The sequence below is a fragment of the Excalfactoria chinensis genome, chromosome 3, assembly GCF_039878825.1.
Source record: "Excalfactoria chinensis isolate bCotChi1 chromosome 3, bCotChi1.hap2, whole genome shotgun sequence".
NCBI classification, from domain to species: Eukaryota; Metazoa; Chordata; class Aves; order Galliformes; family Phasianidae; genus Excalfactoria; species Excalfactoria chinensis.
Window position 1 is genome coordinate 12628457 of NC_092827.1, and position 72089 is coordinate 12700545.

Here is a 72089-nt window from a genome sequence, read left to right on the forward strand (position 1 = left end):
CTTTAGCTGATGTGCATCCGGAGAGAAAGCTAACCAGAACCACAGGATATTTCAGACCTCGGGGGGAGGGAAGTGAGCAACTCTGCTGTGGAAAGTAGCTGGAAGTTATCCAGCTTCCCCAGGCCAGTCAGTCATGAATATCCTGCTTTGGCCACAGAGGAGCTGTGGAGGAAGCAGGCTCACAACAATTGGGAAAGGTTTGTAACCACAGGAGTCAAATGAATGAAGCTAAGAGGCCGCTAAGTGATGCAATTCATGGAAAAAGAAAGAAGGAAAGTAAGAAAGAAAAAAAAAGAAAAAAAGAAAAAAAGAAAGGAAAAAAAAAGAAAGAAGAAGACAGAAAAAATGAAAGAAAACCTCTTCAGCTCCTACACAGGAGCATTCATCATTCTGTGTGACCTTCCAGGAATGTGCTGACAGACACAAAGCGTTTTGTGTGACATCGTGCCAGTGAACTGGAATGACTGCTGCTCACAGCATTGTTTCCTAACAGCAGGGCACCATCTTCTGGAGGCTGCAAAGACTGTCCCAGCCACTCCTTGAGCAGGGTGGGATGGGCTGAAGAGGGGTGAGAGTGATGCACCAGCCCTTTGAAAGCAATTTAGGGTCTAAAAAAAAAAGCACTCTTTAGGCCTCCTATTAAATCCAGGCGCTGTGTCAATTAGATGCAGTTGCCTGAATGGCAGAGAGGGGTGCCTGAGGGAAAAGGTGGTGGTGCTGTGCTGGAGCAGGATGGAGCTGGGGGAGATGTCTCAAGAATGTCCTCATAGAATGTGCTCATAGGCACAGCCACAGCTGGACAGACAGAAATGGCACTCTGCACTTCTCCTTGTTGAACCTGATGAGATTCCTGCCAGCCCTCCTCTCCAGCCTGTCCAGGTCCTTCTGGATGACTGTGCAGTCCTCTCATGAGCCACTGCCCTCAGTTTTGTGTCATCTGCAAATTTATTCAGGGTGCACTGTACCTCATCATCCAGATCTTTAAGGAATATGTTAAACAGGACTGGACCCAGTATTGACCCATGGGATGCTCTGCTTCTTACTGGCCTCCAATCAGGCTTTGTACTATTGACCACTGCCTTCTGGGCCCAGACATTCAGCCAGTTTTCAATCTACCTCACTGCATCATCAGTAGTTTCTCTAGGAAGACCTTACAGGGTCAGTGTCAAAAAACCTTCCTGAAGTCCAAGAAAACAGTGTTCACTGCTCCCCCCTCATCTCTCAGGTTAGTCATTTCACTACAGAAGTTTATCAGATCGATCAGGTATGACTTTCGCTTGCAGAATCCACAATGACTATTCCTGATGTTTTTTCTCCTAACCCTAACCCTAACCCTAACCCTAACCCTAATCTCCAGGATGATCTGTTCCATCAGCTTCTGAGAAATAGCCACTAGGTCCTCCCTTTTCCTATTCTCAAAGGTAGGAGTGACATTTGCTTTCCTCTGCTCTTCAGGCACTTTTCCCAGTGGCCACTATCTAAGATTATAGGGAATGGCCCCTCACAACCACACCTGCCAGCTTCCCCAGCACCCATGGGTGCATCCCACTAGGGCTCATGGAATTAAAAACGTCCTGTTTGCTCTGACCTGATTTCTTCTACCAAAGGTACATCTTTTTGCTCCAACCAAAAAAAAAGCATGCATTACAAATACATTTCTGGCTTTTGTTAGATTATGCTGTATTTTGTATTTCTTGGTCCAAAAGAGCATTGATATGATCCAACAGCTCTGAGTTTGCTGGTGGTTGTGATACTGACAGCAGTAAGCTGGTATCTCAATAAGACACCTGATCCTGATATCAGTTACATCTTCCTAAGTAATTTCAGAGTAAAAAATATTTTAATTGTAGATGCAATTCATGAGAAAGAAATGTGGTTTGTATTCTGGGTGCAGGCATATCTGTTGTCCTACCCTTCAATTTATCAGAAAAGTCAGAGGCGCAAGGACACCATTTCCCACTGGCACAGTCATTAGCCTCTTTAGGCTGCTTTGGGTACAACATGTTTTACTTATGCTTTCAGAGCTGTACTGTGTTGTGTTCTGGCAGCAAAGGCCCCTCTGGGAGCATCCATCACCCTCCGAGATTGTACACTCTTCTTGCACTTTGTTCATTGAAGGCACAAAGACACAGATTAGGCAGCTGAAATTTCCATTGCAGAAATCTATAGATGACACCAGTATGGACCTGTATACCACGAAGACACAATCAGCACTGTACAATGTGTTGAGGGATGTAGGCAATCCTCTAAAACTGGTTATATCTCCAGGTTTGACTCTCAGACTCTTTTCAAAGAGTTCACTGCCAGCACTTTATTTACTCCAGGCACAATCTCAGCACAGATGCCTGAGTGTAAGTAGCATGGATTTTACTTTCCTGTGTTATGCTTTTGTTCAAACTCATAGACTCACCTAAAACAAGTACCTGCTCCATTTTACATCTACAAACTCACAATTCCCAAGTCCTTTGACAGCTGAGATGTATGTTTTGCTATCTTTCTCTTTGAAAAGCTGAAGTCACACAGATCAGCTGAAGGGCAATGCCATAGGTAGCATGAAGTCTTTAGGCAGTTGGGTACATTAAAATTGTTCAAGCCAGACAGATTGTTGCTTATCAGCAGCAGAAGCTAAAGGCAGACAGGTTTCACTACCCTCCTACTCATTTGTCTTTCATGAAACCCTTCCAGCACAACACATTTTGTGAAGGAAGAAGAAGAGGGGGTAGCGCCAGGATGCATGGCATTAGTCTGCCCTGAGTGCAATAGCGTGTCCTGCTGACAAGCAGGCAATTCAGGAAGCAGAAAAGAAGCTGTCTCACTGCACAAGTGGTCTGGCTGCTCTTGGACAGACTTTGTTGTCTGAGTGGACCCAGGGTTCCTCAGCCCACACAGGAGGACAGGAGTTGAACCTGACCAAGAGGATGGATGGATGGATGTGGGTACTAAGGTCTTGGAGATGCTGGCCGTGACTGAGGTTACACTAGGAGAAATAGCTTTCTGTATGTCTGGATTTTAGAGTTGCAGCCTGGAATAGTTCTGACAAGAAGAAGCAAAATAAACTGGTAAAATAAAAGGTACAAAGGGCTGCTTGACTCCACTTTGTCCTCCACATAGCTGGTGTGTCAACTGGCCAAAGCCAAGGAGAGAACACTTTTTCATATGAAGAGAGACTGAGAAGATAAAGGGAAGGTACAGGAATATAGCAACTGCATCAGGAGAGTGGTGGACAGCAGGGCAAGGGAGGTGATTTGAGGCCCCATGTGGAATACTGTATCCATTTCTGGGGCCTCCAACACAGAAAAGATGTCAGGCTTTTGGATTCTGTCCAGAGGATGCTCAGAGGGCTGGAACACCTCTCCTGTGAATACAGGCTCCAGGAACTGGGCTTGTTCAGTCAGGAGAAGGCTGCAAGGAAACATCATTGTGACCTTCCATTATTTAAAGGGAGATTATAAACAGTAGGGAATTCAACTTTTTACATGAGTAGATAGTGACAGGACAAGGGGGAGTGGTTTTAAACAAAAGGAGTTGGGATTTAGATTTAGCTTTAGGGGAAGTTTATCACTGAGAGGGCAGTGAGGCCCTAGCCCAGCTGCCCAGTGACGTGGTGGATGCCCCATCCATGGAGGTGTTTAAGGCCATGTTGGATGGTGCCCTGGGCAAACTGATCTAGTGTTTGTTGTAGTGGTTGGCAACCCTTCCTGAAGCAAGATGATCCCTGAGGTCCCTTCTAATCCAAGTCATTCTGTGATTCTGTGATGAATGTAACACTGCTGTTTGGGTTTAGAGAGGTAGGACACGGGACAACAGTCAGAGAAAATAATAGACACTACATCCCTTTAACAAAAAGAGAGTAGAAGAAGCCAAAGATATGCTTCCTCTTCTGTTCTTGCACAGAGCTAAACTTTTCAGGGCCATCCAGATGACAAAGTGGTCAATCAGGAGGAGAAAAAAGATTCATAACACCTCTGAGTGACACTGTCATTGTAAAACTGGGTGCTCACTGACATCCATTAGCTTTAAGCCAGCACTTGAGTTTCTCACTTCACCTCTCACAGGACATATGTACTCCTTCATTTCTCACAGCTCAGCTGCAGCACTGTCACCCACCACTGCAGCCCTCAGTGTTGGCAAGGCCGTTCCCATGCCCCTCACTAGTTGCTTCTTGGCAGCCTCTTCTGGGAATGGCCAGCCATGTGCCCTGTGCGCCTGGGAGCAACCCTGGGTCAATGCCTCCTATCAGACCAGCTGGGAACCATTCCCAGGCACTGCCTCAATAATTGCCCAGTGGTATTTCCAAGTGTTTATTGGAAAAATGGGGACACAATCAAAGCAAACCTGTAGGGAAGCATGAAAAGATCCAATCTAATCTAAACAGTGGGTAACAGCCCAGATAGAGTGAGACCCTCCAGTCACAATCCATGTAAGAGACTAACTTCCTCTTATTCTGCCCCTGATACAATGGAGATTTTATGAGATAATAAGGTAGAGCTCTGCAGTTATGTAAGGGAAGATTTCACCTCCTGGTGAGCGATGAAATATGAAGCCCACCTGATGTCAAATGGAGCAATTTAACTGGTGGCAGCGCATACCAGTAGATATCAAAGAAGGACGTGAGTCAGTACCTGCAAAGGCAATGGAAGTGAAATGCAATACTCATCCACTACATAACTGTGGGTTATGGCAGCAAGGCACCAGGAAGTCTATTAAATAAGGACTGTTATAGACACTTTCATCCCTGGGTGTCCCAAGCCTTTTGTGCTTGCTACATCCTGAGAGTCGTTCCTCCCTATATAAAGACAACTGACTTGCATCAACCTTTCCAAAACAAAGGCCGAATTCCCAGCAGCAAACACTCCGCTGATTTATGTTGAAGATGTAAAAAAAACTGATGCAAGGCTCTTTAAAAAGGTGGTTATGGATATTACAATTTATCAGAAAAAGCAAGGAAACTCCACCATAGTAAGGAAATGAGCACCATGTTTTCTTTATCATAAAATCAAAGCACATTGCATTCAGTAATTGCCAGTTTCTTTTTTTTTTTCTAATTCCACACATGCTGGGACATGGAAAATTGGTATGGGGAGGCTTTTAAGGAGGAAATTGCATCTTAAAGATTTTAATGTATTTCCATAACTTCCAAGGTTTTCAAGAGTTACTGATGAATTAGAGGACCGCAGTCCTGAGAGTTGAATTTAAAAGACCATAAAAGGACTTAAATTTCAGATGATGGGTGCTCAGCCATTCTGAAATTCAGGCCTTATTACAATGTTTCCAGTTAGGCACCCAAAGTCATTAGTCACTTCTGAAAACCTTGGCATAAAGTAAAAGAGAATATCTCCAACTGAGCTAACATCCTTTATGTACAGTCTCGTAAAATAAAGACTAGAAAAAAAATGTCCTAAAACCCACAAGTGAGTCGATCTCATTCATTGTGGCTGTGGTAAGCTGTAAATTATTTTTATTTAATAATAGCTAATACCTGGCTTTTGTACAGTTTTTGCATTTTTGGTTTTGTTTTCTTTTTATCAGTGGGCTATAAATGTATTATAATCTTTAAATGCAGCATCATGGAGCCATTAGTACAATAATTTAGTTAGTGCAGACAGATCATCATAGCAAAAGAATCCAGCTAAACAAAATATACACCAAAGTATTTGCTCCTTAGAAGACAATGGGAAATTTCAAACAGGCAAAAATTCTCATGCCTTTCTCACATATTCAGCGTGTATTTCACAGTCAGATCAAAGATGGTTTTGTTGTTCTTTCCTTTTCTGTTTCTTTTGATTTCTCCTGTCAAGCCAAAGGCAAGGCAGTTGTGTTGCAAATCTTAGCATCAGGTTTTCTGTCCTGTCCTTCAGAGCAAACAGACAGGAGAAAGCATAAGGTTGTATTGTGTCTACTAAGGTGGTTTGCAGAGCAGCTGCCTGGCTGTCTGCCCATGACTGTATGTGAAATCATTACTTTTGGCCCAAAAGAAAGAGGAACCAACTGGACCAGTCAGGGGGCCTAAGTCATCCTCAGCAGCATTCTCAGTCTGGGATACTTAAACATCCTGGGTGGCCAATAGCTGGCTGCAGGAGCAGAATCATTCAGGGTGTGGATGGCAGAACTCCCAAATAGGCTGTGCAGCCTCCTTCTTAGAGCTTTCCAAACACTGCCTGGATGTTGTGCTGGGCCCCCTACTCTGGGTGTCCCTGCTGGAGCAGGGCTGGACTCAATGGACACAGAGGTCCTGGGCCACCAGTGATTCTGCATGTGATATGAGAGCATTACGTTCCACCTGGACAGTTCTGTTGTACTGTGCAGCTACCCTCTGCCTGCTAAGTCATTGCATGTGTACACAGACCTGATCAAGTAGAATACTCATTTGATAGGTAGGTCTGGCATTATCAGGTTCACAAGTTTCAGCCTTGAATGGTGAGCTCCAGGAAGCTGGACTCCAAAGAGAAAACTAAAGCTGTGGTGGTGGCTAAAGAAGGTCCATGTTTCATCCAGCACAGCAGGTCAGTGCCAGACCCTGCAGCCTCAAACTGCGCCTATGCTGAACTTAGTTTCTCGTGTCTCACCAGGAAATTTTTTTGCTGTTTTTTGCTACGAGTGGCTAAAAATATGTGCTAAGCCAGGCTAGAGCTGCCCATGGAGCCACTCATCTGGTGCCTTGCAAAACTCACGGCATTTGAGTAAGTGATGCTTTACGGTTTTTCTGCACAAGCCCATTGCATCGTTGCTTCTAGCTAAAACTGAGGGCTGGACTAGGCAGGGCAAAGGTTGATTTAGGTGTGGCAAAGTGTACAGTTTTAATGGATAAATAAAGCTCGTGTGAAATCCTTGTACAAAACCACGACAAAAGCCTTGGTGCCATGAGCAGCTCTTATTTTGTTCCTGCCACAACCCTGCAGCCTATCCTGCTGACAGCAGAGAGGCAGGTGAAGACATGGGGAGGATGAGGCCCAGGGAAAACACCATCTCAGAGTCAGTCTGAAATAGGAGAAGATCCTGAGAGTGACACACCAAACAGCTCATAATGAAGTTAAGAGCCTTCCATTTCAAAGTAGGCTTCTCGGTCTTTGGAAAACTCTCTCTCTCTCTTTTATTCTACTTGATTTATTAGCTTCAATTTCAATTAGATTGTATTGTGTTATCTTGCATTCTGATATCATAGTTAGTAAAATAAGTTTTCCTCCTTAGATCGTTGCCACTGCTCTGTTTGTGTCCTTGAGCACAGCTCCCATCTCCCTATCCCTTTCCCTTTTCCCTTCCCATTTTCTGGGGTGGCTAGGGAGCCCACAGGCCTACTGCCCCCTGTCACAGACATAGATTGATCTAGATAATGACATCAGTACAGTTTTCTGGACATTTTCTTCCTAGCCCAATCTCAGAAATATGTGTTTATGCATTAGTTTTATGCATTCGTTTCATAGTCAGACCAACTCTCTACCTCACTTTTACATTATTTTAGAACCTGGAGATCCATTTGCTTTGCAAATGAGCCTTTCTTTTGATGTAAAATAACTCCAGATGAAAAAATCCAAGTCCACATTTGACAAATTGTCACATAAACCCTTTAAAAATAATTTAGAAGTGTTAAGGAATATAATATATTTATAAAGCCCATCATTATAATAAATATTAGTTTTTCATCCCTAAACAGTAAATATGAAATTTTCATAACGCAAAACATTTCACTTAAAAGGAACATAAAAATGATTAGCCTACTTCTTAAAATAGGTAGTGGTTTTGTTTAGCTGATGTGCTGACACCTCCTGAATGTAATAAGTATTTGTTTACCACGGTGGAAGGCCATGCATTTGGTTATTACTATCAATCAGTTTCGCAGGTAAATTGGTAGGTAGCTAATTTGACCAAACATCTAGATTTTGCCTTTTTATTCTTATTAAGAATTACAATCAGGAATAAAAATAATTTTTCATGATTATTATTTGCAGTAGAAGCCACCAAACATTTTTATCTTCAGAGGGAACAGATAGAAATTCACTTTAGTCAGAACTCTGTCTCCTTGTTTGTCATGTTCAAGAAACATTTAGATGCTCTACTACAAGGACATGGTTTAGTGGGAAATATTGGTGGTAGGTGAACAGTTGGACTGCATGGTCTTGAAGGTCCTTTCCAACCCTGGTGAGTCTCTGTTTCCCTGATTTTTAGAATGTCATCCCTCGCATCGCTGTATTTTAATAAGCAGTGTGAGCTCCCCTTCCAATTTGTATATTGGTCAATGATTTCAAAACTAGTTGACGCTAACACCCCGTTATCTCCTTGCACAAAACCACCTAAAGCTCTGAGCACCCCACAGGTTTCCATCATGCACTGAGTGCCACAAGTGCTCAGAACTTCTCAAAATTAGCTTGCCTTGAATAGATGGCTGGAGATACACTGCCACAGCCTTGCTCGCTTGCTGTGGCCCTGGGGTCTGCCCACCCTGCTCACACATCACTGCCCCTAAGCTATTCATTTTCTCTTTGGCGCTCAGGGTTTGGAATGACTCTGATGCATAAGTGTGTTGTTGTAACTTATCAACCTTTGCTCTATTTCTTAAATGAAGTGTTTTATAGAGGAATTCATCTAAGTTGGGAATTTATAACCAAATCAAAGGCTTTTCCCTGTGCCACCAGATAATTAAAGTATAATAATTAAACTTTAAAATTAGCCCATGAGGGCTGTTTCTTACTGACAGAAATAGAAACTAGGAAAAACTGATCTACAGTCCTGCTGCCAGTTACTGATGTTGCATTTACCTAATTTTTAACTGCTTGTCTGCTTGGTGGGAAAGGGCATTGCTGAGCTGGGGCTTACTGGAAATGTCTTGGTTATCACCTCCTAATATAGCCTCCAAAATGGCCCACCAGGATGGAGCCCACTAGGTTGGAGCTCATTAGGGCATGGCCCACCAGGATGGGACCCACCAGGATGGGGCTTACTAGGGCATTGCATACCAGTGCATGCTCCACCCGGACAGAGCCCACCAGGATGAGGCCTGTCAGCACAGCACATGAGTCCTGTTCAGTCCATCAGCAAGAGAGGGTCCTTGATGCTCCTCTGAGAGCTTTCCCTGCAGTAGTACCAAGCAGGCAACACAGGTGTGTCAGGCCCTTCAAGCAGATTTTTTCCCACAAGACAGTACTAAAAAAGGAAATGAGAAGCGGCTTCCTTCAATGACTGAGATTCGTTCTGTAGGGCTGTTTCTTGCCTACCACTCTCCTCCTATGTTGCAACACAGGAAATTTGCTTCTGCAAACACCTGGTGTTGTTTCAAACAGACAGATGGTCTTAACCTCAGTCTCCTGTAATTGATGGCCTACTTGTCTAACTCAGTAACTATCTCTCACTTTAGACACAGATGCTGCATCTCTAAATGCCGTTCCACATTAAAACATCCTACCTTCCTGTTTCGCATATCAATCAGCGCAGCAATTCTTACAGAAACCAGCAATGGCCTGTGTAACCCAGAAGACGGTGGGTGTAAGCAAGCAGAGATAAATTTATGCAGGCTTAAATTACAAATTGGATGTGTGGTTGAAGGATTTAGACTCACACTGCAAAATTAGCTGGGATATAACCAGCAAGCAAACACACACGCGGTAACCCCAAAGCAAATCTGTTGGACTTAGCCCACAGAAACCAGGCTGCTCTGGTGCATACCAGAGAACCATAGAATGACACAATGGCTAAGGTTGGAAGGAATCTTAAAGATCATCGAGCTACAACCCCCAAGGCGTGTACTGGTTGCCTCCACCATCCCAGGCTGCCCAGGGCACACCCAACCTGGCCTTGAGCACCTCCAAAGATGGGATACCCACATCTCCGGGCAGCTGTGCCAGGGCATCACTGGTCTCTAAGTAAACAATTTCTTCCTAACATGTAACCTAAATTTCCTCTCTTTTAGTTTAAGGCCATTCCCCTTCGTCCTATCACGTTCTGTTACAACAATGAATTCTGATGTGTTGTTTCTATGCATCACCTCAGACTTTCTACCCCTTGCTAGTGCATCCAGATAGCTTTCTGCTCACAGTTTCAGTGCTCTGAGTTCTTCAGGCTGGGTCCAGAGATCATGACGATACATCCTAGAGGCTATCACAGTACCAGAGGCAACTAGCAAAGCAGTGCCACTTAATCACTTGCAAGGTAAGAAGCTTTTTACTAGACAAATCAGGGTCTGCTCAGTTACCTGCTTCCTCTCAGTCCTTGTGCTAAGCACACCAAAGGCTGACACTGTGCCTGGAACCCTGACATCGAACTCATAAACCGTGGCTGAAGTTGCTGAGGCTACCGAGACCTTTTGTTTCCTGTTACTGGGTGGAGACAGTATTTCTTTCCCCTCTCAGAGAACAGTGAGGACAATACTTCATGTGATAGTTGGGTGTTCAGAAGCTGAGCCGCTGATGGTGGCTCACATACCTTCCTTGCATGCCTCCCACCCCTCAGTTTCATATCTCGGCATCACATTGGAAGTAAGGCCTTGTCCTCAGAGCATTCCTGGTACAGATGAAGCTGCCACCAGCCTCATATTGAACATGGGGAGCCAAGGCAAAAAGCATACCGAAGGATTCAGCCCAACCAACACAGGACATGGGTCAGGGCATGGGCTGGATCCTGACTTAGAAGCAACTTTTTGCTTTCCCATCAGCCCTTCTGTCTTGGGCAGGTGGTTTCAATCCTGAAACTTCACTTTTTGTGGTACATCAGCATTCACAGTCCCATCTGGATGTGGATACATCCACATTCTCAAGTTTAGGAGTAGACAACAGGCAAGTTACTTAATGAGGTCTGTGTGCAGTTGTAGGAGGATTAATATAAACAATGATGAAGTGGGGAGTAGTATGGAGATAGACATGGGAAAATTAGGTTGCAGTTTCATTAGACATATTTAGACAAAAATACAAAGCCTAGCTCTCCTCTTCCTCCTATCCATGCACTCCCCTACATATGCTTTCTGACTCTGGCATGATCTGGATCCCTCCCTGAGCCTAGTTAACTCTACTAATGCAGAATAAGTCTGTCCCAGAAATACAGTGTGGCAGTGAAGAATCGGGAGGAACAAGGGAAGAGACATGGAAAGTGACTTTTTCCTTTAGGCAGTGACAAACCAGTAGATCGGATCATTAGCCCATGAAACCACAGCCTTTGTTTAAAAGAATTCACTAGGCAAAAGAAAACTGAAGAGATTCCATACCAACAACATGTGGAGAGGAGCAGCCCAGGACAAGAGAAGAAATGAATGTTGCAGAAAATGTGGGGGTGCACAACGGAACATCTTCCTAAGTCACTCCATCCCAGTGCAATCCAGCACTGACACAAAGCCAACAAAAATCCCATCCCAAATTACCTTGAGAAATGAGGACATTTCTCACATTATTTCCCTTCACACTGCAGATGGATCAGAAATTAAGTCCACAATACAGAGCATTGCATGTTTATTTGATATCTGGATTCTTAAATGAAAGTGACTATGACAACTTTTAGCTCTCCCCATTTCTTTCCTCTCAGTACTTTCCCAATAAAGCTTTTTTTCCATTTCTGAGAACTGCAATTTTTTCTTCCAGTCTTTGTCTCTGTTACCTTGAACTTGACAGCTGAGTTGGGTAACTGAAAGGTCACATTTTTAACATGACCTGTTGAATTCCTGCTTTCCCAATGTGTTTATTTGCTCTCAAGTACGATTTTCTGTACCTCCCCCTACACGCTGTGCCTCTAAGAAGTCTGCATTAGCAGAGGTTTCAGACTTTACAGGCATTTTGGAGAACTCTAGAGATGGCTTCAGCTTCTGTATCACACTTTAATATTAAATGGGCTAGCATTAGAAAGAGGCAGAAGCAGTTCAGGACCAGTTAGTGCCTCTTCTTGAGATCAAACCAGGCTACAGAAGAACTGAAGCTCCTTTCCAAGCCCACACAAATTGCTCAGCTCCAGCCTAAACCCTCTGGAAGAGGAGGCCCCAATATCTGCGCTACTCTTCTTTCAGCTGGTATTCACATGAAAAAAATAACAGCTTTGATGTTTCTATCCAGCAGGGGCACCCAGAGCAGGGCACCCAGAACCATGGCTCCATGGCTTTGGGAGCTCCCCAAGGAGAAGACCCCACAACTTCTGGACAGTCTGTGCCAGGGCTCCATCACCCACACAGTGCTCATTCAAGGAACACCTAGACACAGGCAGAGGGTCAGCAAATGGCCATGACTTGGTAGGACATTATTTGATCATTCACCAAAGCACACCAGTTGGCCAGGGTAGCAAGGAACAGTCCCTGCCCAACAAGGGCAGCTGTTTACTTGTACAGGCATATTCACTTAGCATGAAATATAAATAGTTATATCTAGTAATGGGGAATGGAAACTGTCCTGGTCATTGGTTTTGATATATTTATGGCTGCTTTTAACGTAAATCTACATTTTCAGAGCTAACGGTCCAAGCTTGCAGATAATTCTCTCCTTCCTCCACCCTATTCTCTACAAAGATCAGAAGCAAATAGATCCACTTCTACCTCCTCTTGGCTTCTAGTGTCCAAAACAAATTGGTGGGTGCAAATCTTTAACGCTCACTGTTGACGCCAAATTGCAGCCATCGCTGTGCGTGTCTGAACACTCATCCAGAGGCTCCTGGAGCTGGTCCTATGTCAGCAAGATCAGAGAAGTGCTTCCACTGTTTAGTTCTTGGATATTTACTGGTTGTAAATCACAGAACCAACACCTATTGAGAAATCTGTGAAAGCATCTTTTTGGTCTGTGTTAACAGCACTGTTCTGAGATAAAGCTGTTATTTGAAAACATGACCTATTTTCATTTTGCATCAGTCTTTTTAACTGTTCTGAAAAGGAGAATGTTTATACAATTTTGCAAAGAAATGTGAACTCTCCTGCTACATTTACATTTCTTTGTTCCAAAATGTATTCCTCTTGTTGAGATTCCAGCAGACAAGGAAAGCAGACACAGCGGTTACTCTCCAATGTGAAACTTAAAACCACAATCTCCCGCTCAGAAAACACAGAATGAGTCACAGGAAGGGGCCACTTGCTTGCAAAACTCATTAAAAGCAAGGCAAGGCAAAATGGATTTCCTGTATCAATAAATAGATTGCTGGCAGTCAGCAGAACACCTGACAGTGCTAGAGGGTAAAAACCAGTCCAAGAGTAGCCATTAGGAAATAGATCAATTCTTTAGCTTGAAAACTGTATCTCTCCAGTACCAGTTGGATTTGGCATTAGTTGACTCAAGCCAGCGAAGTGCCTCAGAATATGCATAAATTTGAGTGCGAGCTGCTGAGCGTATGCTTAAATAGACTGAAGTTATTTTCCAAAGGAAATCTCACTAGAAGGGCACGCGCATGGCACTGCAGAGCTATAGATGCTGCAGGTGAAAGCTTTGTTTGCTGATTTTATGAAGAAAAAACAAATACATAAAGAAGCTCTAATCCCATCTAAAATTTAGAATACAGCTCTTGTTCATTTTGCTGTTAGCAGTAGCACTTGGACACTTCAACAGGGATTTCTTTTTTGTGAATCTGATTCCCTCCTGTTGGGCAAATGAAGAAAAAACGGCCTACTCCCCTACTCTGCTCAATGCAGAGATGTGGGATTTGGGTCAAAACTGCTTAGGATGCATCTCAACATCTGGCTCAGTACAACCAAGGTTCAATACTAGAATGGGAATAAGGTGCTTTTTGGCCACTTACTCAGCTTTTGTTCACTTTCTCTAGTTCCCCATCAAAGAAAAGTTATTTCTCCTTTTGCCTTCGTTTTTCTCCATCACATCTCAGTGGCTGGGAAGGTCTTGATGAGGATCTCTTCCCAAAAGCATCAATCCATATCACTGCTGGGTTTTCTTTAGAGCCAACTTTGTGTCTCCCATTTGCAACTAACCCCCTCCTTGCATCACTCAGTCACATCAAGCACAAGAATTAGGACTACAATAGGTTACAGCACTGTGAGCATAGGCCCTTCAGCAGCATTCATATAATAAATAAACAAACCAGGTTTCACCTTTCTGCATATTCAGAAATTAGTTGAAAGCTGCATTTTTAGGTTCCTGACATCTGTAGTCTTCTGCTGCTTGCAGTAATCTATTCTGATGTACTTGGTGGTATCTGCAACACAAATTAAGACACTTATTTAAAAAGAAACCAATTAACACAGCATTCTGTCTGGGAATATTCCCTACCTTCCATGGCATCAGAAAATAATAGTCTTTGCTCCTCAGGAGATTTGCTCCCCCGACTTTTCTACCTCTAGTGTTAATTAGATATTGCAGGAGCAATGAATATGTCCTTATAAAGTTTGGTTTGCTGAGACAAAAGCATAATTCCTCTGACTTTTAATTAAAAAAGCACCTTCATTTCAAAGCCTGCCTCCAGAGCTCTAGTGTAAATGTTTATTCAAGCTGGAGACATACAGAAAATAGAGAAGACTGAAGAAGCAATGAGTGCAGGCTGCCCAAATACGGCTGCTTTTCTATTTTTAACATGGAACTTTAGCTGCTGCAGAGCCTTATCAACCCCAAACATCTTTGTTTTCATATCAACACCAGCCTGACACTAAGGCTGTACTTAGCTTGCTCAGTAAACCCAGCAGAGGGAGCAAAAAGCAGCTTTGTGTTCTCACGGATTTGATGAAATGGTTCCTCCACAACTATGTGGCCAGTGATAAAAAGAAAGGGAGAGAAGGGAAGAGGGAGGCTATCAGGTCAATACTGTTAATCACAATGATCCCATTCAATCAGACTGTTGGTCTTTCAGACCATGCTTGGAATTAGACAAAAAGACAGATGAAGAAAAATCTGAGGTAAGATTCCTGACTGGTCCAGTTTGCTCCAGTTCCTGTCTGGTTTACTCTTGGCTACCAGGTGCTGTTCTCAGATCCCAGAACAGTGAGAGCCCAGAACCAAGCCTTGTCTTTCTCAGGTTCTTTCCAGTTGAAAAAGCTCTGGATCAAACTCTGTAACAGCAAATATTTTCTAGGTGTTGGAAGTTTTACTGGACAACCCCAGTACGATACAGGCAGCTGAGGGCAGATTACAAACCCTGTGCTTCACAGTTTCAGCAGGTCTGCAAAAGCACTCCTGCAACATCACAGCATACAGAGGAAAAAAAAAACAAAAACAGAAGTCAGACTTTTTGTATTTGCCTTTATTACAATATATAGTTCTATCACTGTTGCATTCAGCAGATCAAAATGAGGCATTAAAATGATTTTCATCATTGCAGTAGCACATACAGAGTAAATACTGTATATAAATAGGTTGTGAAATAATAACCCGTATCTACAAATAAAAATACCCAGTACCCTCTTCCTCTCACCCTATATTACAGCAGGAACATTTTACCTTTAACACAATTAATGCACCAAGCGTGGTATTCTGTCCCTCAAATGACACAGCTGGAGAATAATGGTCACCAGCTCCATGAAAAATAAACATCAGTCACTCCTCACCGCTGCACGTTCCAGTTTGTGTGTATTTTATAAATGGAACATACAGTGATTTCACGTGCCTGTATATTTACCCTAGCCAGATATTCTTTCTAAAACAGAAACCAGCATTACACTGAAAGTTGATTTCTTTTTTCTTTCACAGAAAGAGTAGGAATTTGTTAAACCATCTTTTTTTCTTCAGTAGGAATTAACAAAGCAGTTCAAATATTATGCATGTAATTGCTCAGCCACCAAACCAAAATATCTTATTCTCTCTTCAAAGGATTGTCAATGTTTCTATAACAGGCCAAAGCTTGGATTTTCTTAACTATTTTTTCCATCAGCAATTTTGATAAGCACAAGTTATATTTGTAACAAACACATTTGTTTCGCTCTCAAGCTCAGATACAAAGGGGGATACACCATATGTCATACGTAAGGCGTTAACTTCACAGAACCATAGAAATGTTGGTCAGAAGGGACCCCTGGAGGTCATCTAGTCCAACTTCATGCTTTCAGCAGATGTTTGGCAATGTGAGATCAAGTCAAACCCAGCCCTCTTCACCAAGTCCTGAAAAAACCCCAGGTGGGGATTTCACAGCATCTCGGGCCTACCTGCACCAGTGTGGCTCTATGCCTAAGAACATGACAGAATTAAAATGACCACTTATCCGCACTACCATTGGGGTTGAAATACACTCCAGTGCAATACAAAATAGGTTATCTAGGATTCTTTAAGTCATAAATAAAAACCACATAGGCTTCAGTTGCAGGTAACTCTCTGGGAATTTTTCTTATGGAGGAAGCTGCTGTAGGTGAATAAAGAATAAAACAAATTGATAGCTTCTTACTGAAGAGCAGGGTTGGTTTGGTTTAATTTTGCATCACAAATGGCTTGAAACACACCTTTGCCAAAACTGAATTACATAGGAATCAGTGTATTCATCCATTAATTCCATCATTAGTGACAGCTATAAACTGATACTTGAAAGAAAGCGTGGCTATATTTAGAGATGCAACCGTCTCAGTTTGGTAACTTGAGATCCTCACTGATTGTCATACAGGTTTGAGAAATGTGCTACAGGTTTTCTGACAGTCAGTTTGCATTTGCATTACATTTGCAAGGAGAGAATAATCAGTCTGGGTTACCAAACACACATTTCTTTCTCTTTGTGTTTGTCTATTAATTCCAGTGTCTCCAGAGTGGACATGCAGTGAACCAGCAACGTTCACGTAAAAAGGAAGACTGAGGGCTCACCACTGCACACTGCAGCTGTGCACACTGCAGCTGTGCAATGGGCTGCATTTAGTAATTGCTATTGAAGGCACAGGAAAATCATAAATTGGCCCCCTGACATCTCAGATAAAGCCTGCAGCACTCAAAGTTAGAAAGCCCCACTTATAGAATTACCATCCCAACTACGTTGTTATCACTCTTTTGACATGCAAAAGCAGAATCTGTTGAAAGAGAACAAATGTGATACAGAACAGCTGTTCCCAAACCTTTGGGTGCTAACCAACCACAAACACATCTTAAAATTTCTCCTGGACTGTTCTTCCTAAATCCTTAATTGAAAACACTGCAAAACAGCTGCAAAACATGCACCGCAGCCTCACAGATCACAAGCTGGCAGAGACCACAGCTTATGAACCACTGTTTCGGCCACACTGAAATCCTGTATACACGGAATCCCGTAATGTCATTTTTAGTGTTTCAGAGAACAGATAGGTTTTTAAATGTACTTTAAAGGAGGAAAAAAGCATCACTTCCTTAACTACAAGCTCAATTTAAGAAGTATTTGGCATATGGTCATTTGATGCATATATTTTAAAGCAAAGTACCACACTGTATAAAGGCAGATCATTTGGAAAACATTATCAACTGATCTGCAGTATTGCTTCTATCACACAGAGTTGAATCTTAAGGCAGTTAAGAGCAAGTAGCAAAAACAGTACATATAGATCGTGTCTGAACAAATGAGCGGAAGAAAAGATGGAAGAGGAAATTTCAATCTCTTGCAGCAAAGTAAATGGCACTAAAAGTATCCATTCCATTCTTTATGATACAAAAACAAACAAAAAAATCCATACAGTAAAAACCTGAGATGCATCACTCACCAGCATCAAAGTTCACATTTTAACCCAAAAACGTTTCAAATACAACTATTCCATTTTGACAAAATCCTCACAGTTTTCTTGGCTCGGCAACGTCTTGAAACTCAGCACATAATGCTGAGCAAGATGTCTTCACTGAGGGAAAAAAATCACTGAAGCCAAACTACTGACTTCAGTAAGATGGGCACTACACACAGCAGCCTGCATCTTACACTGCCACGCTTATCTTAATCCAAAAAGCTTTTCCTGAAACGTAGTACTTCTCAATATGAAGACTAGCAGGATCAGGTCATCTTATTTATTTCACACCCCATTTATATTGCACATCATTTATTTCCAAACAGAAAATCATTATCAGATCAAAACAGTAGGCTGGAATAAATGAACACAGCTCCACTGGCATTGATGGCTACACCAGTTTACAGCATCCGAGGACCTAGGTCAGTGATTATTTCAGGTTCCTCCAGAAGCCATCTGGTCCAATCCCCCTGCTCAATTATTTGCTCTTTCAGAGGATGGAATCTGGCATACAGACTGTAACATGTATCACAAAATGACGTCAGGACTGGCAAGTACCTTCAGCTCCCTAACTCGCAGTGGTGTCTGATGAGATGAAAGACAACTTCAGTAATACACAAAGGATACAGAACCACTTAACGATCTTATGACAGATCTAACTGCAACTCCATCATCACTGCAATTTTATTTAACTAATGAAACTGTATGGCACGATTTGAGTTGCTGAGTGAAGAGTGAGGGATCTAACTCCCATTCCAGGTAAGGCTCACTCTTGTCATCTGGAAATGTGACGAAGTATGAAGAAGCATTTCTAAGTTTGCTTACTGCAAATGAATACAACATCACAGATTCCAGCTGAACAGTAAAAGCCAAATGATGTTCTTGCAGCGTGAGCTAACACTTTCTTTGATCTGAGGCTGACAGTCTGGAGATGCAGTTAAGATGAGTCTGGATGTACATCCTGAGTTTCAAAAGGTGGCAGAGGTTCTCTCCAGTAGGTAAACTGACTGTAGGTATCAGAACAAGGGAAATCTGAAGAATGGCTTCTTTTCAGCAAAGGAAAAATATGGTCTACCACTTCACACAGTCTGACATAGCTGAAAAACAAATAAATAAATGTAACACCAAACCATTTCAGATCACAGTCACAGTCCCCAGTCAAGACATGGCTATACCTATATGAACAGGCTATACTCCTTAAATGAATAAAATTGAGATTAATTTTGGTGTCTAGCTTCTAACAGGTTCTATTCACAGGTCAGATACAGAATCCACCTTTGCTTAGAATAAATACTTTTCTAGAAAGAAAGAGGTGCCATTTTCAACCCAAATCACCTCCTGAAACATTCAGGCACCATATTTGTTTCTTCGTTGGTGTCCAGCTTGACTCAAACAGCTCCCTGCTCAACTGATTCACATCACATTCATATCCATGTGCTCACTGTGATTCCCCTTCCGTTAAGTGCAGTCTTAACTTCACACAAGACCTTTTCTTTTCACTGAGATGCCTAAGCATCTTGATGGAAGCCCTCAGCCCTTCCTTCACTTTTTCCCCGGCTCTTCTACATAGAAGTTCCAGGAAAAAGAAATTTTGACAAAGCCACAAAAAGGCAGATAGCTTCAAAATACTGGTTAATATCTATGCAGATTAACTTGTACACTTGTTATTCATTATTAAAGTAGATAGAATATGTTACACTAAATACAAAACAATTTCTGTATCAGTTTAACCAAAAAAGAGTGGAAAGTCTGTATTTTATTTTACTTAATATTTTATTTGGCACATCCTAGAGATTTTTTCATTACTAAAATTAAATCCATCTTTGGGCAACTTGAGTCATAGGTTATAAAAGGAAATTAATTTCATCTATAAAGTGTTAGGGATAAGATCACTTACGATGAGATGTTTGTCTTTGCATGTTCTTGTATAAGCTCTCCTTTGGGGTTGACTGTAAATATTCGGTTTAAAGAAACACCCACTTGTTTGTATGAATACACGTCCTAAACAGAAAGCAATAAATAAATAAATAAATAATGATTCTGTCTCTGTATACTAACGTTCATTCTGGAATATATTACATAGAATACATCTGCATAGCATTGTTACTGTATCTACCTATTATGGATCTGAAATTCTCTAATATTCTCTAAAACTTTGCAGGCTTGAACTCAGAGTAATGAAAGCCTCATGAAACAATTTACAGTTAAGTATGGAGTCTGCCACTTCAATTTAAACTATTGATCAAAATCATGTTGTTCTGTTTCTCAGTTAATTTCCCTGACACAAAAATAACATTCAATAAAAGCCTAATGTTGTTCAGAGGTTTAAAAAAAAAAAGCATTTGCACTTCCATTTTTCTTTCAGAGAATATTTAATTCCCCAAGTGTGTTGTACTGACTATCTCGCAACAACGTATAGATGCTAAAACATAATTGGCATAAAACAGTGATTAGTTTGTAAGGAGAAGGTCACAAAAGAAAGTTTATATTTAAACCCCAGGAAACATCTCCCAGTTCTTGAGTTTGGTGCAATATCCATAAATTGATTTTGTATCAGAGAATGGGAAAGCGAGGAATAAAGACTGTAACTGCAGCTCCGATCCCCAGGAGGTAATATAGATATAACTGTGTGAATCAATTAAACTGCAAGAGAGAGATTTAGACTAGATATCGGAAATAAAGTATTTACTGTGAGGGTAGTGAGACACTGACACAGCTTGCCCAGAGAAGTTGTAGATGCCCCCTCCCTGGAAGCATCCAAGGCTAGGCTGGATGGGGCTGTGAGCAACCTGGTCTAGAGGGAGGTATCCCTGCCTATAGCAGGGGGCTGAAACTGGATGATCTTAAAGGTCCCTTCCAACCAAAACCATTCTATGATTCTATGCTATGGAGTACAATTCAAAAGAAGATATTCTTAACTCTTACAAGAAATTCAAGTTGTCACAGCAAGTATGAACAGGTCCTGACATAAAAAACAAACAAAGAAAAAAGCCCAACAACACTGAATAAATCAAGATTAAAAAGATCGGGCCAAGCTGCCATGCAAGTCTATGGATATAGTCTTAAAGTTCAGGTGGTGAAAGTTTAATGAAGATATGCAAACCATTTTACACTGTACAGTATGCTATGTGCACCTGTAATGCTTGCAAGTACTGAAATCTCACTAAGTTTACTTGGGGAAGCGATCAAAAACTAGCAAATGAAATTGAGAAAGCTATGATCGTGGTGTTCACAAAGCATAACTGTATTTCACATCTGAAACAGCAGTCAAAGGAGATATCAGTAATCTCTTTAGAAACTCTATAACTCTGCTTTACTTGAAGTTGTTATTGATGCATGAATGAAAATAATGATTTTGTTTTATTCTGAGGTTCACCTATAATGTAAAAATCACAATAGCAGCCAAAATATTGTGTGTGATGTAACAACCAGACACAGAAGTGGTCAGTCCATAGGGACTCCTTCCTGTCCTCACTGACTATGCTTTTAAATTATATAACTCTTTAGAAGACGAAGCTGAACAAAATTGTCACTTCTCATAAATACCAGCAACCCTAAGAAAAAATGTGGGATAACTGTAGGAATGAGTTCCAACAGAAAGGCATGCTGAATTCTCTCAAATGTAGCTACAAAGTGTATGGTTTCAATGCCAAAATATCTTGCCAGGCACTTTCATCCAACATTTAGGCATCTAAAACGCTCAGTCTCTAAATGTTCTCATTCACACTAACTATGGCTGGTGTCCATATTTATGCTGGTTATTTCCCCAAGCTATCAATGTTTTAGCTAGTAGACACATCAGAGGTCTTGCAGTACTAAGCAACTAAGGCTGGAATCTATTCCATGCTCCTCAAGTTTAAATATAGCTTTTAGATCTTTTAAAATCAGCAGAGAGCACCAGAATCACCCTTGAGAAGCATCCAATTTCTCTCCACCAACTAAAGGAAGAAGGAACCAACCGGTTAGTTATAACAGGGAACAGGAAAGCTCAAGGACCATTCTCTCTAGGCTGTGTTACAGGCTGCACTATACTACACATTTGTTTCTACTGGAAATACTAATCACCAATACATTGCAGGAAAAAGTAGCAAATGCTCTGCTGCTGGGCTCATGGGTACAAATAATAGTCCCATCTGCTTAACTTAGGTGCCCACTAACACTGTAAGTACTTAAAGACTGCTATTTCCTGTGCCAAAACCATTTTTCAGATCATGGTATCAATATAAAAGAAAGGGTGGTCACATGTTAGGGTGCCTCTGCACTAGTTTTGCTTAGGTTATATGAAGTCTCAGCATCCTCCCTAAGGCTGTAGCCTTCTGTGGATACAGAAGTAGTATAGGACAGGAGTAGGAAAAGCGCACAGTACAATATTATTCTCCAAATGGGTGAGAAACCTGACTTCCCCTCTCTGTGTCAAGAAGCACATGAGTTTCTCCACAAAGCAAAAGGCTTGATTAAATCGGACATCCAAATCCTTCTAAATGTTGTGGTTAAGTCTAAGTTCCACTGATAATCATATAAAAGGATCTGGTGTTTGTCCACAGGTAACTCACTGGCACTGTATCAGTTGCAGTAAAATGGTATCAGTAGTTTTCACAAATGCCTAAGGATTTATTACATAGTTAGGGTTTAAATCAGTATTTAGTATTATGCTAAGCTATGAGAATATAACATAGTTGGATTACTGTTCTTCCCCCTCTTTAGCCTACACTGTGATATCTTTGAGGAAGAACTTCTTTTTAATCCTTTGCATAAGACCTAATAAAATATTCTATAGTTCCATTTAAAGCTTCTCAGTTTTAATGCAACAGAATGGTGAAATAACAGCAATATTTCTGTTCTCTGCAATAAAATAATTTCAGCTATTACTCACAGCGGGTCTGTTTCCAAAAGCAGCATAAAAGGGTTCTGTGTTAGGATAAAACAAATTCTTTATGTCTGTCAAACACTGAACTTTGAATTTTTCTGGCTTTTTCTCTATCACTTCCCTGAAATGATATAAAAGGAAAAAAACAGTGAGGGAAGCACCACCTGAATAAGTACACATGAAATACAGCATAAACCAGTTTAACTTTACTCAGTCTTCCCTCCCCCCCTCCCCGTTCACTCAGGACTCCTGCTGAGCTTTTCCTCCATTAAATCTTCATTTGGAAGTCACAATGGCCACAAAGACAAAAGTAGCATTCCTAAGCTTACGTGATGACTCTGATAAATAAATCCTCCAAAATGAGGACTTCTACTGTAGCTTAAGTAATAAAGATGGTTACTGAGCAAAGATGGTTGAATACAGGGAGTTGTAGCTAAATAAAGACTTATGAGACATAAATGAAGTAAGCAGCTTCCTGAGAACTGCAGTATGATTCACATAGATTATATTAGCCACCACAATGTATGGCTCTTTAATCACAATCTTTTTTATTTTTTTTAAATTAAATGCTTGTAATTAACATATGTGCTAAAAGGACCTCAGTCTGTTGAGATGCTTCTACAGTCAGGGTTATCCACCACTAACTAGCAGAAGTAATAAAAATATCTTCCATTTCTTTTCAGTTGCTCCTTACAGAATACAGAATTCATTAATGAACAGAGGAGCTGCCTCATCTCTGGGTAAAAGCCCTTTCATAACAGCTTCTCTTGGCAAGGATGCCGAACAGGTGGTGAAGTCTGGAGATCCCACAACAGAGAAAGACACCAGTATGACACTAAAGTGCTGAAGAAGCTTAGAATCCTACATCCTAGTATCATCATATATGCCAAGGAAAATGCAAGTAGCACAGATGCTTCATAGGAGTATTACAGCCCTTTGAAGTGCAGTTTCTCATATAAATTAGAATCTGAGCATGTACAAAGGAGGAATAAAACCATCTTTCCCCAGTCCCCTGTTGTTAGTGTCCTTAAAATCCTTAAAACCACAGTGAATAAATTCATGGGTAACAATTAAGTCATATCTTGTCCACACACCACAGAAGTTAAGAGAGATAGATGGGCATTTTTGTCTAAAGATGATACCAAAAAGAGTATCACTTGAAATGTATTTCTAGATATGAGGAACATAAGATGACAGCAGCTATCCTTTTACCATGACTATTATTTAATTGGTCTAAGAAGAACACTGTGTACCTCCACGCTCTCTTATATTTGGAACATGACTGGTAAGACAGCCTGTGTCATGTCATTCAATCCAGAGAACATCTGAGCAACCTTGTATTAAAAATTCTAATGAAATCCTGTCACAGCAGCATTTTACAGCCTAAAATATTTTCAGTAATCACTTGACGTACTTCACTGAATTAGAAAGAAGGAACAATATTCATATCTGCGCTGTCATGATTCATTTGTTACATACCAACACCTAGAAAGAACATTATTGCCCATGTAGAAAAGCACAATACAGTCAGGACTATAAAGAGATCATTTTATTTTCACGTGAACTTCTAAAGCCAACAAGAAATAAATACTATCATGCACACACACAAATAGAAAAAGTGGGAACAAATAAAAAACAGGCAATACTTTTACCTAAACAGTGATTGTAGATATATGTTGGGGTGTATTTAAGAGAGAAACTAAGTGATATGCTTATCTATTTGATTGTGGTCTTTTCTTCAGCTTAATTTCTTTTTAATTAAACTCTGGACCACTGTGTAAATAAAATCATTATGAATGATTTCAATAGATCCCATTAAAATGCTGACATGTCAGCTTTCACCAACTCCCAAGTTTCTTTCTACACAAAAGTGATATTACAGTACCTGTGCAAAGCTGAGAATAAGCTGCTTGGACTCAGCAACACTGGCCCTTGTGGCAACACAGTTCCACGTTCATTGACCCAGTGCAGGTACCCTCTGGTCATATCCGCCATTCCAATAGCACGTGCTGAGCAATACAAAAATTTATATCCATTTCTGTAAATAGAAACAAAAGAAGATAATATTGTTAAAAATAAAGCAGGTGTTTTGAAACATAAAATGTTTCGAGTTTGTTTTCTTATGAATCTATCACAGTGATTAAACAGCTATATTTAAAAGGAACAATTTATGTCAGAATGCTGGACAATAAAATTCTGCCTGGTTCAATTACAGTTAATTATTTACACCTAGAAGGGGTTTATTTAATGCTTCACACAACTTTCTACTTACCCTCACATACTAAAACTACAGGCATTTGTGTCTGCTAAGAGGAAGCACTTGGTATAAAACAGGCAAGGGCATATTAACCTTTGCTGTATTAACAGTGTCATAGTCCTGCTTTCTGGGTGGGGAAAACTGGTCTACGTGCAGCAGCAACATGCTCCTTTCAACTCTGAGCAAAGGAAAACTGCAAAACATTGTATGAGAAGTGATTGTGACACTGAAATAAAAGTTTCAGCAGAAGTTACAGGTTCTGTCAGAATGGAACAGTGTTGAAAGGCATTAGTTCAACTTAATAGCATTTCCTTTTGCAAGTCCTACATGGGAATGTGAAATAAACAAATGCATATTCAGTGCATGCATGGCCATTAAATATAACTATTCAATATTTCTGTAGCATTCAGCTGTAACGTTTAATTGCTACATAATTAACTCAGTAATTTGAGAAATAACGACTCTATTCTATTTTCCTGTTTTTATGTTTTCAATCAGCAAAGCCCTAACAATTGACCAGCACAGAAATAACAACTACAAATAAAAAGAATAAATAACATTTTCACCAAAGACAATGCAGAGTCTACACACAGGATCTAAACAGTGTTCCAGTATGTGAACTCAAAGGCTGCCCTGTTTTTTCTCTTATCACGTATGTATATACAGAACTAATGGATGGGCCAGTCTCACTGGCATAATTTAGATTCCACCAACCATGGTTTTATAAATTTATCATTTATGTAAAATAAGAAGCAATAAACAAGCCCTAACATAACCATAGTGCACAGAACCAGTCAGATTACCTAAAAGTACAGTTATGATATGTTCCAGAGGCTCTTCAAACAGCGGTAGTAAGCTTGATATACAAGAACAGCTGAATGTGACAGGACAGTTCCATTCATACTCAACAGAGGAAACATCAAGTTTCTCTAGTTCCTCAGGCCCTTTGCAACATGTATCTCTATAACTTTCAACACCTTTAAAAATCTTTTAACATTCGTAAATTTGCAACTAAATAACGAAGTAATAGCAAATATTCATATAGGCAAAAAACAAAATAAATCATAACTATCAGTAACAAAGACCAACATCACTGTATATAAACACAATGAGTATCTTAAATGGTCCTTTCCTGATCAGTAAAAGACAGTGTGCTCTAGAAATTTAATATTTAGACAGCTGGAGTCTACACTTCTCTAAACTTCCTTTCTGTTTGCTGGAAACAGCAGAAATTCCCTTATGCTGGCTCATCCTGGGTATTTTAGATTTCATCCTTGCATGACAGATAAAGAAACTCGTGTCTCTACTCACCACTTCAAAAGAAAAACAACTATGCAATTAGCTTAGATTACCTACCCAACTTCCAAGCAAACCAGCTTTGGCAAGAATTCCACCTACAGTGACCACCCACAGCTAAACAGTCCTTAGATGTTTTGCAGTGTCCTCAACAAGGAGAGATGAAAAGGTCTCATATGCTAACACTGTTGCAACTCCCAGGTTGCAAGAACTTCCACTCGCTGAAGCTATACAACTCATTTGAATGGGTTCAGCACATTGCTTGTTGGCAAAAATAAACCCCACAGATGTACTCATTGAGGCTCTGGAACATGTTCAAAGGAGGGCAACAAAGCTGGTGAGGGGTCTGGAGCACAGGCCATATGAGGAGAGGCTGAAGGAGCTGGGAATGTTCATCCTGGAGAAGAGGAGGCTCGGGGAGACCTTGTTGCCCTCTATAACTTCGAGAAGGGAGGTTGTAGTGAGCTGGGGGTCAGCCTCTTCTCTCGTGTCATTAGTTATAGGACTAGAGGGAATGGTTTCAAGCTGCGGCAGGGGAGATTCAAGCTGGACATTAGGAAGTATTACTTCTCAGAAAGGGTGGTCAGGCACTGGAATGGACTGCCCAGGGAGGTGGTGGAGTCACTGACTCTGGGGGTGTTCAAGGAATGACTGGATGCTGTGTTGAGGGACATGGTTTAGTGGGAGCTATTGGTAATAGGTGAACAGTTGGACTGGATGATCTTTTAGGTCTTTTCCAACCTTGGTGATTCTATGATTTGGATTACTACATTTTTTTCTGAACTGAACTGCATCTGTTTGGGACAATTAGAAGAATAATTGCTACTCCTTAATTGACAGGAGACTTTTGCTCCTGATACCACAAAGCAGGTATTGGTCTGCCTATCATACAGCAGATGGTTACACTGTGTAAGCAAAGAGATACTGATGAGATTTCTCTTAAACTGTAAGCATAACAGTCTATAAAGATGTCAACTTTTGCATGCAAATGAATAAAAACACACAAGTCAAAGGCATATGAACAGATTCATTGAATACTCACTGGCTCACTTTATGGTACAACTTTGCAATCCCTTGGTGTGTCCAGTCTTTGCCTAGAGTAGGCAAAATATGACCTAAAGTATCCGACCTGAATAAATGAAGAACAATGTAATTGAAATGAAGAACAAAACCAAAAACAAACACTGCTTTTAACTAATAACAGATGAGGGTAATACAAGTCCCCCTAACTAAATTACCTAGCTGCAGAAGAGAACTAGGTTTTCTGCAAGGTACTGATTGCCATCAGAAGAGGGTAAGATTGTTCCCTTTTCTTTCAAGACAGTCTTGACACATTTATGTTATTTTAAATCAGTCTAGTACCCCAAGATATGTTTTCTCCTATAAGCTAGTGAGCCATAAGTTAAGAAGGAAGTTACAGCATACAGACTACCAGTTAGACCTATGGAGTAGACCAGTTAGTAATAACCATACTTTTTGAGGTTTACCCTTTCTAAATAAACCAAGGTAGGCAAGATTGTAAAGTTGCAAGCATGCAATAATAGTCTAACTTCTTCAAATAACCAAGCTGGCAATTGGTCATATATAGTTATACTAATTTCAACATATTTTCCACTCTACGTAAAAGAAAACTATTTACAATACAATAATAGTCAAAAGTACAAACAACTGAGCACCTCACTAGATTAATTGTTATATGGATACACAGCAAGAAATCCAACCACCCTAAATATTTTGCATCTGATAGAGAAAAGATTTGGCAATGGCTTAGAATTCACTATAGTATTGTAAGGTGAAGGGATTCAATTACTGTCCAGTCAGCTCAACCACAAAGAAAAAAGTAGGTCTCATTTAGTTTACTGGAACTAAAGAAAATGAAGAAATAAATAAGAAACTAAGAAAATAAAAAAGGCAGAGGAACTAATCCATGTTGGCAGCCAAAAAACAGTTTGCCCTTCAACTGATTAATTGTAAGGGAAAAGAAAAAAAAAAAAAAAAAAGGAAGAAAAGAAAAAGCTTTATTTCAAATCAAGCATTTTAATTCAGACCAGATTAGTTTTGGAAATCCTTTGGGGTTTTCTTTGTTTTGTTTTTGTTTTTTGTTGTTGCTTTTAATGCATCGCTTGTACCTCATAAGTGTGATAGAGCAAGAAGCCTATAATTTTGTGGAACACCTTGCAATGATATTGTAAAAGCTATCATGTAACACCAAAAAGTGAAAAACTGTGTTTGTAGCATGTTTTGTTTTTTTTTTTTTATGATTCTAAACAATGAGTCTTGCAGTGTTTGAAAACAAACAAAACTAAAACAAAAAGCTCACAGACTCCACAAATTACTGAATACGATAATTCCTTTTCCCAAAATTCCCTGTTTTTGTTTTAGTACAATGGACAGAAGCAAATAGTCTCCCTGTTTACAAACTCACCGTGTAATTGTTCCATCGATGTCAGAAATAATAACCTTATCATCCCAATTCCATAGGTAAATGGTGCCTTCACAGCGGCAAGTACCTTGATATTGTGTTGTAACACTAAAGGTCACATCATTGGGACCATTCTTCAGCTTCAAGCTTTTCTGCAAGACATTATCAGCAAGATTATCAACAATTTGAACATGTGAAATGGACATCATGTAAACAGAAAGCTACAGATGGCCATTGCTTTGGTCACACAACCTTATTGCGTTCAACAGAGCCATTTTCTAAGTAAGGTCAGCAGAGATATATTATATATGGTGCATATGAAACATTGATTTATGGAACAGAATGAAACAAAATTCTGATTCATGGTAAAATACGAAAAACCATCTAGAATGGTTCATGTGCAATAATGAACATGGAAGGTTTATCACACCATGATAAAAATATAGAGAAAGAAGCATGGGTAAAAAGGAGTGTCATGAACAGTGAAAATGAGAGTGTTTACATGCAGATTTATGTTCTATGGATCCACATTAGCACATTTCTAGTCTATAATAACCCACTTATTACCCCTCAGTCTCCAAATTTCCTCAACTTTCCCAACTTGCTGCCCTTCCATTTCACTTAGAGATTAATTGGGCGTATGACTACTAATTTGATTGTTTTTGCAGGCTCAACCACTCATTTTCACAAAACCTGCAGGAGTTTCATGCCTTAAGTGTTCTTAGTTACATTCCACTGAACTGTTCAACAAGTTGATGCAGAATGGAGGTGTGAATGCAGAACAATTAATGGGAAACTGATGAGTCCCATCTACCGTTACATCAAGAATCCAGTCTAAAAGTTGTTCTGGCTTCTGCAAATTACTGCAAGGTTTCTGTATCTGAAAAGGATGTATATATTTGTAAGCCAGTAATATATTTGTGTAGCCCTTGTTTTCTGCCTGATATAGGAAGTTACAACCACATTCCATTCATCTCCCAGGCAAAATTCAACATTCCTTTCAAACTATTTAGGCTGTAAGCAATAGGTTCCATAATGCTGCACTTCTCATATGGATTTCCTTTAGAAAATTAATTGGCTGTAGGTAGGATGACAAAAAAAGTATTTCCCTAAAGTAGTCCATTTTTCCAAAATCCAGTTGGCATGTGTAAAACAGAGCAGTAACAGTTTTGTCACCATTAGTCAGAATGCATCTGTCACAGAGAAAGAGAGATGGCTCCCAAGAAATTAATAGCCTGGCCTAATAGTAAGTGCACAAGCAGCTCTTCCAAAAGTTACTGACATAGAATAATATTTACATAAGAATGCCTGTCTGTTTATTAACAGGAGGGTAGGGACAGAAAAGAGACCTCTGAGTTGACACAAACTTCATATGTAATGCAGAAAGGACATGGTTCCAGTATATCCAGGTGCAAAACACGCGCTTCAGAAATAATTTTAGTATTTATTTAAATGGGCACCCAATCTCTGAACCCCCACACTTGCTTGTGTAATATTGAGAAGTGAAAAGATAGCTTTAAAAATATTGTAAATAAATAAATAAATAAACAATAAAACAAAAGGGATTAAAAGCAAAAAGTAAAGTCTGGATAACAGCATTGTTCTAGTTGTATTAGAAATGACATTTCAGTACAAAGACGTAAAACCAACTCACAAGCTGGTCAGAAGTTAGTCGAAGTGTTTTTTTGTAACTTATTCCAGACAATAATGAGAGATGACTTGAGTTGGCTTGTAATGACCCCAGGTTTTGTTTGGCAGCTCTAGGGTCTTCATCGCTCGAAGAAGATTCATCTTTTATTCTGGAACAGTGCACACAGAAAATGATGCTATCATGTCTGTAAATGAGTCTCAGTATCCATTAAAAATGCATTAACAGTGAGTCACCAAATAAGTTATTGATTCTCTGATCCTGTTTCATGAGAGTTCATTCACAGCAGGGCTTTTATATTTATCAATGGAGTGCTGAATTTTCATTCATGCTCGTTCCCCATCATTAATACTTGGATTCCTTGTGAGTCCCTTCCAACCCCTATGATTCTGTGATTCACTTGTCTTTATGCTAGTTTTCATCACTTAAAATTTAACAGATATGAATTAATACGTTACATTGACTCAAAAAAATATAATCAGTGGCAAATATTAATTTTTATATACATTGGTTCATTAATACGTTAAAAAAATACTGAAACTACAGAAAAGACGACTACAGAAAAAGAAGCTTGTCACGCTGGCATTTTGTTGTGCGTTTTTGTTTGTTTGCTTTCCCTACAGGAATTTAGCAGTTAATTAAAAAAAAAAAAAATTGTGAATCTGGTCATCCTTCCTCCCCTCCCTTATGGGTGGGATATGATACCAAGTGACTACAATTTTATCATCAAAAAAACCTCCTCCTTCTTCTATGAGCAATTATTGGGTTATTCTTTTCCACAATCTGCAGGATTACCTCATTCAGGAAGAAGTGGAAATGAAAAAACACTTGACTAAGCTCCTTTAGACAAAGGCAAAGTTTTTCTACAGCACACAAAACTATCATATAGAGAAGGTAAAATATCCTTTCAGATCCTGCAAACATAATCTTTAAAACCATCAGCTACTGGACCCGTTTCCATCACAGCTGAACATTCTTTGATGTCAGGAAGTCTTGACCCATTATCGAGACGGTACATGTCATGACTAACAATATTTTAAATTCCATCTTATCATCCTTTGTAACAATCACATCTCAAAAGCTTTATTCAACATCCCACTTGTGCTCCATTTGTGAGCAATAAATTCTTAATGACAGATTTTAAAGATCAGTTAAAACTTCAACAAAGAGCACCAACTACAGAATTCTGTCTACTTGAAATCCTAATCCCACTTTAAAGCCTATCTTTCAACAACCATGTAAAAGATAACAGACCTAAAGGTCACTTATCAAGAAAGGGAACACAATCTTTCTGATTCCTTCTGTAGATCTCAAACTCAGAGAGGCAAGCAAGCCAAGAACTACAGCCCATTCTCCTGGAATGTAACTGTTTAAAGAACAGCTACTGAGTTTTTTGTTTGTTTGTTTTTTTACCATGTAGTTTCACAAAGTGAGTATAAAGCATATTTAAATCTGTATATTATGGCCCTCTTCAGCTGTAAACACAACATATATGAGATGTCTGTACCTGGATGTACAGCAAAGATACAAGATAGGAAAGCTGCCTCTGGCTATCTCATCCCCTCACAGTTTCGAGGGAAAACTAAGACTCATACAGAGCCTTCACGAGGCAGATTCCAGCTATACAGTATGATTAATTTGGAGCATGAGAATGAACAGATTTCTGCAGTCCTTAAAAGAATTAATATTAATTCTTACTAATAAATAAGATAAAATATTAATATTAATTCTAATTAATATTAATAAAAACATTAAACTTTCCTACCTATCGCATGTGAAAACAAGCCTGGGAACTGATAGTCTCCTGAACTTCCTAAGATACACAGAAAGAAATTAAAGTGTCAAGCCATAAATCAGAATTTTAGCGCCTGGGAACTGCAATAACCTGGGATAACTTATGATGCTGCCTTGAAAACTCCAGAGAGATGTATATTAGTTTTGCAGAACTGCTTCAATTATTGTCTCCTTATTTATTTATTTATTTGTCAGAGGGATGGAATATTTGTCACAGAACTAACAGCCAAACCATAAACTAGAAATGCCAAAGCACACTTGAAAGGTCTGCAACCTTCCCATGGTTACAGTCCTGATATCTGCACCTAGATACAATTCAATATTCATTGCATCGAATATTTACTTCACATGGCACTCAATTCAAATATAGAAACAGCTTGATTTCACTTTTAAATTATAATTCTTTCTCATTTCAGGTAGAGAGAATTTCTTGGGTACCTGTTTGCCATACTCATCTGTGAAGAGTCTTCTTTAAGTCTACTCCCACTCATACCTTGTTCTGCCTTTGTTTCCTATAAAAATACAAGAAAGTATACAAAGTCATGGAGATTTGGTTAAAGAAAAAAGTTATATGCAAAGATCAAGTACAGGTGTTTTTTTTCCCCACTTATTCCCTTTTCCCTCTTTAATCATAGATAAAGTAAAATTGTATGTATTTCTTAAAGAATGAAGGCTGTGTAAAAGAATTAAACAATGATAATATAAAACTCAGAAGGAGAATTAAGATTTAGTTATGCTTGCAAGCATTTTAGGTAGGGGTTGATCAAAGGCTTTCTGAAGTCTGACCTCAGATGCTGTTTAAATGACATGCAAATCCTCAGTTGAAGTGAGTACGGAAGCAAAGTTCTGAGGGATGAATTTGGAGGTAGCTAGCCTTCCCAACACGCTTCTTAAACTTACCTCTTTAATAGTGCTGTTTCTCCCTCTCCAGGAAAACCACCATCTTCCACCTTTTTTGGGCATCTTGTCTCTCATTATAGACTCCACAGTGGCCTGTGATAAATGGATGGCAACATAAAAAGAAACCAAAACAAAGGACAACCTGATATATGTAAATGAAAGAGCGCAAATGCACAATTTTAACTGATAATAAACAGAATAAAAGTAAACATACTGTCTGCGGACCATAAATTCTACTAAAGCAAAATCTAATGGTATCCAGCACTGCTCTGAAGTAACTTAAGCATGAATACTTATGGAATTTTTAAAAGAAAAATGGAAAGGACAAAAATCAAAAAAGGAAAAAAAGCATAAACAGGTATTAGTATAATGCCAAGAATGGAGAAGCTACTGTTTCTTATGTTACTTAGTGCAAATTATATTTGTTAAAGAAAGCACAACAAACAAATGAGTAAAAAAGATCAATTCCTGAAAGAGTCGTCATGGAAAGCAGTAAAAAAAAAAAAGCATGCAAGATGATCATTTTTATTTATGAATAACTATGAAATACATAACTCATGATCAGCTAGGATAAAATAAAGGAAGACAGTAGTTTTCAGTGAGGTCAGCATGATGCTGTGAGCTTGACTGACAGCATTAAGTCTTTCTGTGCTTTTTCTTTTAAATACTTGCTAATTTCAATTCACTGCATATACTGGATCCTAGTAGAAAGAAAAAAAAAAAAAAAGCTTCTTCCAATAACTTCAGCTACAGAGATTTATGTACCATAAGACTTGAATTCATCCAACCACTAGAGCGAGCTAAAAACAGAAGGGGAAATAACTCCAATAAAGGTGGCTACAGTGTTCAGTATGTCCCAGAACAGCTTAGCCACAGGTTTTATGATGAGATGATAGCCTCTGCTGGAAGTGAAGTCATCAAAATAAAAAAGAAAGAAAAAAACCCAGAATTGATACCAAGAAAGACTAGCAGTTAAGAAAGAGGACTGAGTTCAGGTTATGAAGACATACAACACTGCATCCCTTTTCTCAGGTTTTCCACAGGTTTTCCTTCACTATCCTATCTAAAGTATAAGAGAAAAGAGAGAAGTGACAGAGGAATGAAGTTGAGCAAGTAAAGTGAAGTTTTTTTCCAATGCAAAAGGAAAAGTGCAGATGGAGCTACCGAGAAAACAACACAGTTGTTAAGAACAACAGCTACAGTTTAAAGAGGTTATCAAACATATGGACAACTTCAAGCAGATGTACTATTGATCTTTAATTAGATAATGTACATGCTTACAGTTAAGAATGTATTTAAGTGTATTTTGCAGAACATCAGTGATGTTTTGTTGGTTTTTTTTGCAATAGCTCAAGCTTTCAACCACTTCATCAAGCCTGTTTTGATTAAGTATCTTAATATTTCAACACCTTAGTTGTATTCCTACAGCAAATCAAAATTCTTATAAATAAGCGATTAAGAAAACCAGCAGAATGACTGGTAACAAGTAATTGTGATTTCAGCAGTACAGTTTATACTATTAAACATTTCTAATCACACAGACTGTGCCAACTGTACGTAGTAGCTTCCTCACCCTATGAAAATTGTAGTCTAAAAAGAAGGGGTTACCCTTGTATTGCCACTGGAGATCAATATGTGACAATGAGATGAACAACAGCTTTGATGATGATTAGAATATTTGCAGTAAAGAACAAAAATATCTAGCTCTGTGATACCCTGAAATTCAAGCCTGGTCTACCAGATGTTTAGAACTTCTAGGATCAGTTTAATGTACTGAGTCAGGAGCCAGACTCAGCGATCCTTATGCACCCCTTCCAACCAGTGATATTCTACGATTTTATATCGCCTGTCTGCATCTATAGGTAACGTGGCACTAAGACAGAAAGAACACATTAGTAGAGCATTACTTCAAGTTTTGGCAAAATAATTCACATTGATTAAATACAAAGATACATGCAGGACCACAAGGGACAGAAGTAAAATTTAGTTTACAAAGGGTACTGAATCCATAGCCAACTAGGGTACAAATTAGCACCAACACTGATACTTACTTTTTATAAATAGTCACAGTGACATGTATTTCTGTCCTGATCACCACTGTGGCACTAGGTCGCATGTAATTGGACTAAGTACATCAGCGTGTTTAATATAAACAACCATACAGCTGTCACAGTCATAGCTATCTGTCACTGCCTACCTGGGTTGGTTATGACCAATCAAGTGAGAAATGGAAAACTAACAAGCTATAAACCTTTCCTGTTGAGTATTTAAGTCATATTCAAGGTCAAAAGTCTTGACTTCAATTTTTATTCGCTAACGTGTCTTCAATGTGTCTTCTTCTTGACTTCAGTTTTTATTTGCTAACATATGCTGTACACAGATAAAATGAATCAAGTCATCAGTGTTCAGATACACTAAAGTGAGTCGATCTAATTTATGTTTACAATCCATATTAATGCAGGAAAACAGGAGAAGAAAAAGAGATCAAGTTCAAAATACTTGTAACGATCTTAGCTTAGAAAGTAAATACTATTCATAGGCCAAATCTAGCTTATGCTGAGAGCTAAACAAGTAAGACTAAGGGAATGATTTAGTGTGAATACAGATGCCTTTATAACACAGCCCCTTTTCTCCAGCTTAGTTAATGATATGACTTAATAAACAGCAAAACATCATAGCTTCCACTCTGATCAACCTTTATATTTAATCTCACCTTTGGCAAAGGTTTCTGGAATGCCTGCATTGCCAACAGAAGGGGACCAGCTGTTGTCCAGTTGTAGTACCTAGGTATTTAAGAAAGACAATTCCTTTATTTTGTCATCCCAAAGTTCCAGTACACAATCTAGTATTTATCGTACAGTAAGTTAAACCTGTGAAGCTCCTTTAGCACAGGTACTTAATACCACATTATCAAGGGTCAGTTTTTGTTGTTTTGTTTTGTTTTTTAAACAGACAGCTTTCACTGGTTTTGCATCAAGTCGTCACACAAATGTTAGGAAACTGAGTCTGTAGGATGTCAGACTTTTACTATGATGTGCTGAACACAGCTCAGCTATTGCTTTAGATTCTAGTATGAACAGAAAAGTATCATCCTCTCTTCCCAGAGTAGGCAGGTAAACGTTACCTACAGAAATGAGAGAAATATGGCAGAGGAAAAATAAATGACTTTCCTCCTTGTCTCCTCTCTGATGGAGGACATGAGGTCATCACACACTCAATACCATATCCGATTAAAAACTACTGCATAAGGATGCACTAAGTACAGCAGATTCATATGATCAATTTCTTTAACTACGGGTAACTAAAATTCTAACTGCAGCACAAAGCCATCATCTCTCTTCTACTCTAAACAGAAAATGCTAACTGAAAGGGGCTATAAGATTAAAATATCCTCCAAATAGCCACATCTGGCATATACCATAATGCTGTACTGCTCGGCAACACAAATGTATGAAATATCTTTAGCCTTCTAGAAACTGAAGTCTATTTGGGTAAATTCTGACAAATCTGGAAAGAATGATGCTTCTAGAGGCATATTAGCAAAATTATTCAGCTTTATAAACACAAGGTACTGCATATGGAAGGTTTGCAAACAGAATGTGTTGATCTAACACTATGAAGTACCACCACAGAGCTTTTGTTGCAACAGTAAGAACCATTTCTCCTTACTTACTCCATGGAAATATACTTACTTATTTCCAATCTTAACTACAAGGTTAGGGTCATCAATGATAGCAGGATTGTCCACAAACTGCTGATATGTTACTGCATGTTCTAAGAATTCTTCTGTTGGGGAAAAACAAACAAAAAAATAAAGCAAATGCAAGTCATGCATTTACAGATCCCCCCTGGGATGGGCCAGTCTAAACAAAAACATATTGCTTTCACACTCAGAGTTTGCCCTTGACTACTAAGGTACTGAGATCGGTAGAAATATAGAAGCAAGCTGTTCAGAAATTCCAATTTCAGAAGATACTGAGAGTTTCTTTGTGCACAGCTGGGTATTTTCCCCTTCAAAATACAAGCTAAGTGAAAGCTTAAGGATAGAACTGCAAGGAGAAAAGTTAGGCTCTTAAGACAAGTAGGGAAATATTTCCTCATGCTTTTTACTGATCCTTTGTCCAAATAAGGAATAGGAACTGGTGGGCTTACATATGCATAAATCCATAAGCAAAACTTGATGACCACTTGTACAGCTTACAGTGAAATAAAAACCATCCACGAACAAACACCTTTTCTACTACCTGCAGCTCCTTCAACAAAATCCCCATATTTTATAGGTGATCTGAATAACAAGCATAACTCAAATTTTAATATAATGAAAATGCATAATAACTAGCTTCTGAACAGCAATCAGTGTAACATCAGGCTCATGGGTTTATGACTCCATGTCAGTGCAGAATTTGCATGTCTTAAACCATTTATCTTCACCGTATGCAGCTGAAAGTTTAAAGCAAAGAACACTCTTAAATAATTTATCTCATGAGTCACACAAGAAATGGAAGGTACAGCAGCTGTTGCCATTTACAGACCAGACCATCCTTTAATTCCTGGTATGGACAGCATAGTATTTCTTGGCTATAAGTTACACCAGGTGACAAAAGTACCATTTACACTGCTAGGATATAAAATCAGTATTATCAGGAAATGCATACACACACTTTTCAAGAATATAGCATATAGATGATTACTAAAAGGTGATAAAATAGTGAAATGATAAAGACCATCTAATTATGAAAAAGAAAATTTGTCATTTCAGGAAGCATTTTCTAAATACATTCCTAGGTACAGCCACAGGAGGGCACTGCTCCCTTGATCAAGGATGTTCAAACTTGGTTGAGAGCACAAACCTATATCACGGGGTCAATCTTTACCTTTGGTTATCTCTTTGTTGTCCGTAAGGCCTCCACAGAGAGAAATGGCAATGGAGGGCAAATCTCTGGTTCCATCTGAGGTGCTTTCAACACCACTGTCAGCACCTGAGCTCCCAAAAGACTGCGGAGAATGAGTGGCAGACCGTGGCCCTGTGTCATTTGTGTTTCTGTTTTGTACGTTATCCCCACTGAAAAAGAAAGATCAGACGTTCAATCTTCACATATCCATTCCCAAGGTCTCTCCCTTTAACACATACTGTTTAGATCAGATGTGTGCTTAAGAGTAAAGAGAAATGTATTTGCTGGCTTTTGCCATAAAATTTAAATGAAGTAGCATAGATATCCCTTGTCCTTAAGAATTAGATTGCCTCTACTAAATTTCATAAATTACTCATGTATAACTACAGTTTATTTATAAGAGAAAGGGAAAATAATATACAGTAAAAACTTAGTGGATAAACTAAGACTGCTATAATCAAAATTTACACTAGGAGAATTGTTCCCAAATATTGAACGTTTGTCAGATATGTATATAAATCTTTTACATATTGAATATGCATATATAAGTATATACAAGCTATTTGGATTTGAAAATTAAGGGGATACTGTTATGTATTATTTCTTATTGTATATAGATGAGATTGGTACGAAGAAACACAGGCTCATCAAGTTGCTTTTCCATTACAGATTTATATGAATGCATTTGAGAATGGAATTTGCAATCCAACCTTCTCTTTCATATCACTATTCTTTCTCTGTTCTGTTGAAACACTAATATTACAATGGCTGATTTTAAGCAAACAAGAAAATAAATGAGAAATAGAAGCCAATTTAAATGCTGCTCAATTTAGTCAAATGACTAGAAGGTGATGTACAGAAGACGAGAAACATTAAGAGATTCTGATAAAGATTGAAAACGACCTCAATTTGTTTGTTTGGGATGGACTACTTTTATAAGAAAGTCTACCATGCACCATTAAAAAATGATTTTCAAACATATTATTTATAGGTGATCACCCACAGTAGAACAACATAAGAGTAATAGTTTTATGCTGTTAACAGTAAGCTACATTCTCCTCAGTAATGAGCAAGGCCATGGGGATATATATATCCCACGGCCAACTGTTCTCCCAGGGCATGTGAGTAACACCCACAAACATCAGTGTACATTACATAACAACCCGCAAACAATATATGATGCTTGGTTGACCAAAATGGAACATGAATTTTAAGCACAGCTCCTAGGCCCAAATATCAAGCCACCTAAAAGCCCCCAACATTTCTGCAAACTGAGGTGGAGACAGAAGGAAAATTTTGAAGAAGAGGCTGAAGAAGAGGCCTCATTTGGTTGGCGTGAACAATTTGATCTCAGTGCAAAAGGAAGAAAGCTATACAAACAGCAGAAATATAAGCAAACAACTTATACTTTTTGGGGAAATAAAGTGCAGCAACTTCTGGATCCATGTCAGTAAGGTCATCTAAATAGACACCATCAGCACCAAGATGCCGGCTTCGTTTGTCTGTAAGGAATGGTAGAAATAAGCCTATTAACAAGTCTTTTCTGAGTAAGAAGTCACAGAATCACAGAATTATAGGGGTTGGAAGGGACCTCTAGAGATCATCGAGTCCAACCCCCCTGCCAAAGCAGGCTCCCTACACCACGTCGCACAGGTAGGCGTCCAGGTGGGTCTTGAATATCTCCAGAGAAGGAGACTCCACCACCTCCCTGGGCAGCCTGTTCCAGTGCTCCGTCACCCTCACTGTAAAGAAGTTCTTGCGCACATTCGTGCGGAACTTCTTATGCTGGAGTTTCAGCCCATTGCCCCTAGTCCTGTCCCCACGCACTACTGAAAAGAGACCAGCCTCGCCACTATAGCTCCCACACCTCAGGTATTTATAAACCTGGATCAAGTCCCCTCTCAGCCTTCTTTTCTCAAGGCTAAACAGACCCAGTTCCCTAAGTCTCTCCTCGTAGGGGAGATGGTCCAGGCCCTTCACCATCTTTGTGGCCCTCCGCTGGACTCTTTCCAAGAGATCCCTGTCTTTTTTGTACTGGGGAGCCCAGAACTGGACACAGTATTCCAGATGAGGCCTCACCAGGGCAGAGTAGAGGGGGAGGATCACCTCCCTTGACCTGCTGGCTACGCTCTTTTTAATGCACCCCAGTATGCCATTGGCCTTTTTGGCTACAAGGGCACACTGCTGGCTCATGGCCAACCTGTCGTCCACCAGGACGCCCAGGTCCCTCTCAGCAGAGCTCCTCTCCAGCAGGTCTTCCCCCAACCTGTACTGGTGTATGCAATTATTTCTACCGAGTCCAAACTGTTATTGCTATTTAGCTGTTCATTTTAGGATTGAGAAAGAAGACAAGTCGTAACAGTTTGTGAACTACAGTTGCATAAAATGGTACTGCCTAAAGTTTCAAAACATGTTGCTTGTATACACTGCTCACACTTGGAACGCACAAATGGGAAAACAGAGGACTAATCCTGAGACATGCTGCAGCTTTCCTCTTCTAGAGGAAACCACTGGGAATTACAAACTACTGCTCACTAACTTGGGCTTTTTTGACTTTGAAGATGTTGAAAATTTCAGGAAAATTGCTATAAACCTGTATGTTTACTGACAAAACACACCTGCACAAACCAAACTTATGTAGAATTTACATAATTACAGGATAAGCAGAGCTCTAAAGGGCACAGATTAATTTATACGGCAATGAGGTGCTTTACCACCATGAACTTTAAAGACAAAAATCATACATGTAAATATGAAGAATCAACAGTTTTACCTTTCTTTCTGGAAGGGGAATCTGTCTTGCCAACTGCCTGGGCTGAGCAAGCTGCAGCTTGTTTTATTTCCTCATTGGCAGGCAATGATGGTACAGCTGCTTCTGCAGATTCTGTCTCTGGCTTATTTGTCTCAGCTGGCAAGGGCTCAGTTTCATCAGCAGCTGCTGCATCTGCATGTCCAAGGGCAGGTAGAGGAGACACGCCATTAAACTCCTCTATAGGAGCACTCTGGATGACCCGAAAGTGAGTGCTTTCTGAAGGATTTACATCTATTGTGTTGGTTTCCTTAGCTTTGATCAAGGAACTCGCCTATAAGAAAAAGCAAACAAAAAACCATATACAGAAAAGCTCTTAAAAAATGCAATAGTTTCACCTGTTCTGTTCAATGCAAGATCAGATACTCAAGGTCAGCAAGCCACAAATAACTGAGCTTGATGCTACAACATACAAAAGCCCTTCACTCTGCTACTTGCTTCTAAGTATATCTCATATATATAGAGATACGGCATAATGCAGCTGCATTCTGGGTCCAGGAAGATTTTGTTCTATGACATGTTCTGCAGTCCTAATTTCCCACACATCTGTGTGAGAGCACATCACAGCTCCCACCTGACCTCCTCTCTTTTAGCACAAAGCCCAGCTTTGCCTTAGAAAGTAACCCTGACAAACACTGTTGACTAGTGTCCTCATTACAATCAGGATTCTCCCAGGGAACAGGATGTTGCTTGCTGTCACTCATCAGTACTCCAGGTTAAGATTTTTCAACACTCTGTAGGCATAATTCTAGATCTCCCCAGAGAGCAAGATATGTGGTGCTCTTACTGAAGAGAGCTGTAGTCCTACAGCAGCAGCTGTATGGCTGCTATAACCTTCATGGCAGTGCAAGCAAACATTTACAAAGTGATGAGCAATATCCAAAGCACAACTCCCAGTTCAGATGTGGCCAGATAAATTCAGAATAGTTTGGTTAGGGACATAGACAGGGACTGCAAATGGAAGAACCTCCAAGAGCAAGATCTGCAAGGCCTGCTTCGCTGACATGCATAGCCTGGGTTCTGTCCCTTTATTCTGCTCCTGTCTCCATCACTCCCACAGTCCTTTTTGCAGAAAAGCCAGCCTTCTGAAGAAGGAAATAAAAGCTGCACCCTCTGTACCCCCATAATTGCAACACATCCTGGTAACTAGCAATAGGACAAGAGAGAAAGGCCCTAAGTTGCACCAGAGAAGTTCAGATTGATATTAGGAATTATTTCTTCCCAGAAAGCGGCATGAGGTATTAGAACAGGCTGCCCAGGGAGATGGTGGAGTCACTGTCCATAGAAGCATTTAAGGAAAGAGTAGATGTAGTACTTAGGGACATGGTTTGGTGGACAACAGGACTAGATGATCTTAAGAGATCTGTCCCAACCTTAACGATTTTATTATCTTTGTTTCTCTTACCCACAGGCAGGTGCAAGTCCTTCATATCTTGCCCTGAATGAATGCTCTGACTCAGCAGCTCCCATATAGAGACAGACACGCCTGACCTGCAGCATACTCAGCTGCACATGGCTTCTGTGCAGCTTGACAGACAATGCTGCCAGCACACCACAGATCCTGCCATCTAGAAGGGCCTTCAGAAAAGCCAGATGGCCTCAGGCTGGACACAGGCACCAAGCCAGTTGAGTCAGGTCATCCAAGAAAGCACATCTGGGCATGTGAAGATTTGTGGACAACTGCAGGTGTTTCTGGATACATATGCACTAAAACAGCCACTTTCGTTTTTTTGTGAATCAAATTGCTAACACCAAGCACCTGCTTTGCATCTAAAGCTCTTTAGAAACAAATTGCAATTTTCCTACATAAAATTTTACAATTTTACATAAAAATGGGATTTCTTCCCCTTTCAGGAGCTTGCAATAAAATAAGCACATTTGCCCAAACAAAACAACAGATGCCAGTAAGGAATTAAACTGATCACACCACATACCTTTTTAGCCTGTGGTAGCTCTCCCCAGGCCCAGTGCATGTGCGGATTCTTTAGTCCACTCCTGTCTGTAGGTTTACTGACTAATTCTGAATCACTTTGAGGAGTAGGAGGACGTGAGCCTGATGAGCTGGAGAAAAATAAACAAAAAACTTATTATAGTAATACTACAAAACCATAAAATAACCATGGCACAGTAAGCGCTTTACAAACTGACATGCACCAGTCCAAAGTATTGAAAGTTTTATGATTATTATCAGCCGAATGAGAGAGTATGAAAGCACAGAAAAACATTTCACATGGTTCAGGATCTTAATATTAGCACTCAGTGGCCTCATTACCTGCCATTTTTAGTGACTGCCATCACAGAAGCAGGCTTTGAGAAGATGAAAAGAATGAGATGAGCACCAGACCTGATCACTTCAGGAAGATTTGTGTGTGCATGGAAAAGAAGAACTGTGAATGGAGATGGCACCAGAAGCAGTAGAAGAGATGTTAGTGTTGTTAGAATGGATGTGAAGTATAGAAGTGATTCACTCAGCTCAACAAGAAACCTTACCCTGACTAAATAATAACTTAATCTGAAGGTATTCAGTTTATTACTTCTTTTTACTGACTAGTTCAATTCTATCTCCATATACATGCCTATAGGGAAAACTGCAGGAGCAGCACACAAAGAATTTGTGTGTTCCCAACATAAAAAAAATATTTAACTCTTTGTTTTGCTGTACTGGAATATAAAATCATTTATTCATCAGGATATCATCAGTTGCACAGCACATTTTTAATGTGAAGTCAACAACGTGAAGTCAAGTTAGTCTTAGCTAACAATAATGCTTCTACCGCAACTTGAAACTCCAAACATCTAACTTTTAGGAAGCATTATCGCCACACAAATCAATCTGTGCATTACAAACATTTTGACTTTCAAAAACAAACAAACAAACAAAACACCCTACTGTTTACTTCAATAAAATACTCCATCCAGGCTTTGGAGTGTATTCAGCTCAAGTTCCCTCCTTACTCAGCCAGACAGCATAAGAGAATACAGGCATTAATTCAGTTAGGGCTAGCAAGCCCATTTTGCAGTGAGAATACAGACCAAGGAGTAGAGCAGGGGGACCTTACATTTTGCAGAATTTTCTCTAAAAACACAATTTCCTTGCACACACAAATAAGCAAAGAAGAACCAGGACATTTATTTCCAGACATACACATGTAAGCTCTATAAACAGCATACATTAACACAGAGTTGTACTTCGAGAAGGCTCCTGATGCAAAAGGCTACCCACTCTCCTAAAACAGAGCACATACCATCTCCTGAACTTTCAACACAAGTACAATTCCATTTTATATGGTACAAAAACTAACACGATCTCAGAGCAGACTGTAATTATTACTGTAATGGTATCTCAGCATAAAAGGTTTGATGTCAAATCAGGCTGTCAACATGTATCCACAAGGCAGAGTAAATTACAGTCTTGTTTATAAAAAAATACTAAAAAATTCTTATATTTTATGCAACCTAGAATATAAACTAGGGTTTTCCAAGCCATTGAGAAACACCAGCATGGAGTTAGAGACCACCCAGTGAGAGCTGTTTTTCCATTAGAGAGAAATACCCTTCTTTTTGCTTCATATGATATCTTGTTTAACACTCAGTAGCTACTCTCCCCCCACATAATACCCTTCTGGAACAGCAACAGTAATCTCTGTAGTTTATGTGTGCAGAAGGCAATTATGCAAACCATAGTCTTGCTTGTTTACTGTCTATTTGCATAGCTCTGCCTCCACATATGTGATGCCAGATTTGTCTCCTTTATCTGTGCAAGGACTATTTTAGCTGCTATTTCCTTCAAAATACTGCTACCAAAGTAACTTCATACTGGAGATTAATAAAGCTCACAACCACTTTTTTTTTTTTTTTTTTTTTTTTGGTTCCACTATTACAGAATCATAGAATCACCAAGGCTGGAAAAGAATCACCCAGTCCAACCATCCACCTAACACCAACTTCTAACAGTAAACCATGTCCTTCAGTGCAACATCTAAACATTCCTTGAACACCTTCAGGGTCAGTGATTCAACCACCTCTCTGAGCAGCCCATTCCAGCACCTGACCACTCTTTCAGAGAAGTATTTCTTAATGTCTGTCCTGAATCTCCCCCAACACAACTTGAGGCCATTCCCTCTAGTCCTACTGCTAGTTACAGTGGAAGAAGAGACTGAAAATACTATATGAAATCAAACCTCAGATTAGTGTTACTCTTGCACATGGGAGGACAATGAAGCTGAACTGCAAGATCTCGCAGGATTTGTAATTCAGTGACAGTAACCTAGAAACAAATCCCCAAATAAAGGGCTCCAAAGGATTTTTATTTCTTACACCATCAAGACATTTGTAACACAGGCCAAACTACACTCTGCCTTTCATACAGTTCTGTCCTCAAGTCAGGCACTGACCAAACCCAGCAGAATTTCTACAACCTTCTACAGATTGTTGAAGATACTGCAGGCCAAACTAGAGCTATCAATCCTATCAGCACTGCATAAGAATGGCAAAGTCTGCTCAACCACTTAGATTAGCATATCCAATCCACAACCCATAAACACTGAATACTGGTGTCCTAGACCTATAGATTTCTTCATACAAGCTGTGCATGCACCGAGTGTAGTCTGATGTCAAAGAGTTAGGAACTTGGGCTGTGGCTAGCTGCTCCACAGTAGGAAACCACACTTATCTAAGAAATGCTTCCTACTGAAAGCAAGGAAAGCCCAAGGAAGCAGCAGTGTGATCTGCAAAAAAGTCCTGTCTTGACAGAAGTCAAATAAACTGCAAAAAGATAGGCAGAAGGAAAGGGAGATGCCTCATTTACATTCCAGAACAACTGTTGTCACAGTAGCATTTCTGATCTCATACAGAGGAAAGGAGCTGCAGACACAGAGAGGGCCTTATCCAGACCAGTCACTATGGTACTTTACCTGCATGTCTCAACAGCAGGACAGCTAAGGTCCAGATCAAATTTGATGGAGTCATAAGTGGCACGTTATTTGTTCAATCCCACTTCTGCACATGCCCTACTTTCCCAAGACAAATACTGTGGACATCCCTGACTGTCCCAGGATTTCACACAGGCTAACTGTTGCAACATAATTAGGCTAAGAATAGCAGATCTCCAAGCTGGCGGTTTTTAGTACCGCCTAAAGTATCTAGCATGGTGCCTATGTTGAGATAAGCAGTGAGCAATTTAGCCTGATTCACTACTCAAAGCTTCCCCAGCCTTAAAGGAGAACTGAGGAGATCATATTCAGACACATACTTTAGAATGTTTAACTTAGTTGCTGTAACATCGCTCCTGACTGGAAAAAAAAAATGGGCCTGGTTGCAGAACTTTGAGACACCTTGAAGAAGGCATCAACAAATATCTGTACCCACTTTCAGATTTGTAAGAGAGTCTAAAGGCCAGAGGTGGCCCACACTACAGCAAAGACATAGCTGTGGGTCTCCCAAGCTTTAGACAAGATGCTCTACCTGTTGTGCCATCTTTCCTCCTAAGATGCACCCCATTCCAATCCAACACACAGAGAGTATTTCAAACCAGGCAATGAGAGAAAAGAGTTTCTGTTTTGACATTTGGCTCTTCCCATTACAAATTTTCCTTTCTTTATTTCTCAATTTTGAAGGCCGTGTTTTGCTTTTACTTTTTCATCTCCAGCAAAAATAAACCCCTCAGGAAAAACACTGGATAAAAACATCATTTAAATATACACTGATGGTAAAAAGACACATAGAAAGGCCAGTCATCAGAGGACTGCAAGACTTCACTTAACCAAGCTCTTCCTCTTTTTCTTTTTGTTATCATCTTAATCAACTTAGTTTTAAACTCGGTCTTCAGTAGCCCAATTTTATGAATACATTAGCTACCTTCATTCGAGGTGTGATTCAAGGCAACCTAGCTTCAGTCAATGCTCACAAAGAAGAGAGGAAGTGGTTTTCAAAGTCACTTTCTTTAAAAGTGTCTGGGTTAGCAATGAGTACAGTTATAAATACAGCAAAGTTCACGTCCAGTTAATGTGCCAAGTGCATGTTAATGTGTTAAAAGGATTAAAGAGTAGCACAGAAAAGTGGGAGAACAACTGTTCTACCTGTCTGGAGGAGAAAAGTGAGAAGACTGATGAGGACAAGAGTTAGATAGGCCTCCATCTGCTGGAACAGTGAGAAGAGAGGACTGCCCTGTGCAATCTATAGGCTTACTGGACAACACATTGGTAAGAAAAAAAGAAATAAAACAGTGTCATTATTCACAGCTAGTACTGATTAAAACAAGCTCTTTGTGTATTAGCTACATGAATGACGAATTTACATCTAGAGTTTTCGAAATACAGAATATTGCAATCTAGAAACAAACAGAACATACAGTACAAAAAGGCACCGAGGAGGCAGGGTATTGACACATACTCTCACCAGCTAACCTCATTAAGCTCTAGTCAGTGGAGAAAGTTTATTATAGAATTCCATATAAAACATCTAAATTAAGCCACTAAAAACACTTCCTTGCTCTCCTTTCTTCCATTCCTAACCCATAGGGGCAGTTCATTGAGATAAGACATACCATAAAGTCTTACTGATACTACCCCACTTCAAGATGCGCACAGCCACATAAACATACACACACACACACACACACACTTCATTCTTATTTTAATGAATGCAACTGACAACCAGTGAAAAGTTATCAGTTTTTGACAATATTTCCCAAATGGGAGTGAACATAAACATTCATTTTTTAAAAAGGAGTATACTCAAATTGCTTAAGGTTTTACATGTCTGCATTCAGTGAAGTCCTTAGAAAGTTTGTGCATCAGGTAAAGATTCACCTTTGACAACACATGCATCCTCTTTGAAATATATACATCTGTTAATACCATTGTTTGCACGTAAGTATTCTTTAGAATGTGTGGGCCTGGATTTGTATGCACGTGTTTGTTGAATAAAGGGCAGAGTTAACCTGAAGTTGTTCTACATTAATTTCATCTAGCAATTGACAGTGACCATGTTTGATGGCAAAATTTTCATAAGACTTCATATAGCACTAGCATAAAGGAAATTAACGAAAAGAGAACTATCTAGAACTGTACCATCAAAAAATTACCTTTGAATAGGTGACCATTCTCCATCTGAACGAGGGTAAGATGAAGACTGAGAATAAGTAGAAACAGTAGGAGCCTTTATATCAGATACTTCATCAACAAACACATCTGGAACAAGAATCCTAGGGAAAGACATGACATTAAAATATTTGATTACTCAACTGTTATATACCACAAAAAATTGGGGGGGGGGGGGAGGAAGGGAAAGGGGGTAAAAACACCTACTGCAAAGAAGTATTAGTGAAACTTGAAGTAAAAAGACAGAGACGTCATCATCATCTGATTCACACCTTCCTAGACCACAGCATGACTGAAGACTAGTTATTTTAAGTGCCATTTTCATTATTTGTTAGTAGTATTCCTGATAGCTTTCAAACCAAAAGCTTTCTTAGAGAAACATGTTTATCAGCCACGCGTACCAGCTTCAAAATCACTATCAGATGGTACAGAACAGAACATTAACCCTGCACTAGGTTTCCATTATAAATCTCCATTCCACTGCGATACCTTGAATTGTCCAATGGTTCCTTTTCTTCCTCTGAGCTAATCTCTATAGGAAACATGTCTTCATCTTCTGATGTATCTCCAATGTCTTCTCTTTTTAAGCTGTCTATTTTGTGGGTAGACTTCCTCCTCTTTTTCCTCCTCTTTTTCACAGAGCTACAGACTGCAGATGTTTCAGTACCAGGCTGAGAACCATGAGCTTGTGATGGTACTTGTGAGGATACACTGTTGTCCAGGTTTCTTATCCTGTCAATTGAGTTCCTCTTCAGCTGAGCTTCCATTAAAGCAGTTCCCTCAGACAAAATGGGGGATGTAGACAGATGATAAGGAATTACCTCCTGAGAAATATGAAATCGAAACCATGAGAAAAAGTTAGTTCTTCTGTCAGTCACAAATTAGAAGTCAGTCTGCTGAGTGTATGTGTTCAAAGTCAAGATTTCTGAGAGAAAAGAGAAGTTGTGATAATACCGTCCTTCATAATACATCCTCTGCTGTACACATCCTTAGATCACATTAACTGTGTACACGTTATTTCTGTTCACACACTGACATGCATATAAGCCCATATTTTTTAGTTATGTGACAACTTTCTTTAGATACTTTCCAACCTCAGCAACCAAGAAAATGCTTAGTACTGAGTTCCAATAGCAGAAAAACATCCAGAAACTTTCAAATATACAGAATGAATAAAAATACATTTTTCAACAAAATCTCTAAATTTGGAACTGACTTAGAAGAGTAAGCACTGTGTTTTAGCAAGCTGGAATTTTGATTCTTACCTGATCATTATCCATCTCCTGGACAAAAAAGGCTTCTCCATTGTCTCCTAGTTTCATGTGCAAATCTACAGCCTCTCCATTAATTTCTATGTCAACCTGGAAGTCAGTAACATTTAAAAAAATTAAAATAACATTGTTTTAGATACAGTTTCTGTTCAGCTATCCTACCACTGTCGCTGGACAAATACTTCTCAGTGAAGTGCAGGAAGCCTCCTCATAAACAAAAAATACTCCACTACACTTGTGAAGGGGCAGGGGAATTTTTTTGCCCTTCACAAGGCCATCAGTTTTCAGGATGATGTCCTAACTTGTTCAGCTCATCATTGTCTAGCTCCCCAGGAAGGTTTATAGCCATTATATAAAGCCCTGAATCTTTTTAATTGAAATTCTAGATGCTTCATTCACCACATAAATCTTTTCTCCCTTTTAATTCACAGCCTAATTTTTTAGAGTACAGAAAGTGCTTCCACATGTAAATTTCTAACATCCTGCCTTTCAAATTAATTAAACGGGTGCTATGAGAAGCTGAAACAAAAATTGATTTCTATTCTCTACACGATCCACATATTGATTTCTCCCACACGTTTGTCTCAGCACTCAGTACAGCACCAACCATTCCCATTTCTTGTCAGGAAGATTTCTCTCTTTGTTTATAACCACTTTTGCCACTAACTTTTTTTTCACTTTTACAGTGGGAGAGTTGGACAACCCTACATTTACTTCACTAGAAATTGTATGTTTTGGGCATAGTAACAATATCAACTGTTGTCCGTTCTAAATATTTGTGTCCTTTTTTGATTCAGGTAAATTTTAAAGAATGATGACATTGGAATTTTTCTGCTGAATAGTTACAGATACACTCTCAGCTCAGATTGCAGGCCCTTATGAATTAATTCCTAAAATAATGCATGTCCTTAGGAATTAATTCCTAAAATAATCTGTCGTGCATTAGTCACTGTCAGCTTCTCATCTGATAACATACGGCCATATCTTTCAGCTTGATTACATTTATCTAAAGTCCTCACCACTTTTTCTAGCTTTATCTTAATATTCATTACCTGAAAAGCATCACTTCATTGTAAATCCCTTTTTATAAATACCAATGCACATGTTAAAAAGAAGTGATCTTGCAACATAGTCACTAATGAAATTGAGAATATGCCCAAACTGTCACATTCAAAATTTTGCTCTATAGAAAATAAACACTAAAAATTTCAAGGTTCCTTTTCATTATTACAGTTAATGTCTTAGAAATTATGCTTAGAAGCGTGGTAATCTCTAATAACTGTTTTAAGTGAAATTTGCTTCAATTTGAGCACTTTATAAAGAATGCCCAAAGAAAACCTTGACTACCGTACAGAGTATCTAGTAAATTTCATACCACTGGAGCCAAATCACAGACAGAGTGCAACCAAAGTGTCAATTCTTACCACTTTCTCCCTGGAACGCAGAACTCCCATTTTTCCAAAGCGCACATGGAATGGAGAACACTGAAGATTTCCATCTGGCTGACGTACAACAATTATATCGATACATCCTGATAGCGTGGCTGGGTTTAGTCCCTTATAGAGCTCCTTCACGGTTACAAACACTTGCCCGGCTAACTGACCAACGTAGTTCATGGTTTGGACCTGAAAAGCAACAGACAAAACAGATTAGGTTTGGAGCACTGCTTTATATTTTAAAGACATTTGAGATTCCAACAAGGGTTATTCTCTTGTTTCATTAATTAATAACTTCACACAAAATCAGGATTTCTCAACTACTTTATTCAGAACTGACATAGTGATAGAGAGCTATTAAAAAGCCAAAACAAAACCTTTTTAACTCTCGGAATTATAACAACTTTCAAAAGTTTGTAACATTAGTTGCATTCAAAACCACAGACTTTTAGACTGCAGCTCATAAGAGTTTCTACTTCATCGCTGAAAGAACAGCATTACTGCCGAACAAAACATCTCCTCCTATCACTTATTGAGCTCTCAAAATGGAATATATTTTTTTCATCTATTTCTATGAGCTTTTAAGGGCAGGGCAAGGGATGGTTGTGAGCAGATCTCCATTTTCACTCCATTAAAGACAAAGACTATTCTCCCACTCAGCGGAGATTTCTGCTGCTAAAAGACTACTGCAAGGCACATATGCAAAAGATACAAATGGTTTGGTACTCGAGAGCTCCTCAGTTTTGGAGTGCTTCCTAAATGCAACTCTACCCATCTCTTAAAATATCTTTTTAGTACAAGCAGGTTTATTAAAAATGAGACACATGTTTATGGCTAAGGTGATTGGCTAGTTGGCTTTATTTCCCCTCCTCTCCCAATTAGTACAGTTTATTCCTTCTTAATACATATTCTCATTAAAAAAAAAAACCAGTCCCTACACAAGACAGCATGCATACTTAGACACTCACAAATCCAACAAGTCTTTCAAGGGCTCACAAAATATGAATGAATTTAAGTAGATACTCTTCAGAACATCAGAAACTGCAGGGACTGTATTATTTCCTTTGGCTTTTTTTCCAGTACCTCTTGCAGATTCTGAGATAGTGATGTCAAGAATATCCCTGTAGGCTCAGTATGTGCTCTTAGAATGCCTGGCATGCAAGTCTTCTGCAGGGCTGCACATCACCCAGACATCAACAGAAAGGGCAGGCAATGGTAAAACACAGTGCTGATGAGAACAGAATAGAGCTCAGTCTGAGACAGTCACCGCACTTAGCTGCACAGCACGCATTAAACAGCAGTTCCAACACAGGCTTCTTTCAGCTGTGTTCTCTTGGTAACAACAAAATGATGCAAGTGTGAAATGATTCAAAAAATAGCTCTGATTTTTAACGGTGGTTTATACTTAGAAGCAAACAAACAAAACTATTAAAAGAATGCCATGAAAACTAACCTGTCTACTTCAAAGGATTTGCCATGACATAATACATTAACTGCTGAAATCCACAAATCCGCATTCAGGCACCTAGGAAGTGCCGCTGACAAGTCAGCATGCATAAACTTGATAAAGAGTCATTATATTCAATTCTCCAGTATTCAACTGGCAGCAGCATCCTGGGCTCCTACAATAAGCACATTAGTAACATACTTTTCCTGAACGTACATCCAGCAGAGAGCTGTTGCACTGAGAGCTTTAAACTCATGATGCACCTGGTTCTGTGTCATAATTGTTGGAACTTCAGCCTGAAAGGGGCTTCTAGAGCCCTCTGTACCACAACTACGCACAAGGGAGAGTCAGCTTGGCCCAGAATGCCAATTGAGCTCTCACTGCCTTCAAGGATGGAGATTTCACAGCCTCACCATGCACTTGTTGCCACATCCCCATAATGAGGATCTTCTACCCAGCATCTAATTAGGATTTCCCACAGCTTGTGCCTATTGCCTCCTGTTTTATCACTCAGCACCTCTGAGCAAATCCTGGACATTTCCTCTGTACTCCCAGCAGGTTGCTGACTGCAGAACTAGCTTTCCCAGTCTCTCCCTGTAAGTCATAAGCTTTAGCCCCCCCATTACCTCGGTAGCTCTCATTTGAGCTCTTTAAGAAGCCAGCACTATGCACACACTCTTACTGATAGTAGGTTTTTTTTTTAGTTATCTCTTTGCTCTGTAAAAAATACTTCCAATTGCTATGTAGGATTTGTTTAACTTGAAGTACAATAAGAAACTTATTTCTTCTTGTGCTAGCATTAAACTTAAAGCTGGCTACACTTAAGACTCCAAATTACACGGTCTATTTGACACCAGTTGACAACAAAATTTCTGGGTGCAACACGGCTGTAACTTCCTTCTCCTTGGTGAAGGAGTATTTGCTGGGACTTGACATCCAACTGCATTCTGGGAGGGTTGTGGGCAAACAATCAAAATATGAGAACTCACACACATCCTCTTACCAAGTTACACCAGCAGGTCCCTCAACTCCTCAAAGGAGGAGTTATGGAACTGCTCTTGTTCATGACGAATACAACCATACTGCCTGTCCTGTCTTAGGACACAGATCATTTCTATGCTGGTGTATTAGAAGTGAGACATTGTCCTCAAGCTCTGTGGCCAAGTGGAACAGCAGAGCTTGCTTTTACACAGAGCAAGCCTATTATTCCTATAAAAATAAAAAAATCAAACAACCACATTTAAATAGTCAGCTAGTGTCAGACATTCAGTCCAGACTGGGCTGAACCTGGCTCATGCTGAAAAATCACTGCAGAATTAAGAGAATGACAGATTAAACCCATAAGAATCACATAAAAAATGGTTCTATATCATAAACATAGTATCATCTTCATAGTATCACAGTATCGTGCGAGTGGGGAACAATGGGGAACAAAAGGAAGTTCTAACAAGGATATGATTCAGAAATGGGACTGAGAGATGCAGGCCCCTTGTCCTAGCCCTTGCACGTACCTGTCAAAGCCAAGACTGTTTGGATGCTAAGTTTCTAAGTTTATTTTGCCAACCTACAGTCAGGCACTACTGTGTCAACACTCCAGGAAACCAACATTCCTCAAACCCCAGAGAGGCTGTGTGTGGTTTTGGTGCAACATTTCACTCTGGCAGCTCCTAGACATCTTTCACACACTAACCAGGCAGCTGTGACTTCAGCAATAAGCACAGGGTTTACATCATGGATAAAACCCACTGCCTGCTTGTTAATTATGCTAGATTTAGCAAAACTTGATTCTCATACCATGGAAGCAAGCTAATAGACAGAGCATAAAGTATTTTTTGCTGCTGGGAAAGCTCAAAATCCTTTTGAACCAAGCTTTCAGCACTTAGAGCAGCCCATAATGCTTCTGCCATTATTCTCATATGGTCTGAAACATTGCACAGCCCCCAAATGATTCATCCATTATGAAATTAAAAGTATTTTCTAGCATCATTTTGAATGTCAAATTACCTAGCGTCCCCTGCCAGAGAGCAACTCCAACCTTTTTTTTTATTAAGACAGCCATCACTCTTCAGAATTTATCATTTTGTGGAAAATATGTGAAAAATAAAGCACTAAGTGCTACCTTATTACTTAATTACTTAACTTATCAAAGAGTACCCTTAGCAACATCATCTTTAGGCCTTCCCAAACTCTACTGGATGCCCCCATCTATATCAAATGCACCATCACCTGAATCATCTGCTTCTTTTGTACAGGTACATCAAGTTGTACACAGACACTAGAAATGGTGATAATAGCACTCTTCCTGGCCCCTTCTGTGCAGCCCCATGGCATTTCACCTTTCTTTGCTGAACTGAAAGTTATCACAATTAAAGACACTGTCACTGTACTCGTGTCCTAGTTAGTAAGTAAAACCACATCACAGATGCCATCCTTACAATTTGATCACCTAATCCTATTCAAACTACAAAAATCTGGTACATTTTTGGCACACAAGAACAGTTCTTTAGTGGTTGGCCCATCAGTAGCAGCTGCAGTTCAGACGCACAAGAGATGACTCCCAAAGAGCAGTTCAGATGTAGTCACCTTCCTTAAAAGAGAGCTTTTTTAATGCACAGATGCAAGCAGACTAGCTGGTCTGTCTGCCAAGAATGGCCTTTGGCATCCTTTTGTGCATTAGCATGAGTACAACATTTAGGTCCTTTTCAATACTTTCTCCAGAGTTCTTTGCAGTTCCACAAAGATACGCAGCAATGGTAAACGTAACACAAACCAAACATGCAGCACAAAGGAATACAGCACAATAGAGACACATCTTTTCACTATGGACTTAAAACCTTATGTCATGGTGAGACCCTAACTTTCCTAAGAGATTTTCCTTACAGCTTTGAAGTGGTGAAAGGGAGCCAGAAACCAGTGAGACACCATCCAGTTAATATAAACCACCGCAGCACTGCCCATGCTATGACAACTTCCCAAGCCTGGTCTACATGGTTCCATGATCTACTCTTGGCTTCTGTTATGAAGATGCAAAGCTTGAGAGAGACTGGACCACATCTGGGAATCAAGCTTTGTCTCCTCCAAGGGAATTATTCCTTATACACAGCAGAGTAATCAGCAACACTTAAGAGAGGTAAGTACTGACTGCTATCATTTTATTACATGTCAAACACTTATTTTCTTGACTCTGAAACAATTCAGTTTTGTTTGCAGTATTGAACACCAACCCCCTCTACAGCAATTAATAGAATTATTCCATTGTATCAGAGCTTAAAGTCTAAAAACATTGATAATGAAGTTCTTCCAGTAATGGAATGTATTTCTATCTATTAGTAAGTGATCAGCATCTTGCAAAGTCATTAATGCTGAGTCACCATCCCATCCAAACCCCTTAAGTTTTAACACATCTCTGGTTGGACTCTGAAAATCATTAATAGCTTTTGAAAACCTTTACTTCTTGCTGGCTCCTACATCAACCCAACCCAGGGTCATGGCTGTGAACCCCACTGCACAGGCACTGTGTAGGTTTGTAGCAAACATCAGTTTAGGTCCCTATTTTGCAACAAAATCCATATATCATTTTGTCCAAGTTACTAAGGTTGAGATCTAGATAGTGTTTAACTCCCAGTGGTTTCAAGTGGGGTCTGTCCACGTGGCTACATTATGAAGTACCAAGATACAGACAAACCTTGCTGAGTAAGACACACCTCTTCTTTTATTCCCTGTGTAGGAGAGGGAACCTGGACACACAAGCTTGAAGGAAGCCATAAACAGCCACATTTCTGATACGAACAAGTTGTGAGAAGCAGTATGCTGAACAGTGAAATTCGGTCTGTTTCACTAATAGGATGTCAAACTCTAGACCAAACCTGATTATGCAGTCTTTCCAGATCTCTCCATAGTCACAGCAGTATGAGACAGACTGCATTCCTGCAGGTGATTTGACAGTGTTTCTGGTCAGCTGAGAATAGATACAAGTCACTTGCTCATCCCAAACTAGAAAGGAACATGCTGCATGTGGTTGGCTCAACACCAAAGTAAGTCTTCCTGCCAGCAGAAATACTTTCAGGTTGGGATTATTCTGGGCTTAATTCTATTAGGAGCTATTTGACTCCTATTTGGAGTTAGCCAAAGGCTGTAACTTCTTATAATGTCCAGAGTCAAACAGATCAAGTGTCGAAGTTATTCTCCAAGCTGCAAGTCATTCCCAGAACCTGCTTACTCACAGATACAGCCTTTGACTATCTGATGACTATCCTGCTTGTTATTGCTGAGATTTTACCACAATCTCTCCCATTTGAAATACTATAATTCCCATATACTTGAGCAAGTTCCCATAAACAATAGCATATTTCATTGAGGGAGGCTGAAAAAACAGATTCAAACTGAAGACTACAGACATGTCTGTACTGAATCCCGGTATACAGACAGAGGGAGGACAAGACTGACCTCTTGTCCCACAGTCAGTATGCCTGAGCCCAATTGAACTACTTCATGATCAACTTAAGCCAATGGCTGTGGTCCCACACCAACCTCCCAAACGCACATTCCCAACTCACCTAGTAGGGACCACTAAAGCCACACAAATTGGTCTGACACCCACTGGAATTGGCACTGCACAAATACAATCAAACTGTACAACAAACTGAAACTACAGACCAGTGTTTAAAACTAAGAGCTTTAGAATCAACTGGTGAATATATTGTAGATCACATCCCATGCTGCCCTGGACTATTGTTCCAGTGTCAGAGCAGGAACACAAATAAGAGGCACAGCTGTAGCTCTATTCTGCACTGACTCCTCACATGACTAGCATCCTCTCTTTCAGTGGGACTGGAAAATAAAATGTCTTTCCAACTATAACGCTGTATTTTCAGAGCTTAAGGTAAGCACTTACTGCATTCCACGTATTTTTAATAATTGCTGAGTGTACATGTGCTCAACAGAAAAATAAGCACATACACCTGCATATCTGTAGGTATGAAAAAGGGCCAACAACTGAAACTTGCCCAGCTCCCTCAAAACCAGACCACACAGAGCCAGGTAAGCAGGACACTGACAGGTGACATGGGCTACCAGAAAGTATTTATAACCATCAGTAGCTATTTTTATGTCGTTATGCCTAAAACCATCGCATTATTGAACCTTTCTGCTATTATCTCTTCAATTCTCCTCCAGTTCCTTTCATGGCAATGGGCTCCGTTCACTGTAACAGGAGCATCTGGCTTCTAACTGACACAACGATGATAACAAAACCCAACCCACAGACACTGAACGTTTGCCAGCAGTTGCTGTCTGAGACAGAACGGACACAGAGAAAACAAAATAAACAAAGCACACACACAAAAAAACCCACTTCGGGACGCGAACCAAACCAGAGGATAATCACAGAAGAGAGAGTCCCGACACCCAAGTTCAGCTTTACACACACAGACGGCACCGTGCCGGCCAGGCCCTGCCTGTGACGCGCTCATCATGCCACCTCCGAGCAGCGCCTGCTAAACGGCGGCGAATCTGAGCGCTCAGCAAAGAAAAGGAGCAGCCACGGCGGGACCGGGTGATGTCCGGGGCAGCCCACCCAGGCCGGAGGCACCTGGCAGTCCGCGTCCTCCCTTAACCCACCCGCACGGCCCCGAATCCCGGCTCCCACCTCCGCCGCCTCCCGGCAGCAACCGCCGGACCCGGACCGCCTCGGGCCGCTCCGCTCCGTTCCCCGCCGCCGCCTTTGTGCGCGCCGCCTGCCGCCGCCACGGCGACACAGCCCGGCGGTGCCGCCCCGGAGGAGGGACCGCGGCGGGGCGGTGTGAAGGGCTCGCCGTTACGGCCCTGCCCCGATCAGGCGCTGGGGAGGACCCGCCTTCCGACCTGGTGGTGGTGGTATGACGCGGGGGCGGACCGTCGTTGTTCCGCCGATCGAAGCGATGGAGGAGGCGCGGAAGCCGGCCGCAAACAGCCCGGGGGTGGCAGTACCCGTTCGGCCCCCGGAGACTGCGCGGTGGGCGGGCGGGGAGCCTCCTCCCCATCGTCACTTACAGCTGTGTTCTCACTCCGTTCCAGCTGTGCCCTCGGGTACAGAGCGCTCTGTACCAAAGGCCGAACAAGGAGATGAGGGCAGTTCGCTCACACAGCTGCCCCAGCGTGTGGTGCTGCCCCTTTCTGTGAGAGGCTGTCTGCTGGTTCCACTTAAAGTCATTGTTTCAAGCTTGCAGTGACGAGAACAGAGATAGCCCGGGGTGCAGCTAAATAGGGAAATGGGTGCTAAATTGCTAAATTCACCAGACAGCTGGATCTCTCACAGCAAATAGAAGGGGATGGAGCTAAGTGCCAAACAAATGATCAGAAAACAGTAAAACACAGGAATAAAAAGAGGGCAGAAAACATACACAAAGAAGGATCAAAGCTCATAAATGAGCTGGAGGAGAACCTACCAGCTTTAGGCTTGAAAACGAGATTTTCCAAAGTGTTTTTCGTGTGCCTACGTGTTCTGATCCCCACCATGTAGCACAGCAGAAGACTGGGGAGAGTTCCTCGTTGAGCAAACAGCAATTAAGTCTTCATTTTCTGTTAACTTTCCAGTCATACTGTAAAAGGACCTCCTTGCAGTCTCCCCTCATCCTTCACCTACTTGTAATTCTTTGCAAGGTTTTTCTTCAGCAGCTCTTTCTGCAGTTCAAACTCTCTTGGCTGAGCCTTTTGCAGCCTAGAAGAACTGCTGGATGATGAGCCTGATGTGCTCTCACAAGCTCAAATTCCTGTTGGCTGTTCTGCATTTCCAGTTGCAGAGCTACATAAACAATTTAATCTCTGCTTTAAAACAAAAATTCAGTGAAAGCAGTTTCTGCCGGCATACAACAAATGTGGGTGTTCATGTATTCCCCAAAAGAAAACAATATGCAACTTGACCCAAGAATACCTGCGCTGCACTTTCATTTCCCATATAATCTCTTGTCCTTACAAGCACTGAGATATGATGGTGAATAGTCCCACCCCTGATGTGAATACAATAGGCTGTGCCTGTGCCAGCAGTGGATCCTGACCAGTGCTCTACTGCATTCATGTGGAATACAGTTCTGTATTGTCTTCCCCTCTGAGTGGGTGGCATCCTCCAGCCCTCACAGTTCAGGACTGCTTTAATGCACTGTTCCACTACAGACTTTCACTACTGTATCTATATAAAAACATAATTGTAACACACTGAATCAAAGTCACTATCTTTCCACATCCTCAACACCACCCACTCCTCTCTGCTGCTCTCAGAAATCCAGAAATGAGTGCCTCACTGTTGGAAAGTTGTGTTCACTTATTTACCATGTCCAGCCATCTGCTGCTTGATGTAACAGCCCACAAATAATGTTCTACATTTTTAAGGGTTTGATGTGCTAGGTTACATTTTCTGTGTTGCAGTGCACATATAGCCATGATATAAGTAGGATGCTGAGGAGAGAGCCAAATGCATGCTCAGCAACTATAAGATTCTGCTAGCAGTGTGACACCATCTTAGTCCTTCTGTTTAGTCCTGATGTTCTTGCTGATGATGTGGCAATTGTCACTGAGGACAGTGTTCCTCAAATTACTTCTCAGAACGACTTCTGCCAACTGATTCTGAAATCCTTACCCTTCTGGTGCTCAACTCACTTCAGCTCAACTGTTCTCATCACTGACATCTGTTCAGAGAACCAAGCATTAGCACAGAACCTTCTGCACCACGCAAGCTTTAGCGTGGTCATGGATGTGGGTCTGGCTCAGTCCCATGTATGGGTGTAGTTCGGAGGATACATACAAGACCATACAAGACTAAGGGGCAGACTGAAGTTATGTGTCTGAGGGAGTTGCTCTGTATGGTCAAGATGTATGTGATGCCCTTGTAAGAGAATAATCCATGGTATGAAGAAGTTTTGATTTTCAGGTCATTCTCTCCTTTGCCAGGTTTCTGGAGGCATGTTTGGACAAAACGAGTTTATTTCCTAAGTTTTGACTCCCTAACTGTCCACAGACTTTCAAAGGACTTGCTCACTGAAGTTTTTTCTTTCCATTCCTTCTCTGGTCTGTATCCACCCATTATGACTCATTTAGCACTTGATTCCTGCCCCAAAGAACAGTTATCAGTTCAGTTTGTGTGCATATGGCTTTGGCACAGTGCTTCTAACCTAGGACGTAGTTTCATAGTTACTCTGAAAAGACAAGTTGCAAGACATTTCACCTGTGTAGTCTTCTGGTAAGTAGTAAAACTGGCTTTAAAAAAGGACAAAAAGAAGAAAGGTTTAATAAAACTCAAGCATAGGTTACTAGAATTTAGTACATACGTTTATGCAGAAGAAAAAAAGGAAAAAAAAAAAAAAAAGATTTCAGTTATAGAATCATAGAATCACCAAGGTTGGAAAAGACCTAAAAGATCATCCAGTCCAACCATTCACCTATTACCAATAGCTCCCACTAAACCATGTCGCTCAAGTCAACATCCAGTCCTTCCTTGAACACCCCCAGGATTGGTGACTCCACCCCCTCCCTGGGCAGTTCTTGGGGCATTAGATTTTCCTAGCCAAGTGTGTTGTCCATTCAGCAAAACAACCACTCAGACCAGAAAGTTATATAACGCATTATCTCTCATGCCTCTAATCGCACACTAAATTGGGAATACATCTTCAGGCATATAGTGCCTGGGTTATGAATGACTGCAATTGTCAGTGCATACACAGTGTCCATGTAAAAATGATTCAATAAATGCAGAACTTGAGCTTTTAGCTAATTCATAACATATTCATAAGCAAATATAGCTCTGGAATCTGGTGCTGACCATCTTGATAATAAACTCAGTACCTCAAGCTGTATAAACTGTACAAGCAGTATAAGAGTTGATCTAGTTTTATTCCAATGTAAGCATTAAAAACTCTGGCTCTACAATTATCTAATTAAATGTCTCATCATCTTAATAGTAATTCTCCTAATTTAAGTAAGTATTTTATACATTACCTACAGTATCTTTAATAATCAACTGAATCTTCCATCTCTGTCATATTTTTCCCCTTTTATTTTCCTTCAATTTCCTGCCAATTATTTTTCCTTTCATTTGAAGGCACAGTAGAGGTTACTGTAGCATATAGATGTATTTAGAAGTTACTTATTTGCAGAGATTTATAAAACCTTTATCTGTCCTGCTGGCTTTCCTTTGTCTGTTTCTGGGATGGACTGTACCCACTCTATCAGTGTGAGGCTTTTGAAGATCTCAGTAGAACACAACCTCAAAAAGAGTTAGAATGCTATCCTTATCCAACATAAACCCGTACAGGACATTTTATTCTTTATTCCACATAAAACCATCTTTTTTATGTCAGTGTGTTCAGTGTGTCAAATTTAAGCTGATGCTTCTTGCCTGCATCAGCTGCAGAATCTGTCCTACCTGAGCTCCTTGCCCTTTGCCAACTTCAGGTTTTGGATTCAGCTTTCCATATGGTCACAATTCCCAGTACTGTAATTGCCTGCTGACACCACCAGTCACAAAGGTGTTACACAACACCGTTCTGACATCATTTCTTATCTTCCTTCTTTGTCCTCACTGTTAAGAGGTGAACAATGACATCATCTCAGGAGGATTACAAGGTCTTCAAAAGGACTATAAAGTCTAAGTCATTGAGAAGGTGGAGTGACAGGTGAAAAGGGAAACTGGGGATTGTTTTGTCAGGTGTAGGATTGCAGTTTTCCAGGAACTACAAATGAAATCAGAGGCAGTGCAAGAGGTACTTATTATTTACCAAAATGTTCATCTCTCAAGCTAACACACTTATCAGCTGCCATCAGCACTTGCATTGCATAACCACACTTGATTTTGGACCAACTACTGTTGGACCAACTACTTTTGGACATGGTTTTGTGACACACAGTTTTCTACCTATTCCTCATTAAAAAATATTCCCAATAAGGAGATGTGCAGCCAATGAACTACTCAATAAGTGGGTGGTTTTTTTCCTCCTCAGAATATAATGGCTTGATAATGAACGTTCTTAAATAAGCCTTTCTTTAGATCCACATCAAGCCTTAGAAAACCATGAAAACCTCAGAGCTTCCTTCATATCTCATATCCTTCCACAGTCAAAATACTAGGCTATTGAGAAACAGTGCTATGCATTGACTCCTATGATGCAAACATGGCCAAAACAAAAGAGGGGACGAATATTCAAGTGACAAACAAGGGAGGCTAAACATATCTATCAACTCTCATGGAGGTCTACTTGTACCTTTCCAGTCTCATTACAAAGTGATTTATCTCCAAATCTGCAGCTTAATCTCTCTAAATATAATCTTAGAAAATCATGAGTGCTGGTAAATCAAAGCAATCAGATTGTATGAGATTACAGAGATAACAGTGAAGTCATCAACGTGCTCTTTCCTTAGCCAAAGCCCAGAGTTTCCAAGTAGACGTGTTCAAACAAAGGACTGTGCTCTGTTCAGACAAAATACATATTTTTGTTTAAATATACCCGCATACAAGAAAGGAATGATTATATACAACTCCAGTGGAATAGCTTCCAACTTGCTTTGGAATGAAATGCTTTCCAGCCCAAAAGCTACATTTTCTTCAACCCAGCACTCTGCATGGCTAAGAGCATTTGCCCAGAGCACTGTTCTCAAAGCACAGCAAATGACAATCAAGATGCTCAGTATTGTTTGTTTGGAACAAAATATTACAAAATATGCTTTGAGAACTCCAAACGAAGCTGCTGTATTTATCAGAGTGTAATCTTTTCTTTGCTGTTTCTGTACCTTTTGAAAACTAACAGTTGTCTTAAAGCAGTGAACTCACTCCTAAAAAGATATTCAGAAACCAGTTCCTCCTGTTGGGAAGATCATTGCTTTCTTCATACTTACATCTACATCAGATTGCCTAGGAATATTGAATTATTGTACTAAACAGGTTGGGAAAGCTACTGCTTGGAGTCTGTAAGGTATCACGTCATGATTGGCTCACTGTATTGTTAACTCATTACTGCGTAAACCAGCCCTCTTTCTGATAACTAGCAGAGATGTAACAGCTATAGCCAGCTTCAGAGAAAACAAAAATACAGAGATATTTTATATAATGTTTTCTCTCATGGTAGGGCATGTATCAAGTACTAGTAGAGATCAGATTGAATTTCATCTTGTAATTCCATTGAGATAGTAAAGCAAAAGTTCTATAATACAAGTAACACTATCCGGTGTTTCTTGCCCCTTGCCATTTTTCTTTCAGCAAGACTCAGTTACAATAAAGGAAGATCTATCTGAATGTGAAAAAGAAGTTCTTTACTGTGAGGGTGACAGCATTGGAACAGGCTGCACAGAGATGTTGTGGGGTCTTCCTTCTTTGGAAATATTCAGCACCCTCCTGGATGCCTTCCTGTGTAACCTGTAGGGAACCTGCCTTAGCAGGGGGTTGGATCAATCATCTTCAGAGTTCCCTTCCAGCCCCTAAAATTTTGTGATTCTCTGATTCTTGAATATTTGAAATGGTAGAATGTAGCCAGGTTACAGCATTTTTAAAAGAACATATCTGTGTTTCTTAATAAAGCCCTTTTCCACTTTTCCCAATTCAGCCCACACAGCAGGTTTGGATCCTGCACCTCCAGCTGAAATGTGTCAGCTTTCCCTCTGCAGAGATTTCTGTAGCAGCAAGAAAGAGAGTCCAAGCCTGATCAACAGCTGTGGCCCTCAGGTCTTTTCACACAGTCTTTTCATTCACTCCCACATGCTGTGAGACCTTAGCCTGGCAGCAGCACCTGGCAGCACAGGTTTCCAATCTCTCTGATCTTTAGCCTCTGAATAAATATCAGGGGGTTTGGAGGGAGGGGTGATATACTGTTCTGGGGGATAACCCATCTCAGTGGTGTTTTCTTTGCACTGCTCTTCTTGGGATTTTAGTGATTACAGTTTATGACAAGTGCGCATTTGTTCTGGATTTGAAGTATAGTCATCCTTAGCATGCCTGTAGCATAACAACGTTTAAAGAATATATTGTGTTTAAACCATCTTTTGGTTGTACTGTCAGAGCTATCTTAACCATACTGTTTCCAGGATCATTTATTCTCAAAATCATATTGTTACTGATAAAGATAATAACCAAGATGTTACTGAAGTCCTAGAAGCAAGTTGAGACATAAAGTTAAATGCAGTCATAGGGCAATAAATGCTCTTTAATTACTTGCATCAAGTCCAAGTAGTTAATCGGTATATAAAGTTGTTTACTGCAATCTTTCTCCTATTTAAGCACGTTCACTCTCCTGGTTTGGGCTCAGGGCATATGTGAAACTCTCACTGGTGCCTGTGAGTCAAGCATATTAAAGCAGGAACACTGTGATTTATTTTGGATTGGTACCTGCTATCTTTCTTTATGTATGTGAGAACATACGTGTGTTTATGGATCATTTTGTAAGGAATAGGATTCACTTACAGTTTCTGCATCTGGAGTACTTAAACAGTTAGTGTATATGATTAGCTTTGCAAAATCATGACAGTGTTTTATTTCAGTATTAATGTTCACATTTCTGTGAATAGGAGAGGTGTCCATGATAACTCAGTAGTAAATGCTTCCCTTCAAATATTCTTGATGTCAAAATAAGTGTGGTCTCTCCAAAAGTGTCATGGCAAAGCGATCTCCAAACATGCTAATGAGTGCTATATTAGAACCGTAATGAAGCAGAACTTAATTTCTATCAGTATAAAAATAATTACTGGGAAAACTAAACTTAGGTTTGGTGCGACAAAGAATACATCAGCCAATTTGAATTTGGAAAGGGAAATGTTGAATTCAAGAACTGCAACCTGCATACTTAAAGCGTTTTCCTGATTGTTCCTGTTTTACTGAAAGCTAAGCAAAAACTGAAATTTTACCCTAATGGTAAATTTCACTGTCTAAATATTAACATATAAACAAGGACTTTGACACATAAATGAATCTAAGTATAAAACACACAAGCTTTTTGCAAGTGAAACACTTGAGGTCATTATGGGTATATAATGTGGCCAAAAAGTGTGATGTATTTGAACAATTCTCAGGAGGCAAAAATCCCTTGTAAGGAAATCTAATTCAGTGCTGAACTGAGAAATCTGAAACAATTCTAGCTGGTCAAGTATTAAGATACTGCAAAAAGAAACCCTAATCAACTCTCTGCCCTACTACCACTCTCTAGAGTCCACCCTTATATTAAAGGTAGTGAAGGTCATCTCCATCTCCATTTATGTCTGTTCACAATATGAAAAAAGCTCACAAGCACTGGCATTTACAAACATGAACTTTTTTTTATTTATTTTTTAATTTAGTCATATTTTAGGGCTTTTTTGATAAAATAGATGTTTTTAGAATAGATGTAATTAGCACACTGTCAAAAGTATTTATCCCCGCTCCATAAATTTGTCATCAGCATTTCCTACATACAAGCATTTTGCGTACTTCCATGGAAATCATTTGCTTCAGTGAAATTAGTGAAATCCACTTCATTAGGTCTAGCACATCCTGGAATAGAAAGCCTTTGTTCTGGCAGCCCGTATGCTTTACATATTCTGTTATGCAAACCTGAGAATTTGTCAGAGACTTTGCCCCAGACCTGCTACCCTTTTTACAGCTTACCCTACAGTTTATTGCCTGCAGACAAATCTACAGACCATGAACAATCTCAAACCTAGCAGCTTCTGCCTACAAAAGCAACATAAGCTCATTTTACTATTATTTGCAGGTTAGCAGCTTTGTGCTCAGCAGATCATGCACAAAAAGAACTCAGGCCTAGCACTCAGTTCACACAAAGCGATATAATCCTGTTCAAGCCAGTGACCTCTGTAGATTTAAACAAGTGAGGGGTCTCATTCATTGTTTGAAACAGGTGAGTTGTTTTGCTTTTAAAAGCAAATCTAGGCAAGCAGATGGTGTTTAGCACGAAGCTCTGCAGCAGTACAAGAAGAAGACACAAGTCTGGTCAGAAAACACAGAAAATAATTCTAGTTAAGAGATGAAAAAAAGAATAAAAGTCATACCCACAGGTAGCTCAGAGTCACATCAAGGTACATTTCTGCTTCTGATCTGGCCTCCTCAGACACCCTGTTTTTCCCCATGACCACCCACACCCTGCAATTTGGGCACAAACAAAAAAGCCTGCCTGTGTAGTCATCCTGCTGCTATCAGATGCCCCTCCCCTGAAGCCTTTGGTGACAGCCCAGCTAGGTCATGGTGTATGTTTTGCATGTTACTTGCATGCGGATGGGATCATTCTTGTTGATCACCTACCTTGTCCTGATCAGATGTAATTTAGCCTATGTAATTTTGTTTCCTGTGGCAGATTCTGTTTGATGTACTTTTCTCACTTTCTGTTTCATACCTTGGGCTGCAGAATTGCTCACAGACTTAAGTACAGTTTAGTGCAAGCATGTCTTTTGTCTGCAATAGCCTTTCTATATTCTAAATTCTAGTGGTTCACTAATTTCCCTTGAGTTCCCCTCCCTGTAGTATGTTTTAAATATTGCACACCTATGTTACGGAACTGTTTTTCCCCATCTTCTTTTGGTATTTCCATGCTACCTTATGTGTAGTCCAGGGAAAAGTGCATTATAATGAGCTATAAAAATGAATTTTGCCCAAATACAACATATAACCACAGAGTATCCTGAGTTGGAAGTGATTCACAAGATCATAGAGTCCAACCTCCAGCTCCACAATACCCATCCAAAATCCAAGCCCTGTGTCTCAGAGCAGTGTCCAAGTGCTTCTTGAACTCTGGCACTCGGGGCCATGTCCACAGCCATGGGCAGCCTGTTCCATGCCCACCATACTCTGGTGCAGAGCCTGTCCCTAACCCCTATATACCCTTCCCTTGACAGCTCCATGCCATTCCTCAGGCCGTCGCTGTCACAGAGAGCAGAACTCAGCGCTCCCTGTCAGGCCATGGAATCTGCCATGAGGCCTCCCCTCAGTAGCCTCTTCTCAGGGCTGAGCATAAACTGATACTCCTTGAAGTATAATCTCACTGCAAGAAGGCATTATCTTCACCTCTTTCAAACTTTTATACAAGTTCACAAGACACACTGTCTTTATTTTCAGATTTTGTGTTTTCTTTGCTAACTGGGGCTCCTTCTCTGTTCGTTTTATTTGCATTTTGAATTCCCAGGAATCTTTCTGTCTGTGTAACTCAGCAGCTGAAACTGACATACAAACCTAACCCAGGCAAACAACAGCCAACCTCACCTTCATTTCAGACTTCCCATCTAGTTTACGTGACATTGCTAACATCAAACTCATCGTATGGATTAGATCCTTAATTTGTGTTGGCATAGCTCCATGGAAATATTAACCTTCATCTGTCAGGCCCGAACTGAAAAGTTGCCAGGCTCTACCCAGCAGAGGAGCTACACATGAGTCACCCAAAGACTCCTACATCAGGAAGGTTCCTCCATAAATCATAGCATATCTCCTACGCTGCAGCAATATAGGCAGTGTGGAAGCACCTGAGCAGGATCTACATGAGATAGCAATATAGCTATGCTAGCGTGACACTCCACCCAGGCTAATACATCTGTGAAACCACACAGAAATCTGCAGTGACTTTTTCAGTCATTCGGTGAAACGGATGTGTTTGTGTGGCACTGTTTGGTGCTAGGTAAAAATGCTGTGGTCCCACATGTTTTCAAACACATCAGCCTCTAACTATTCTGCCCCACGATCACCGTACAAGTAGGTCACTGCTGATCCAAAGCCACACAGGAGGTCAGCAGGTTCTTTCTTGGCTCTGCTGCCTTTCCCCTCTTCACAAATCGCTCTCTGTCAGAGGTAGGAAGTGGATTTTTCTTCTCAGGAGCAACAAGCTCCCCAGCAGGTCCTTATGTCCAATGTGTAACTGTGTCCCAAGACTACTGCCTCACAGATGTACCTTCCAGAAGAGCAGCAGCAGGACCATCTGGGTATATTGTCTTTGTATGTGTCTCTCATAACATGTGACACAGCTTTTCTTGTTCTGTTCTTATTGCCCAAGCCAAAAACCAAATTTCTTCTTTTTTTCTGTACTGGAAGGCAGCCCAACACTAATCTTTCCCAAGGACCTGCCTGGCTTTGAGCTAGGCCTGCTGTAAGGCACTAGAGGTGAAAATCAGAGAGAACCGTACTGCTTACGTTTAGATTGCGAGTCCAGACATTTCGAATCCAAGCAGGATCTTTCATCAGTAGAATCTGAAAGAAAGAATAACGATGAACAATGCAGTTAATTAACTATGCAAAGAAGTTAATGTATCCAGGCCTCAGTTACTGTCCTTGAAACCTGGCCACTATAGTGTGTATCTCTCCTGCAATTACTTTGTAAAACACATTGCCCTTGTGTCATCCTCACTTTTTATGTGTACTGAGAGATGTTCTCAATTTTCATTTTTCCACAATCTCAGCTTTTGTGTTTTTTGGTTTTTTTTTCCTTTACTGTTGTTGCTTTTTGGGGTTTTTGTTTGTTGATCGATTGTTTTCAGTAGTATTTAATCTTATCATAGAATCAAAGAGTCATGGAATGGCTTGGGCTGAAAAGAACCACAGTGATCATCCTGCTATGTGCAGGGTCACCAACCACCAGACCAGGCTGCCCAGAGCCACATCCAGCCTGGCCTTGAATGCAAGGAGGTTTCCTTGGGCAACCTGTTCCAGTACTTCACCACCCTCTGAGTGAAAAACTTCCTCTTCAATAAGGAGCTGAAGCCTTCTCACCTCCAGGTTGAAAAGCCTGAGTTCTCTCAGCCTGTCCTCTTATGGGAGGTGCTCCAGCCCCCTGATCATCTTCATGGCCCTCTACTGCACCCACTCCAACAACTCCATGTCCTCCTTTTGTTGGAAGCCCCAGAACTGGATACAGTACTCTGGGTGGGGTCTCACAAGAACAGAGCAGGGGGGCAGGATCACCTCCCTCAACTTGCTGGTCACACTTCATACGGTTGGTTTTATGGGCTGCAAGAGCACATTGCTGGCTCATGTTGAGTCTTTCATCAGTCAGCAATCCTTCTCCTCAAGGCTGCTCTCAAGCCATTCTCCAGCCAGCCTATATTTGTGCTTGGGACTGCCCCAACCCGTGTGCACTTGGCCTTGTTGAACTTCATAAGGTTGTCATGGGCCCACCACTCAGGCCTGTCCAGGTCCCTCTGAATAGCATCCCTTCCCTTGGATGTGCCAACTGTATCACTCAGCTTGGTGTTATCTGCAAAGATACTGAGTGCACACTTGATCCCACAGTCCATATCTCTTACAAAGATGTTAAATAGTACCGGTACCAACACCAGTCCTGGAGGAACACCACTTGTCACTGGTGTCTACTTGGATGATAATATCTTGCACTCAGAACCTTCCATTAAGGATTGCACCATGCTATTCAAACACAATTTACTGAGTCCCTAAACAACCTTATGTGCCAGGAAGTATTATTAATTCCATTTTCCAAATGAAGAAACTGAGATACACCCTGAATAAACGACTTATTTTGGGTTACAAAGGAAGTCTAGCAACAGAATTAGAAACAGATCTCTTTCCATCTGCCATTATTTTAACAAGACTATTCTCAGAAGTAGAACAAAAATGATGATATTGTTGCACCAATTAGAAAATGAACAAAAACATTTTCACAAGCTAAATTATTAATTGAAATGCAGGTGCCTGTTGTATTCAAAGGTAGGGTTTAATATAATTACATTTTCCAATTGCACATGCCTCTTTGAGTTCAAGATGCATCTTGTTGCTTTGGCAACCATGGTGGTGGCTTGAAGATATCACAGTAGTTAATTGCTCAGTGTTAACACAAAGTATATAGAACATGAAATAGGAGATCAAATTCACACTGTTTATGTGTTTGATGCTTGTATATCTGGTGCATATTAGATGCATATGTTATATGTGTGATGTATTTTCCTCAGGCAGGTTCCACTCTATTTACTGTCTGACCTGTGAGTATTTAGGACCCGTATATCTTTTGTCTTCATAACTTCTTGAATTCTAGGAGCATTTCCACCTCCCAGAGAGAGGTATCAGCCCCATCTTTGTCTTGACCGTGTTAAAAGCAAACCCAGATTTGTCACATCATAGAATCAAATCATAGAATGGCTTGGGTTGGAAGAGACCTCAAGGGTCATGAATCTTGACCCCCTGCAGCAGGGCCACCAACCTCCACATTTAATACTAGACCAGGCTGCCCAGGGCCCCATCCAGCCTGGCCTTGAACACCTTCAGGGACATGGAAACCACAACATCTCTGGGCAGCCTGTTCCAGCACCTCACCACTCTCATGGTAAAGAACTTCCTCCTGATACCCAGCCTGAGCCTTCCTTCCTTCAACTAAAAACCATTTCCCCTTGTCCTGCTATTATCTACCCTTTCAAAGAGCTGTAGATAGATGCAGTGTTTGGGGAACTACAACTGGTGCCACTCCCCAGAATATGCCTGCCCTACAATGTGGCTGCAGCCTCAGGATTTCCCACAGGAAATCACCTGTGAGATGCAGAGATGAGAAAGATCAGCTGTGAAGGGTTTTCTGTATTAATTCATTCCTTCTTCCACTTCCCCTAAGTTTTGCTGTCTAATCAACAGACCACACAGATATAAAATAGCTCAGATGAGTAGAGCTATTTTCATGAAAGGATTACACTGACTTTTCTTTCTTTCCTTTTCTATCCTTTGTTTTGTTGCCTCCTTTTCTCCTACTCTTCCTTTCCCGCTGTCTTTCTGTCTTTCTTCATAACAAAGTTCCCCATAAACCACATCCAAGATTAAATAAATAAATCTCAGCTACACAATACTAGGAACTGCCACAAGAAAACAGTACGTTTCATTAGCAGAGAAGTCAACAGTGTGTTGCAACAAGTTGGTAACTGTACAACAGCGTTGCTGCCTTCGTATTCAGTCCCTCTGAAAAACACTGATCAGAGACAGTCCTGTGAAACACATTCCTTGTGTGCTGGTGTAACAACCACGGGACTCTCCAGGATCCCTGCCAGCTGTTTAAAAGTACAGTTAATGTTGCAGTTAAGTATTTGATCTTTAGAGTTGTTTAGTCTCTGTTATTGCTTGCGTTTGAAAAACACCTTTTATTTAGGCCTGTAATCAATGGGGGAAAAAATAAATGGTTTTTATTGGAGGATTTTTGTTCATTGTTTAGTGTATCCTGTTTTTCAAGTCGACTGTTACAAACCAACTATCTCCATTTCCTATTTAACAGGCTTGGAAATGCAAACTGACATGAGTTAAAATCGTTTTAATGTAGATGTACAGTGCATTAAATCCTTCCTTCAGCTATGCTAGCATCTGCCGACCACAGGGAACGAAGTTAACACAGGGAGAAGATGACCTTGTGCTTAAGCCAGTGAAATAGGACACAAGGCTATTCCTGTAGCAGAAAACTGAACAGAGACAGTACACAGGCGGAGCTGCTGGAACAGCTTCATCTCTGCCCTGACACTGGCAGACCAGACCAGTGCCTCGCATGGCTGTAGCCCCAGTGCAGCCTCAGCCATGAGAACAGGGCATTTCCAACAGGCCATTGGAAAGGGGCCAGCCAGTTTTGGGGTCTGAAATAACATGGAGGTGACTACATCATGCCACAAAGCATCAAAACCCTACCCCTGCTCAGATGACTCGCAGCCATATAGCCAAAGGCTCAGGTCTCGGTGCCACCTGAGCTTTCTTCTAGGCTTATGGGAGTACCAGAAGCACTGTTGGTCAGTTCTCCTGCTGTTGAACAGGGATAATATTGTCCTCAGCTGTTAAGGAAAAGTGCTTAATATTCATGAGAAAACTGGAACTTGTGATGCAAGGCCAAATCTGCGGTGTACTTTTCCCAGCTAAACATGATAAGTTTAAGAATCAGAGGATGAAAAATTCTTACAGCTCATAGAAGATGAGAAGATTCAAAGATAACATGTTATGACACGACAATTGCAGGAGAAAAACTGGTCTGTGCTTCATCCCATCCCTAGTAGGTGTAAAAAATTAGAAGGAAAATGAAAATGTGGCCACTGTAATCCTTGTTCCCATGGAGAGATAGGGAGATGTAGAGGGGACGAAATGCAACAGGAAGCATTTAGCCATTAGGAAAATTATAATATTGGGATAGGCAGGCTCTGGAATGGATTGCAGGAAGAAGCTCAGACCTTTCAGAGCAGGGTAAACACATATTTGTTAGAAATGTCGTCATTCTTGTTGAATTTGCCTTTAGGCACAGAAATGAACCAGATGATCATTAAGTATCTTCCAGTCTTGTATTCTGTTGTTTTGTGATAATATGACACAGCAGGATGAGGCTGCATTTTCAGGAGCTCTTTCCTATTAATGAAATCTCACAGTGGAAAAATTCAGAAACGGGTAATGAAACCCTGTCACATGAGGCGCTTTGAATCTGACTGAGAAAACAGAGCAGGCACAAACTGTAGGGAAC

The 72089-nt window shown here is 40.3% G+C and overlaps 1 protein-coding gene across 5 annotated transcripts; it reads right to left on the reverse strand.

Annotated features, from left to right (window-relative positions):
- Positions 1-15119: 15119 nt before the first annotated feature.
- Positions 15120-57466, reverse strand: LPIN1 (lipin 1). 5 transcript variants are annotated; one of them, XM_072332841.1, is made up of 22 exons: positions 57335-57466; positions 50229-50429; positions 48799-48894; positions 48023-48357; positions 47518-47637; positions 46511-46618; positions 42368-42494; positions 40398-40707; positions 39033-39126; positions 37607-37794; positions 36425-36515; positions 35446-35515; positions 32733-32825; positions 32271-32344; positions 31804-31851; positions 30045-30189; positions 28394-28542; positions 27011-27097; positions 24301-24453; positions 22422-22536; positions 19446-19549; positions 15120-18645 (listed from the first exon to the last, which is right to left on the reverse strand). In XM_072332841.1, exons 2-22 carry the CDS (start codon positions 50418-50420, stop codon positions 18486-18488), a joined length of 2859 nt encoding a protein of 952 aa, XP_072188942.1. In that variant the 5' UTR covers positions 50421-50429; positions 57335-57466; the 3' UTR covers positions 15120-18485. The 5 variants fall into 5 exon arrangements, with proteins under 5 accessions (XP_072188942.1, XP_072188941.1, XP_072188944.1 ...); XM_072332840.1 differs by having other exon boundaries at positions 36425-36518; XM_072332843.1 differs by lacking the exon at positions 46511-46618 and having other exon boundaries at positions 36425-36518.
- Positions 57467-72089: the final 14623 nt, after the last annotated feature.

Excerpts from the sequence above, each read along its gene's own strand:
- LPIN1 (XM_072332840.1), bottom strand. The coding sequence starts at position 50,420 with ATGAACTACGTTGGTCAGTTAGCCGGGCAAGTGTTTGTAACCGTGAAG. Across the intron at positions 36,519-37,606 it reads CAACAAAGAGATAACCAAAG|AAGAATTCTTAGAACATGCA; the intron begins GTAAAGATTGAC and ends TTTCCCCAACAG. Across the intron at positions 35,516-36,424 it reads GTAGTTAAGATTGGAAATAA|GTACTACAACTGGACAACAG; the intron begins GTAAGTATATTT and ends TTAAATACCTAG.